The sequence below is a fragment of the Musca autumnalis genome, unplaced genomic scaffold (genome assembly GCF_047663935.1).
Source record: "Musca autumnalis isolate F117 unplaced genomic scaffold, ASM4766393v1 scaffold_1, whole genome shotgun sequence".
NCBI lineage: Eukaryota > Metazoa > Arthropoda > Insecta > Diptera > Muscidae > Musca > Musca autumnalis.
In genome coordinates this window covers 180,522,393-180,594,481 of record NW_027411644.1, presented here as the reverse complement: position 1 = coordinate 180,594,481, position 72,089 = coordinate 180,522,393, and the positions used below count along the sequence as shown (strand labels likewise).

The window sequence follows — 72,089 nt, the reverse complement described above, 5'->3', positions numbered from 1 at the left end:
ATGTCAAAGAAAAACAAATACATACCTACATGTTATAGGGTGTGCCGGCATTTCGATGTACATTTTTGTTTGCTAATGGAAACATAATGCAACTCAAACAATTGCATTATTGTGACTGCAACAAAAAACGTCAAATAGGAAATGTGAAACTTATTGGTTATTTCTTTTTTTTAGAATTTCCACTGCAAATATAACAATGTCAAAATGTATAAAATTACATATGAAAGTGCAAAAACGTTAGAAGATGTTTACATTTTCACAAAATTCATGCAGTGATATGTATACATAACCACAGGAAGTATACATAAATGTGCATATTGCTTAGGAGCCGCTTCTGAACAATGACTTTTGACATTCGTAAAAAAGAAATTGTGTCAACAAGAAAGTGAAACATAATCAATTTGGCAAGAGCGGTAGTATGTGGGACGCGCCCTGTGTATTTCTACACTACTACAGCAATATATGTATATCCTGGGAAAGATAGAAAACTTTTAAGATATTATATTTGCTTTGCAAGGGGGTTATCTATTCTTTTCAGGTCGATATGATTTCGTAAATTACATTTTAAAATATTACATCAAGACTTAATGTTTCATAAAATTTCCGGTTGTTTCCCCAGCATTCGGAAAATCAAGCTGAGGACTTCCGGACCCCTTCACAGGTTACGGCTAGTGGATCTTCTTGTAGATATACGGGGTACTTGTAGCTAAAGAAACATCCTCGGACAATTCAGCGTTTCTATGATTACCGGGTTGACGGTTCGAATATGTCCAATACTAACATTAACCACTCCTTTATTGTTGTTTTTGTAGTGAATTTTACATTGAAAAATATCAATAAAACACAAGTTAGAAAATTTTGTCGGTTTTACGGGTTTTTTTGGCAAGAGTATATCGTTACCATAAATGCCCGAAGACGTAACCCACAAAATCAAAACTTTACAGGAGAAGCACAACACGTTATGAAATGAAAAACTGTTTTATGGAATAATTATCTTATTATGTCGAGTATTTGGGATATTATCAATCCTATACGAATGGGAGTAATTAATGAAACCAAAACCACGGAAACACTTGGTTTTGGGATCCGTTATTACAACAAAATCTGCAATACCACATTTTCCGAAATGCCATTTTTTGAATAGGATCGTTATTTGTGAACGTAGAAGCTTGAAATTTTGCCAGAGCATGTATTTTAGCTTTATGTATCGGATCCCATCAAAAAACGAATTTCAATTTGCATGTGGGTTACGTCTTCGGGCATTTATGGTGACGATATTCTGAACGGAATTCTTCCGCGTGAGAAAATCTTTAAGCTTTCAAAATACATGTGGTAAAATTATACGCAATTCATGAGCAAGTTTTAAACTGGAGGATGTAATACAACGTTTTAGTGTGCTTAGTCTTAAAAGGTGACCCCCAGTTGTAAAACCCATTTCTCATGATTTTTTTTTTCCGAGAAAAATATTACGAAGTTTTGTGGCAAATGACCGCCTACGAAATCCTGTTTTTATTTAAACACCGCAAAACGTGTCAACTCTTGCTCGAAAACTTATAAACGGATAAACCGATATATTGTTGTGGCCGATTTCTAAATGTCTAAATAGCTTATTCGAAAGGACAATGAAACGTGACAATATCGATTTCTTGGATATGGGAAACATACCTAAAATTTCAGGTAGAACATTTTTGTAGAAAATTTCATCTTGTGTTACTTTTTCTGGTCAAGAACAAAAAGGACATGGAAGTAACTGAGCTAGAAGGACAAAATATTCGCCAGAGAGATTCCTCACTCTATTTAACTGAAAACATGTCATCTCGAAAATGTCATCTTCTATACTCAATATTTCCGAAAGGGAATTTTCCACCCCCAAAGCTTGATTTCCATTTTGTGTCACAGGTTATGCAGTAGGATTTCCCATACCACAATGTCTTTAATAGAAGACAAGGATGACTTCTCATAAAAAAAACTAGATGAGAAGACCAGTATACCTTTGTGAGAAGACCAGTAAATCTTCTGGCAATATAGGTTAAAGGTCTAATCTTAATTTGATTGTCATGGAACTTTACTTTTGTTTGAAAACATTTAAAGGATCAATTTGACCAACAAAATAGGGATGAATTGACTAGACTACAGATAATAATGTAGTAAATATCCTGTGAATTGTCCTATAACTTAGTATAATATACCGCTTGTATACGTGTTTCTTATAGCTCTCTTTTAAAATAAATAATGAATTTTGAAAAAATTCTGGTGTCCTGAATATATTGTTATACTTCTATAACGTAAAAAAAAATTTGCCCGGAGTCGGAGTCGAGTTATTTTTTCTACTCAGCCTCCGACTCCAACGACATTGCACGACTCCGACTCCGAAGCCCTGGTAACAACACATTTGCAATGTGGTTTTAACATTTCTTCATTCCTTTACCAGAAATGACTTAAGCAAGAATGCCGAGCTGCTTAACTATCACCGCCTTAAATTTACTATTTATAAGTATATATTTTGGCAGTGCTTTGATGAAATACTACGAGTATATCAGGATGTTCACGGTTCTTCACGGATGCTTACAAAATACTTCATGGAGATTTAGAAAAATGCCAGCAGATTAAAAATGGGGGTGGAATGGGAAAATTGTATTACCTGTTATAATTTTATATGTTGAATGCTTTTTTTTTTTGTATTAAAAATTCCAAAGTAACAAAAAAAACAAGTAAAAGCGAGTTATAGTCGGACAGGGCCGACCATGTGATACCCTACTCCACTACCTATGGCCACTAGTTTTCCACGGAATTTATTTTGTATGATTGCGACATATTTTAGCCGTCTGCTCGTATATACACGATAACATACCAGGGATATAGCACATACATACCCCGCACAGTAGTTCCAAATCGATTTTTCCTGGTCAAAACTCGGTAACTTTTGAACAGTTAAAGATATTTTTATAATTTCTTTTTCGACAGATAACACTTTCGGCTTTCCGATGTATCAAAAAGGACAAAATTCGGTCTAGTAGTTGCCAAGGAATTATTTCATATTTTGCATCAAAATATGAGTGTTTTTGAATTATTCAATTGTCACAATCTACTAAAAAGGCCAAACACCAATTGTATAAACTAGTTATGTGATATTTCAACTGTATTATCAACAATTGAGTCTTTGAAATGTATTTTTTATGTATACTCAATTACCTAGTTATGTTAACTGAATAACTGAAATTAATGGAATTTAAACATGAATTATTGTATTAGATAAAAATAAAAAAAAAACAAATAAAAACCTCCCCTTTTGAACTGCCATACCGTTTTTAAAATCAAAATGTGTGAAGATGTACAAGTAGCAAATTTACTGTACCATTATAACAATACAGTAGTTGTTATATAACCCGATGTATCTAGGCTTAAGAGATTTTTCTATAATCACAAGCATTATATTTATTGATTTAAGAATAAGCCAATATTTTTCTTTATAAGAATGAAATGGATTTAATAAATGACACAATAAAATCGAATCGAAATCGAACTGCCACATCGTAAGAATCTACAAACATAACGTCCCATTAAACATAATTATTTTAAACCAGATATTTTGTTACTCAACCTATTTCTCTTTTTAATCAAATAAAAAATTTCTCAAATTGCGTATGTAGCTTTTGTAACGGACGACTGTTCCTTTATTGGTTACACTTATAATTACAGCCCACACTCACTTCTGCAAAAAAAGCTATCCTATGAGAGAAGTCTCCCTTGTCCCGACTAGGATGTTTGTGGAACAATTATATTATGAACAGGTTCCACTGAGTCAGCGCAAACCTGCCACCACCGCACTAATCCCCCTGTACACCACAACCACAAATACAAAAAATTAAAAAAATATATTTTTGTATTTTTTTAAAATAATTTTTGTTCAAAAATTAAAAAAAATACTCCTTGTGTTTTCAAAAAGTTTATATAGCTCATATAAAAACTCATAAATTTAGAGAATGTCCATTTGTGTAAAAAACGCTATAATTCATATGGGAAAACGGTAAAGAAAAACACACATTTTTGCCCATGTATTTATATTTGAAAAAATATTAAACGGACGGAACGGGACCTGTTCAAAAGTATATATGGGCTGAAAAAGAATATTCTTATGCATCATTCTTTGAAAACTTAACTTTGTTCCATGCTGTTCCCTAAAAGTTTTAGTCCATTAAATCATTTGCCTTATTTTATAATGGACAATTGGATCAATATTTCGAATTATTACATAACTTTAGAGCAGAAGGTAGAACATTTGTATCTGTTTAAAAACTGGGAGTTACTTGATTTTGAAAATTCTCTATTATTCTTGCGATATTTTGTATCATAGAAGGTAAATGTAGGCCCATACAAAAAAAAAAAAAAAAAAAAAAAAACAATAAATGTGCCCATTAATATGTTAGAGAGTAGTTCAGTTATCTAACCACTAAATTGAGGTAATTTTCATCAAGGGACAGGTTTTCAAGTTTCGTGTTTGTAATTTGTCGGAATATATCACCTAGAAATTAAAATATGGCCAAATATTAAATTTGGATATTTTTCTCACAAACGTTATGGTCAATTAAACCCACTAAATACTATTCGATCATTATGCAAAATTATTGGCATCTTCTTTGACGAATACTCTTACCTCGTGCAAAAATTTTTCAGTAATAAACCATTACAGAGAACGCTACCGTGGTTATGGTTACACTACACAAAAATAAACCTGTTGGATCCCTATATATGCTATGCAGTAACTCTCTTATCTGAGCAACTACATCAACATAATTTGCATCAATGAAAAGGACGAGAGATGGACATGTCTATCAGGGGGCGGGATGTGTCTATCAGGAATAAACATATAAGCTAGATATTACAATTTTACTAATTTTGGACAGACGGAGACACGGACGGTTGGACGGACACACATCACTAAATCGCTTTATCTCGTCGAGATGTAAACCAGTAAGAACGGCGAACGGCCGAACTGTACAACTGTATTGAAGTAAATATATACAGTTAGTAACTACTAAGCTCTTTCTCTACGTTAAGTATAATTCCGTGAAGAAGAATAATATCTTAATTGATGATAGTCATTTTATACTAATAATTTTCTGTGTTGAAGTTTTCTACCCATCGAGATTCCAAAGTACAAAGTTACATCCACTTCAGAAGGAAAATGTAGGAACACTCTTTAACAGAGCGCATCGCTGTTCTTTCTATCCTCTGACTAAACACAATCCAAATTTCAGCAATCTCATTAAAACTTTCAAAATCTCGGTAAAACTGGCTAAAACCTTCAAAATATCGAAAAATCGTGAGTGCCGTTCTATGGAGGCTATATAAAAATCTATACCGACATATTTCTGTTGGAAAGTTTTATACCTCCAAAGAAGAGTAAACACCAAATTTCAGCCATTTCGGTGGGATGTTGAGGCCACAACATTAAAAATACCTAAAATCGGGAGGTACCGTTTATGGGGGCTATATGAAGACGTGGACCTATACCGACAAATTTCTGGTGGGAAGTTTAATACCTCCAACGAAGATTAAATACCGAATTTCAGCCATTTCGGTGAGATATTGCGGCTAAAACCTTCAAAATATCGAAAATCGAGTGGTACCGTTCTATGGGGACTATATGAAGACATACTCCGACAAATGTCAGATGGAAGGTTTTATACCCTTAACGAAGACTGAATACTAAATTTCACCCATTTCTGTGGGATATTGCGACTAAAACCTTCAAAATACTGAAAATCGGCAGGTACAGTGTCGGACAAAACTAAAGCACCCCTCAGTATATTTTTTTAAATTACAATTCTATTAAAAACTCAGAGTTATACATTTATTTTTCTTTTTATTTATTTATATCTTTATTATTAGAAAACACAAACGTAAGAAATTCAGAATTTAATAAACAAAAGTAAAAATTAAAAAAAAAAAACATTTTAGGTCGTAATTTGAAGTACAACAAAAAATATTGAAATAAATATTTCGTTGCGTATCCTCTATTCTGGTTGACACAAGCCTTATTAATTATTGCAGGCGAAGTAATTAATTTTCGGAAAATGTAGCCAATACTAAAAATCGGGATGTACCGTTATATGGGGACCATACCCAAACGTAGACCCAGGTCCACAATTTTTGGTGGAAAAGTTTTGTGACCACAAGGAACCCTAAGTACCAAATTACAGATAATTTAGTAGGAAAATGTGGCATAAATCCTCCAAATACTAAAATTCGGAGGTACCGCCATATCGACACCTCCAAATAATAGTATGCTAAGTCTAAAAAGTGAGTTTTGCAGGAGAAGCTCTCAAAGTTTGGACATTTTTTGAACTTCAGTACTATGCTAAGTCAATATTTGTTTATAACTTCTGTTCGGATTGTCCGATCATTACCAAAATTTGACAGAATTTAAGTTAAAGGACGTTAAATATAAAAATGTAAAGAACTTGAAAACATGCTAAGTCGACTTAGCATACTATTGTTTGGAGGCGTCGATATGGTGGCTACTAAAACATTATCCGATATTGTATCATCAATCTTCTGGTCAAATACAAAATCGCTTAGATTTAAAAATTAGCAAAAGAGCGGTAGAGATCGGCTTAAAAAAAACTTTCATATCGACAATAAATGAAAAAGTCAGACTGGATTTCGCCAAGACCATCTGAACTGTAGTATCCAAAAATGGAGGACTGTGCTGTTTTCTGATGAATCTAAGTTTAATTTAAAATATTCAGATGGCATAAGGCGTGGACCAAATGGGCAACTGTTAAAACCTCAATATTGCAAAGGCACTGTAAACGATGGAGGCGGAACATAATGGCCTGTGATTCTAGGGGCAAGATAATAAAAATCATAAAATCATAAAACTAATGGGATTGTGGATGGTTTCAAGTATCATAACGTATTAAAAGGCGTGATGCTGCCAAACATTTATTTAAAAATCCCTCCAGTGATTTTTTCTTGTTTTTGGATTTTTCTCATCTATGGACATTGCTCTTTCAAAATCCTCAAAAACTTCCCAGGTGTAAGCGGTTTTCATTTAAAGTTAGTTAAGGTGCACTGTACATGATATTGTTTTATAAGGAGACAATACAGTCAGTGGATTATCCAAATTTGAACTTGTATATCTTAAAAATGGTTGAACGTACGAAAATATCATGAAGGTCAATCTTGTAGACAATTGTCACTGCTATAATTTTTTTTAGTGTTATTCCAATAGGACTTGCGGTTTCCGAGCAAAATCTTGAAAACCTAAAAACCTCTACAAATGTCAACTTGAATCGTGGCTTATTTAAAAAGCGCTCCGTCGATTTTTTTTTATTTTTCTCATCTATGAACATTTTAGTGTCAGAATACACAAAAATTTCCCAGGTGTAAGCACCATCCATTTAAAGTTGGTTTTTGGAGTAGTTTAAAAGTAAATCTGTATGTATTATTGGTATGCATATTTTTATATTAGTTTTTAGTTTCTTGGTCTTACATTATATTTTTCGAGTAGTTTTTCCTTGTTATGTGGTTAAGCAATTCTTATGCATTTTGTAATTTACACTGATGGGCCGGTTGGCTTTGAATTACAAGTTAAATAGAATTGAATTGAATTGAAAAAGAGCACCGTGGCGTGTCATAAGACACCTCTTGTAGAGAAGTTTTGCATGAATGAAATACTCAGAAAATGTTGCCAACATCACTGAGGGGTATTTTGCCACGGTTGAAAATAATTGATGTTGCCTGGCCGGGAAGTCGAAATCTCGACCTTCAGCGTGCAAGGCAGGTGTGCATACCATTGCACCACGGTGACACCCCAACGAAGTCTATATGGGCAATATTTTTGAAAATTTAACATAGTTGAAGCCAAGGTTTAGCCTTTGAATATTATACAAATTAAATGCTTTCGGATAAAATGAAACGTTTTTAGACTTGGCAAAAAATATTGGCCTTAAAATTTAATTTGCGTGGAAGCTGTGGCTACATTTATGTTAAATAAAGGGTAAAAATGGGTTGAAGCCAACGTGTCTTACTTTGTTTTCTCTCGATTTGTGATTAAACCACACTTTTCACAATTTTTCCCGTCAAAGTAAAAGTAGAAGGCAACTAAATAAGGATCACCTCACTAGTGTATAACTTTTCAAAATTTGATCTGCGTCTACCATTAAATGATGCTGAAATTTTGAAGCCAGATTTTAAGTGTTTTTTAAAATTTTCTTCTAATTTCGTTCCGCAAACAGGTTTGTCAAAAAATCACATATATGATTGTAGAGCTTGCGATTCTGAGTTATTTGATATATGAATGTGTCGTGAATGTAGCCTACACAGCTTCACAGAAATCTGCATCCAAATACGAAAACATTTTTATAAAAATCATGTTTTTCGGGCCTAATTTTTACAATTGTCATTCGATTTACTCGTACTTGATTGCAAATTTTAGATTTTTACGTTGCGGATCTAATAAATCTTTACTCGTGAAATTCCAAGGTAGGAAAATCACCTAAAATTGTTTTCGAAAATATCGCGCATTTTATCGCGTTTTCTGCGGGCCGTTTCCACTGCAATGAAAAAACTAGTGCAGCATCTTCGTTTTTGTGGAAACAGAGATTTAAAAACTTCACTGATAAGGGAGCTACATTAATTTTATCCCAAAAAATAGTGTGTGATGCTACATCCACGGTTCCTGATTGATCGCCTTGAAATGGATATATATCGTTGTAGACTTTCGTGGTGACACTGAAACCGGATGCGGAATACAATTTATTGTACTTTGCGCAAATTAGAGATGTTTTATAGGTTTTTTAATGCTTAGATGCAGCCTATGCTACATCTAAGCATCCAAGCGTCCAACACATATATTAATAATGCATATAAGTTAAAGCGGTTTAATTGAACTCTATTTCCGTTTAAGAAGTCTAATGATTTATTTCAACAACCCGATAACTTTCCTCAATGGGAAACCTTCTATGTGAATGTAGATATAACAAAATCCGCCCATTTTCTTGGGAGTTTCAAGAAAAATAAAAGAAATACTCCTATAGAATTTTTCCAATATTTTCAACTCTAGAATGCATGTGAAAACTATTATTCCAAACCAAAATTTGTTTTTTGTAACACAAATATGTGCTCACTTTGGCTATAATATCCTAACTACTATCCCGATGATTATAAGTTCGGTCTCATTTGATTCCCCGTGGTATTTAAAACTGTTATTTTTTGTAATTTTTGACGGGTAAATTGACCTTTATTTTCACAAAATTCGGATTACATTTAAAATTTTGTCAATTTTGTGTAAATACCGCGAATGCTGAGTAACATTTTACAAATATTATGCAATCTACTTAATGACGTCACTTCGTGATAACTTTTTAGCGACAATTGTGCTCAATAAAATAATTAGCGTTTTTGTAATAATTTTTTCTTAAAAGCAGAAGTAAAACCGCGATAACATTTGTACCAAATACCATATGTACCAAAAATCGTTAATGTAGCTCGAAAAGAAAAAATTCAATTTTTTGGAAATGGAATATGAAATAATTGGCAACATTTCCCATATACCAAATTTCAGCCATTTCAGTGGGATAATAAGGCCAAAACCTTAAAAAACCGAAAATCGGGAGGTACTGTTCTTTGGGGGCTATATCAAAACGTGCACCGATAGAGCCCATTTTCAATACTAAACATCCTAGTAGTAATAGAAAATTCTATACCAAATTATAAAGCTCTATCTAAAAAATTGCGAGCTATATCTTGATTTCAACAGACGGACGGACGGATAGACGTTCGTGGCTATGTCGACATAGAATTTTATGCTGAATATATCTACATTATAGGGTCGATAGCCTTTGTTGCTAGTGCTTTATAATTATAATTTTTTTATAATTTGTTATTATAATAAACATTTAAATAAAAAAGGGTTTCCAACGAATATACCCCTCTTTGTGGTTCAGTGAAGCTGAATAAACTTTGCGTAAATATTATTAAAAAAAAAATCAATTAATAAGGCAACTTTCAGGTTCACATCATCTCAGTAATCTAAGTGGATTTATCTATTCAATTAAATTCCAATTTATTCAACACTTAATAACTAAGAAAGCATTCATATCATCTGTCTAATCTATCATCGGTACATATTGCACAGAAAGCAAATGATATTGACAACTTAATTGGAATTAAATTCACACAGTCAGACAAGTACTCCCTCTATCCAGCAAACATTTGCCAATTAATATTTACGTATGTATATCTCTATACATGTACGTCTGTTACATTCATTAACTCTAATATATAAGGTGAAGGACACTACTGATGCTGACTGGTAATGTTGTGTTGTTGTGTTTCTCTTATCATAGGAAATTATTGCGGATTATTTGCTTTTCAGTTTCTTCTGTGTGTAAATGTGAAATGTAATGTGTGATGATATCATTTATCATTTGGCCAGACTTATGAGATGTATTTAGTAGAATTAATGTCGAACTGCTAGCTGATGTAATTAATTAATTGCAATTTGTATCCTTCAATAGCGTAAGAATCAAATATTTTGTAAACCAAATCTTAACCAATGACATATACAGGAGAATTACAAGTATAATAATGGATGTATTTTACGTTTTCATTTATGTATGTATGTAGTTATGATTAATCTTTCAGAAGCACAAGTTGTGTATATGTAAAAGCAAGATTAAAGTTAGAATTAACAACACGTATAATTACTAGGGTGGTTTTAAAAAATCGATTTCGGATTTTTTTAGTTGTATAGTTTTGTTAAATTTTAAGATTAGCAAAGTTTGAGCACAATTGGAATATGTTAACAAGTGCCACTGGGGCCTTAAAGTTTCCATAGGCCCATATAGATAATACTAAAATCCGAGCCAATTTTCACAATTTATTGTAGGATTAGTGCATGCCACAATTAACAAGGTAGTGTTATTTTTTGAGGGACAATTTTGAATAAACTCAGATGAAGTTCGACTTTAACCCTAAAACGCGTTTTTCATTTTTAGATATTTCTGGCGATTAGACAAGATTTACAGATTTGGTGTATTCTGAGACCTATAGTAAAATTTTATGACGAACAATTTTGTAGAATATTTGGATTTGATACGATCACATTATAAAGGAGTTTTTGAAAGATTTTCTAAAAAAGGACCAAAAGGCCCTTTTGATGAACCGCGTGAGGGTTAAAATTTTTAACAAAAATATTCTCCACATCCTCCTCTTTAAAGTTTCCAAAAACACTATATACCTAAAATGCAAGGATGCCAAGATATATTAACTCGAATATTTCGAAAAAAAAAACTAGAAATGGGCGGAACTTGCCCCGCCTACTTTGGTTCATTTCCGATGTAAACTTTCATAATATAAACGGTTTTTCCCATCATTTTGAAAAAAATGAATTTTGTTGCACAGTGTAATTAATATTTAATTTTATATTTGACTACTGTCGACATCTACTTGGTACTGCTTGAAAGCTTTTCTGGTCTTCTTGATTAGCATTTTACATGTCTTTAATACATCAAATAGAAGCAGAGGTATGTGTCATTAAAGTAACAACTCCGAATATTAAAATTGTGATAGCTTAGCGCCTTTGCAATAATTCTGATATTTACTATAAATGCCGCATTTGGTATTAATTTAAAGCCCAGATGCTTTAGTTTCATTATCAAGCTCTCTCCTTTGAATATGTCTAACAGTAGCAGAAATATCTGACATAGAAATAAAATTCCTTAAATTGGAAATTGGAATATACCCGCGTCTTTTGCAACATCACAAGCATTTCACCAAGTTTGGTAACGCAATTGGGAATTTTTTAAAGCTCAGAATGTCTTAATTGTTGAAACGCATCCAATTAAACTTGAGATACTCGTCAGTAGAATTCAAATACAAAAATAGGGAAAGTGGGATGTGCCCCAACCTATTTTGCATCATAATAAAGGTGATATTTTCCTCATCCATTGACGGGCTTTCCATTTGGAATACAACTATTAAAAGCTGAGATATTCTCATAAGAATAAACCTTTGAATTTTTGTCCACAAATTTTTTTGCCCATTCCGACTCTTGAATATTATCCGACCATCACCAAACTCAATATGCTTTTTCCTCTCTGGAAGAGAGCGACCTGTAGCATGACTACAAAAAAACTTTTGAGATATCTCCGTTGTTTGACCACAAACGCTAACCTACTTCGCAACAATGTTAAGGAAATCTTATCTTCTTCCATTGACGGGCCGTTTCGGTATACGCATACTAGAAGCCGAGATATACGCATATAAGTAAAACGTTGAATGTTCTCCACATATGTTTTTTGCCCATTCCGACCCCTGAATATTATCCGACCATCAATAAAATCAATAAGTCTCTTCCTCTACGGGACCCCCATTAACCAGCAAAATTTCGTGACGATACGATCAATATTGCGACCTGTAGCGTGATAAAAAAATGAAAAAATGGGATGCATTACCGACTATTGCGATATCTCCGTTATTTGGCCACCTACGCCAACCTACTTTGCATCATAGTAAAGATAGGATTTCTTTCATCTTCAGGCTTTGCTTTTATAAGGTCCCCAACCAAATCTGTGATATTCGTCATTATAATTAAAATCGCAAAACTGAAAATTTGGGTTTCATTAGCGACTATTGCGACGATCCGATCACAATTGCGACCGGTAGCTTGATTACATGGTTAAGGTGGACATACGGACAGGCGGACGGACACACATAGCCAAACTTAGCTCGTCGAGACAACCATTTTGGTATATATAGTATGGGACTACGACCATTATTTCGATGCATAACAAACTTTTTGGCCAAACCCAACTTATAATACCCTCCCCACATAGTGGTGTAGGGTATACAACTTTCTTAAAGGCAATAATGCAAAAATTGTAACAATCTCTACATTGTTATCCTTTTTCACGGTCTCTGTTCTAGAGGTATCAAACAATTCAAAATTTAAGGAAACAATCAACTACAAAAATGAAGCTAAGATCTCAGTAAACACCTTTTCAGAACATATGGTTTTTACACCCTCAGCATTTAGGTTAATTAGGGTATATCGTCAGCATAAATGCCCGAAGGCGTAACTCCAAAAAGAAATAGACCCATAGTTCCGTCCGTCTGTCCATGTATTTTGTGATCAAAGTACAGGTCGCATTTATTGTCCGATTCAGTTAAAAATTGGGGAAGATCAGAGCCGGAGGAAGACCTCTTTGCTTTCGCTAAAAATGGGTTAAGATAACCGAATTCGGACTAGAAAAAAGTCTGTTAAATTTTAATCGGTTCAGATTTGGATATAGCTCCCATATATGTATGCCCAATTTCATGTGTTTGACGCACCAAACACAAAATTTAAGATTTTGTGAAATTTAAAAAAATGTGACTTAATTTGGTGTCGAAAAAATTTCTGCAAATTATAATAAAATCGTGATGGGCAAATACCCTAATCCTTTCTTTATTCGTTATACCCAACACAACAATGTGGAATGGGTATATGATAAGTTCGTGTTTCGTAAAACCAAAAACAAATTTTTTATTCGATTTTGTAGCGACCTGTAGGTTGGATTCGCTTTATAGCCACAACAATGAACTGGTAAATTTTTCAAAGAGTGGAAAACAATTGTGGCCTGTAGAGCGATTTTCTAAAAAATCGCCTTTGGCCCCCATAGACCACTTAGACCTCAAGTTTGGACGAAATCCGTTTCAGACAATTTGGTGTTGATTTAGCCATGTGCGTCCTTCTGTCTGTCTACTTGGATTCGGCTCAAAATTTGGATATTTTCTTTTTTTAAATATTTTGTCCAAACTTAGTTTAAGTTCGAAGATAGGCCATATCGGGCCACTCTTTCCGTTACCTATGCCACAACAGTTCAAACATTTTCGCTAAAATGGCGCGTATGACAACTCTCGAAGGCAGCAACCGTATTGTTCATTACTAGACAGTGGCATTTTATGTAACCCCTATTTTTGGTCCGATTCAAGTCAAATTTTGGATTGGGCATATTTTTGGCTTCTGATTAAATTGCAATCGAAACATATGACATATGTGCATGTGCAAAATTTATGCATTTTACATATTTTCTTATGCAACCAATATTTCAATAATATTTAGAAAAATGTTTGTGTGTACAATTTTTCTGTTTAAAATTTTCTTCAGGCAAGTCAATAAAATAGAGAAATGTATAACCACAGCCACAACCTTCAAAATACCGAAAATCGGGAGGTATCGTTCTATGGGGGCTGAACCTAAACCGATCAATTTTAGATGTAAAGTTGTTTACCCCCAAGGAAGACTTAATACCAAATTTCGGCGGGATATTGATGCCGCAACCTTCAAAATACTGGAAATCGAGAGGTTCCGTCCTATAGAGCCTATATGAAGACGTGGGCCTATACCGAGAAATTTCGGTGGACAGTTTTCTACCCCCAAGGAAGAATTAATACCAAATTTCAGCCATTTCGGAGGGACATTGAGGCCATAACCTTCAAAATACCAGAAATCCGGAGGTACCATTCTATGGGCGCTATATGAAGACGTGGACCTATAAGGACAAATTTCAGGTGGAAAGTTGTATACCCCCAAGGAAGACTAAATGCCAAATTTCAGTCATTTCGGTGTGATGTTGAGCCACAACCTTCAAAATATCGGAAATCGGGAGGTACCGTTCTATGGGGGCTAAATGAAGACGTGGACCTATGCAAACAAATTTCAGGTGTAAAGTTTCATACCCCTAACGAAGACTTAAGACCAAATTTCAGCCATTTCGGTGGGATATTTAGACCACAGATCCTTGTATATATTCTTGCATATGGTTTTGCATATGCTCAGTTTATGGAAATATGTAAAAATATGTCAAAATATGTCAAAATATGCACGATATGCAAAATATGCAAAAATTTCTGGGCCTAATTCGTTTTATTTTGTGATAAAAGTAATTGCTGTTTAATCAAATTTTCTCTACGACCATTCTAACCATATACGCATTTGCATAGGATTCCGCTGTCTATTCATTACATTGCCTATGACAATATTACTTCCAGGCAGATCAAGTTTGATTTTGGACTAAATCGGTGTACTCTTTGTGTACCTTCCACACTAAAATTAGAAAAAGTACAGATCAACAACTCGTCCCGGATCGTTTTGAAATTTTTTTTGCATGATGTTTTTGTTGTTGTTTTTTTTCATACTTTCTGAGGTAATGACCCAAAAGCTCAAAAAAAAAAAGAATGCCGGCACCACCAACTAAACTGGCTAGTACTGAAGATAACCCCCGAAAGAAAAACCCGGCTTTGCAAACCCTGCTTTGCACATCGTAATATTTCTTTCAGACTCGGATTATATTGACTAAATCGGACCACTCCTTTAGGTAATTCCCACACAACGTTTGGAAAGAGTTCAGTCGAAGTCAGGTATCGGCACCCATACAAATGAAGTATGTGCGGCCACACGCATACGACATCGAGAGCGTAAATTTCGCTCACTCCACAATCATCGTGTGGGTTATTGCATTGCTAAAATTAAAAACCATTGAAAAAGGCGACGGCACAACCTTTTTCGTTGACTTCTGAGTGAAGACTAAATGTTGTTGTTTTGTTGTTACTCTCATCAAGGGCACATGTGCCCCTTTTTGCCGGATGCTGGTCTAAGTACTCGTCTGGAATCATTTTTAAATTTTTGGCAACATTTTGGTGTGTCCCATACTCCATGAAAATTAGCCCAAATATCCCTGTAAGCCTCAGAAGAATTGTGTTTATTTATTTTCTTTAGGTCTTTAGGTTCTTTTAATTTGGCACACCCGTGGAGCTCATAAAAAGGTTCTCTTCAATCTAATGCCTTTTTACTTTTAAAGTAACATCAATTATCTACACTCCTGACCTACACTAATTTAAATTAATTTTGAAAAAAAAGATGTCTTCTGTCAAACAAATTAAGTTAGATATCATATCTAACATTTCCAGAGTACGTTTTTCTTTTTGTACTTTCAAAATAATTAATCGTCAAAATCTACATAAAGAGACAATAACGAAAATCACAAAGCAAATAAATTACCAAGAATGTACAGTGGAAACGGAATATGGCAATAAATTAAAAACGAACAACCAATGTTTTGGTTTGTTTGATTTGAATTGGATACTTACCTTAATTTACACTGTATTCCAATGTTGCTGATACTGCGACAGTTACTGCGTGTTGTCCCAGTGCCTTTTAGAAGTTCATTTTCATTATTAATATTCAATAGGAAGGGCACAACGAAAAAAGAAATAATTTCCGACTTTGCCGTAGCCTATGTTATGTTCAAATTAATGACTGTCAGTGGTTGTCGTCGTTGGCTGCCTGGCTGACTGGTTGGATGTTTGGTGTGTGCATGTAAATGTGCCGGTTTGTATTTTCTATTTCAATTTGCAGACGTTTAGGGTTTCCTTTTGCTTTATTTTCTTCTGTTCTGTTTCGTTAGAGAAATTTAGATTAATTTGCGGGTGTTAAGTGTGACGTCAATATCATTGACATAATGGCATATTGAGTCATAATACCGTCAAAGATGATGGTTATTAAATTGATTTTTATATTTTTCTTAGTTATTTTTTTTTTTTGCCAGACAAGTAGATGTGGCGAAAATGATTGAAAAGATTAAAGCAGTGATTAGCAATGACAGCGTTATTAGCCTAATTATTTTAGATATGCCACCGAGTGTAACAATAGAATTTTTAATCTTTAATGGCTTAGCAGATATTTTGTAAAGCAAAAGCAATGAAAGAAAGCAAAGATTTTTTGGCCTCGTTCGGTATTTTAATAAATTGTTCAAGGCTGGCTTTTTAATTATACTGAGTTGATGTGAATTTCATTTTCGTCACGTTCATAAATTTTTCTTTTTTATTTGTTTTAGCTGCAATTATTTACTTTGGCATATAATTTGATATTGATTAATTTTTTGTTGTCGATTTTTTTTTCTTCTTTGTTGATGTTTCGTTTTTATATTGTGTGTTTTTTTGCTCATTAGCTGTTAAACCTCATGTTTAATGAGTTTACTGCACTTTACATTATTCATGAATTGAATATGTTGGAAGTTTATATGTTGATTTTGTTTGTTGTTTGTTTTTCACAATTCAATATTGAGCGTTTGATTTTTTGAGTTATTAATAGTAATTATGGCTTATTTTGCCATAGGCGTTTTTAAATTAATTTATTTCTTTGCAAAAAATGCATTTGATATGTTTAGTTAGGAAGGATACACACTGTTGGAAAAACACGCGGTAAACACTTTAGTGGTTAATTAGTATTATTAATTTATAAAAAAATTAGACTATAAAAACATTCAATTACTTATTTATAACTAACATTGCTTTGTATATATAATATGTTTGTAGATAATAAATCAGACTAAATTGATATGTATCGTTAGAATATTTAATATGATTTTTTAAATATTTACATTATTTCACTTTTTTTGTTAATTATTAATATCGAATTATGGCTTAGCTTGCCAGTTCACTTCACATGAATTTAATTAAATTGTTTTCTTTTTAATTCTCTAAACCAAATACCACATATATTCACATTTGGAAATAATCGGCAATTAGAGCACACTTCAATTTATTTTTTAATCAAATAGATTTTTTTTTATAATTTTTTTGTTTCTGTTTTATTCTCACTTAATTTTTTGAATTCGTTTGTACCTGTAAGAAAGAAGAAGCACATATTAGAGTTTATATATAAATTTAATAGATTATTTTGACAAAAATAGTTATAAATAGTATACCCTCAGCCAATGTGGAGTAAAACTCTCACCTACGGACAGATCGAATGTATTTAAGGTCTCTTCAAAATTTTGTGGCCCTTTTTGGACATTTGAACTTGCCGACAAAAATGTGGATTAAGAATTAACTGCACTAAGACACAAATGTTGCACCTTTGTGGGGAAGGTACCCTAGGGAGAACCGATATGGGCCATTTTAGAAGTTAAACTTAATTTTGACAAAATATTTCTAGATCCAAAGTTTGGACCAAATTGGTTGTCCCATTCAAGTGATATCGTCCAGCATTTTAGTGAAATTTTTTAAGGGGAGAAGTACCGGAAGTTGTGGGCATGTATTTCCCCATGAAACTAAGCTTGGATATAATATGACGAAGACGAAATGTTGGACCAAATCGCTTGAACAGTTCGAGAGTAACCGTGGCCGCCACATATGGTGACATATGTTGTTTTTACACCTTTCTGGCTGTTTTTCCAAGAAATATGGACTTGCCCCTGAAAAAACTTTTACCGTCGTAATGGAGGTAGCAAATGCAAATAGCTTCAACGAAAATCAAAGTAATTCGAGAGCAGGTCTTAAAGTGAACTTATTCGAAATTTTGTGTGGGAGGTACCAGAAGGGGTAGAGAAATATAGTCCATATTCGAACCTGATCTATATCTGGTAGAAATTTCGCGATGTACAAAGTATGGGCCAAATCTGTTACGCCCTTCAAGAGTTATCGTTAGCACAAAATTTCCGAACATTTTCGAACTTTTGTGGGGAAGGTACCTGAAGGAATGCACCGACATGGCTTATCTTCGAATTTAAACTATGTTTGGACAACATATTACGAAGGCCAAATTTTGGACAGAAACGGCAGATCCGTTCGATAGTTATCCTGCGCTCCATCCACCGTGTTATAGGGGCTTTTTGCACATTTCAGATCCATATGCAAAGTATGGATCTAATCGATTACTACCTTCAAGAGTTATAGTGCGTACAAATTTTTCGAACATTTCCGATTTTTTGTGTGGGAGGTACCGGAAGTAGTGGACCGATATAACCCATATTCGAACTTAAAATAAGTTTGTACAAAATATTACGATACCCAAATTTTGGACCAAATCGGTTCAACCGTTCGTGAGTTATCGTGCGCACCAGCCAGACAGACAGACAGACGGACGGACATTGCTAAATCGAATTCAAATTGTCTGAAACACATTTCGTCCAAACATACTTGGGGTCTAAAACCATTATTTCGATGAGGCACATGTTGGTCGTATGAAAGTGTATATACCCTCGTTAGCATAAATGCTGAGGGTATAAAAATAAAGAAAATCGAAGAGTCCAATCTTTTTTTAAAATGGATTTTAAATATTAAATCGCAAAAATTGCAGCCAAGCTCACTGTAAATTTTTTTTTTTCTATTTTTTATTAAATAACTGTAAAACGACAAAACATATTTCTTTTTCAAATTGGACCAATATTAGAGAAGTTATGAGTATTTGTTTGCATATAGTTTTTACAGAATTAGACTTTTTCAACACGCGGGGGCGGGGCCGGAGAGAATCCAGCCGAATATCGTCTCCTGAGCCATAAGTGATCCACAAATGCCTCTCTTGACCCCGGCCAACATGATGATAGGGAGGACATCTGCCCCAAGCCAGTCGACTTCTAGGACATCCACAATTGTTTCGAATTTCTGTGAAATAACTTTAGATAAAGCTATTTCACGGTTTTGGGAGGTGGAGGACATTCCACGGAAAAGGGTCCTATCTCCATCAGAAAAGTATTGCGAGGATCTCTATGTGTCTACTACAAAGAGAAACAAGGATGGGAGATACGAAGTATTCCTCCCATTCAAACAGAATTTTCCCAATGAAATAAACATTGGATCATCCAGGAATAGTGCTATGGATCAATTCTTCAGGAACGAAGCTAGGCTCATTCGTACACCGAAGTTTAAAGAGGAATATGACGAGGTTCTCAACGAATACATTACCCTTGGTCATATGACAATGGTTACAAATGACTCGAATTCGGTTCCGTGTTATTATTTGCCGCATCATGCTGTCGTGAGGCCCGAGAGTACAACCACAAGAGTCCGAGTTGTATTCAATGCATCCTCAGCATCCTCCAATGGTTTAAGTCTTAACGATGTCCTTTATCCAGGTCCTGTCCTACAACAAAATCTTATTCTTCTCATTCTTAACTGGAGATTTTATAGGTACGTTTTTAACGCGGACATTACTAAAATGTACCGCCAAATTTTAGTAAACCAAAGTCAAACTTCTTTTCAAAGGATACTTTTCCGTAAGCATCCTAATGAATTGGTCCAAGATTATGAACTAAAAACAGTTACTTTTGGGGTCAATTGTGCCCCGTTTTTGGCTATACGCACAATGTTGCAATTAGCTGAAGATGTCCAATCCACTTTCCCCCTCGCTAGTGAAATACTCCAAAATGCTATGTATGTTGACGATATCCTAGCTGGAGCTCATTCTGTATCCACAGCCAGAGATTCTAAAGACCAATTAATTAAGGCTTTGGATTCAGCTGGCTTTTCTCTCCGGAAATGGACGTCCAACTCCAAAGAAATTCTTTCTGATTTTCCACCGGATCATCTATTGTTCGAAGACTTTCTCGAGTTTGATGACCGAAGTACAGCTAAAACTCTCGGCATCCGTTGGAATGCCTTCTCCGATATCTTCTACTTCTCGACAATCCCTTTTCCTAATCCACCAAAATACACAAAGAGAGAAGTTCTTTCTCAAATTTCAAAATTATTCGATCCAGTTGGGTGGCTTTCACCATGTATAATAATAGCAAAAATTATTATGCAGCAAATATGGATTGACGGCACCGATTGGGATGACGTCATATCTCCAGACTCCTTACAAAAGTGGAAATTTTTCGAAGCTTCATATCCTAATATCCGATCCATACAAATCCCTCGATGGTTTGGTTATGATTCTTATAGCGATATTGAGTTTCACGGATTTTGTGATGCCTCAGAAAAGGCATATGCCGCCGTTATTTATATCCGTGTTAAAACCCAAACCGGCATTCATACGCACTTAGTATGTTCCAAAACAAAAGTAGCACCACTCAAGACCCTATCTATTCCCCGATTGGAACTATGTGCTGCTACATTGCTCGCTGATACTGTTGACACTATAATTCCGCAACTTCGAGTTCCCAAACATCCAATATTCTTATGGACAGACTCCACCATTGTGCTGTCCTGGTTGTCCAAACCTCCTTCCTGTTGGAATACATTTGTAGCCAACAGAGTCTCCAAAATCATCGAATCCACAAATATTTCCAATTGGTATCACGTAAAATCCGAATCAAACCCGGCAGATCTGGCCAGCAGGGGTCTACCTCCACAAGAATTAATCGACAATGGTTTATGGTGGCATGGCCCACAGTGGCTCAATGATAATCCCATTAAGTTGCCTGGCAGCCGTACCGTTGTCCAAGAAACTGCTCTCGAACGGAAGCCGGTCAAAGTACACTTTGCGTACTTCGAAAAGTTTGAGGATATACTCGATAAATTCTCCTCTTTTCCAAAAGCCTTACGAGTTACGGTATACATATACAGGTTTATTCTCCAAACTCACCCAAAATATAGATCGAAATTTACATTTTCTTCCAAAATTATAACCGGTCCCGAAATGCAAGCAGTCCAAAATCGACTAATTTCCTTGAGTCAAAAAGTATGCTACCCCAACGAATATAGGGTTCTTTCCACTAAAGGCCACATACCATCCAATAGTCCACTGCTGAGTCTCAATCCAATCCTTGACGGTGAAGGAGTTATACGGGTATGTGGTCGACTCGCCTCATGTCCAGATTTGTCTGAGGACGAGAGACTTCCCATCTTACTTCCCTATAAATGCCAGTTCGCCCGACTTTTAGTGAAATTTATTCATGAGTTTTCCCTTCATGGTGGAAATCAACTGGTCCTTAAGTTGATTCGATCTAAGTATTGGATACCAAAGGGGAAAAACCTTGTTAAAACAACGATCCATAATTGTAAGCCCTGTGTGCTGCACAAACACAAATGCCAACGACAACTCATGTCTGCTTTGCCTCCAGAGAGAACTCAACTTTCACGACCGTTCACACATACGGGGCTAGACTTTGCCGGACCTTTTGATATCAAAAGTTACTCTGGCAGAAACTGTCGTAACACAAAAGCCATTCATTTAGAAGCAACGTCCGACCTTTCCACTCCAACGTTTTTAGCCGCCTTCAGCAGATTCGTTTCCCGCCGCGGTTGCCCTTTACACCTCCACTCCGATAATGGTACCACATTCGTGGGCGCATCCAAAGTCCTGGTCAAAGAATTTATTAAAACGTCTCATGAAGCGGTTATATCCGGTTATGCTCACCAAAATCTGTCTTGGCACTTTATCCCACCCGGAGCACCTCACATGGGTGGGCTCTGGGAAGCTGGGGTAAAGAGTTTTAAATCCCATTTTAAAAAAGTCGTGAAAACCTTCAAGCATACTTTTGAAGAATTTCAAACATTACTTTCTAAAATAGAGGCATGTTTAAATTCTCGTCCAATATCTCCTATGTCCACCGATCCTTCGGACTTATCGGCACTCACTCCTGGCCACTTTTTAATTGGTTCTCCACTACTCGTTCCGATAGATCCAAAAATTGGCACCAGTCCAATGTCCATTGTCAATCGTTGGCAACGTCTTAAGGTAATTCACCAACAATTCTGCCAAAGGTGGAAGGATGAATACCTGAAGGAACTCCATAAGCGTCAAAAGTGGCAACATCCTGTGGAAAACTTAAAAGAAGGAATGATGGTTGTTATAAAAGAGGACAATATACCCCCCAATTCATGGCGACTAGGCAGGATTACAAAAGCGTTTCCTGGCCGTGATAATCTTGTTCGAATAGTCGAAATTAAAACGGAACGAGGCACAGTCACAAGGCCTGTTACCAAACTTGTTGTTATTCCCTTGGAAGACACAGCTGCTCAAATGCGAAACGAATAACTAAATCTACATTTATCCTCGAAATTGTACCTTCTCACACTCCGAATCCTTTTTTAGTCAACATGCCAAGCCACAAATCGAATACTAGGAATCATGCAAACAACAACAACACCAAAGGAAATGTGCGTAAACAAACATTTACATGCAGACTATGTCGCCAACGCCAGGCCCTCAGAAAATGCCAGCGGTTTTTAAACATGAACACAACGAAACGCCGAGAAATTGTGCAAACCTATGGCTATTGCCAGAACTGCCTTGCCCATTCTCATTCTCAAGGAAACTGCTTCACGAAAACTGGATGCAAATATTGCCACCACCAACATCACTCTTTACTGCACATTCATCCTATTCTTAAAGACCGAGCTCGTTCAAAGGAAAGCCCCTTACAATCAATGAGCGTCAATTCCAGAACCCAATCCAGGAGGAATAGTACAGAAGGTGGTGATGCATACACCAGCAAACGAAATTCCCCATCCACAACTCATGCTACAACGACCTCACTAACTGCAATTTTAAAAGGAAACTCAGTTACCTTGCTCCCAACTGTTGTCGTTCAAATTGATAGCCAAAAAGGAAATACGAAAGTGCGTTGTTTGCTTGACTCTGGAGCAAGATACAGCAGTATATCTTCCAAAACTGTGGAAAAGTGTGGTCTAAAAACTCTGACACTGAACGCTGAAACTATTTGTCCTCTTACTCTCCATTCGGTTTACGATACCGATACTGTAATAGAAACCACATTGCGTATGACCAATAGAATTACCACACGCATACCACCTAAGTCCCTACCAGACTCGTTTAAAGGCCACTTTAAAAATCTGATGCTAGCGGATACTACTTTTTTCAAGTCTGGACCAATCGACGTGGTTCTTGGTGCAGACATCTACTCACGCATTCTGAATGAAGGCATCATTAACAGAGCGGGTCTTACTACCGCGCAGAATACAATTTTTGGTTGGTGTATCTACGGCAATTGTTCTCTTTAAATGCTTCTCTATCGTTCTATGAAATTTTAATCGTTTAAATGATTCTATAACATACTTGAGCAATTGAAATAATGTAAACTAACTTAACTTCCTATACATCTTGAATATAACTGAACTAATGTAATTATAGTATCCTTACAGATATACGTATCTTATATTATAAATTGTAACCAATCTAATCCATGAAATACTCTTATCTGAATTATTTAAGTAAATATATATACCGGAAGTTGTCAAGAATTGAAAATTGCTATTCAGCCGAGGCTGGGGCGGCAATGTTTGTGCCAAACAACAAATTTTTCCCCACGCCTACAACCCTAATTCCCATTCTATGTAAAAATACCCAATTACTTTAGTACTTCTTTTAGTTATAAGTTGACAACATTTCTTCTGTTAAATTGGATTTTTAATAACAGAAATATCTTTGTCAACTTATCTTGACAGCTTCCGCCCGGTGCGCAAGAACTTCGTTCTTGTTCGACACCATCTGCCATACTGGTAAGACATAAGAAGTCATCAATAAATCCACATTTTGTCCACCAATCTTGAAACCACAAACCTGTTTTTGTTTCTTCCTCTAATAATTTGCTGGAGATACCTCCCACAATCTCGATTGGAATCACAAAGACAAATTTTATTGCTTTGCCTTTGTATTGGGATCATTGTGTTCTGTTTCAACCGCAGGTCCAACTCTCCCGTTGTCATCAACACCATCTAAATATGACATAAAATCGGGCGAAGATACGTGGGAGCTAAATACAAAATCTGATCCGATTTAAATATAATTTGGTAAACTTTTTTCTAGACCAAATTCAGTCACGTGTTTCAAATTTCATCAAAACTGAACAAAATTTGAGTGTTTAGTGCACCAAATACCTCAAATCGGCCGAAAATATAAATGGGAGCTATATTTAGATCTGAACCTATTTTTTTCCAAAATAAATGCATAACATTCGTCCTTTGTAAAAAACACGTTCGAAATTTTTATTTTAATCTAACAATAAATTTGATTACAAAAATACATGGACAGACGGACGGACATGCATCCGATCCCTAAAGGAACTGTGGATCTATCTTGCTTATTTTTGCATGTTACATACAAATGCACAAAGACGTAAAGCCCATTACCACAGTGGGGTGTAGGGTATAAAACAGAACTTTCAGGTTTTACATTGACGTCAATAACGTTCATGTGAACATTTTTTTTGTATTTTTGTTTATTACACTGTGCTACACCAACGTTATGCAAGGGTTTTGATTTACCAATTCCGTTATTTTGGAAAATAACGTTGGTTGTTTCATTGTGCCATTTCATTTTTTTATTTTATAACGTTAAATGTGAGAGGGATTTTCAACTTCAGATGGGCAAAACTAGTTTCTTAGCAACGGACTTCTATTATTCGTTGAGCTGCTCAGAAGATACCAAACAACAAAAGTTTTTACTACTACAAATAAGGAAATTAAATGATAATTTTTTGAAGTTTTTGCATTTTTAACGTTCGAGAATAAAGGCGTATAACTTAGAAAATATAAACGTACTTCATACGCCTTGATGTTCGAAGAAAAATTATAGAAATCCGCTTTGAAAAGAAGTTGCGTTCGTTTAAAGTTGAAACTCTAACCATTTGTAATTGTTTTTTCAAGAAAACTACGAATCTTTTGGTATTTTTTTTTTTTCATCTAAAAAATCACATCCTAATATCTGAATTTTTGTTGTTGTAAGATATTGCTTAGTTTTGTGGCATAACAACATTTTGCGGGGTCAACTTTAGCTCTACCTCGAAAACTAGTGAACCGAGCGTCATATATTTTAGTAGGCATATGATAACATAAAGGCCTAGTCCTGCATCGGTCGATTTTTATACCCTCAGTCTTTAGACTAATGAGGGTTATACACTTTCACGCTGGCAAAATGTGCCTCATCGAAATAATGGTTTTAGACACCAAGTATATTTAGACGAAATCCCAAAATAAAATCCACTTCCAAAATGGACTATGCCGAAACATTTCTTCATGTACCTCCTCCGCAATACTTTTGTGCTTTAATACAAATATAATTTTTTCGGCAAGTTCATACGTCCATAAAGGGAAACAATCTGAAAACCCTCTAAAACATATTTATTGGAGAAAAGGATATTGGGTGCGAAGCCGGTATTCAATTCGATATTGCCAATAGAAGAAAGTTTCAATTCACATAGGCTGAGGGTATAACTCTGTCGCCAAGGTCGACTGATATGTTTTTACTTGTAATACCTGACTTTGTCTTTGACTTTGACCAACAATGTGCCTCATCGAAATAATGGTTTTGGAACCCAAGTGTATTTGGACAAATTCGTTTCAGACAATTTGGAGTCGATTTAACCCTGCCTCAAAGGGATTTTTTACTTCGTAATATTTTGCCTAGGCTTAGTTTAAGTTCGAAGGTGGGTCATATCGATCCACTCCGTACCTCCCCCAAGAAGTTCACAATTTTTTGTAAAATGGTGTTAACAAATACTGACGAAGGGAGCAATCGATTTGGTCCCAAAATTTGCACATTGTATGATTCCTTCCAGACATAGATCGAGTTCGAATATGGTCTCTATCGGTCCACACCTTCAGGTAGCTCCCACACCAAATTCAGAAAAGTTAAGTTTAAGAGCACCTCTTGGATTGCTTAGATTTTTTTCAGGAGGTTTTCTTAAGACGCATTTTCGAGAGTACAATTTTTCCAGGGGCAAGTGCATATTTCTAAATAATGGTCTGAAAGCTCCAAGAAACCCTGACGGCACCTACTAAAATGGTAAATCCACAAGATAACTTTCGCAGGGAGTTTCTGATTGGTCCAATCTTTGCACATCGTATTATTTCAACCAGTCATGCATCAGGTTGGAATATGGACTATATCGGTCCCGCCCTCCCCGACTCGTTTCGGATCTATCTGACTGTATAATTTTTCCTTAAGATAATGAACAAAAAGCTGCAAAAAAAACCTGCAGGCACATACTAAAATGGCTAATATATCGTCGGTGTAATGCTTAAGTGTTCCATACGCCTTTGCCTGTTTCGAGAAAAACTCAAGTTAATGTTTTAGTCCATACAGGCTAGATGTGGGGCAAAAATCTAATCAGTTTTACTTAACTAAACTCAAAGAATATATTAGTAGTTTATTTTAGTCAGATATCTGCTATAGTCTAGAAGTTATGGCCAATTTTTATAAATACAAAAGGTTGTTGATTTGTTATTTTTTCATGTTTTTGGCAATTTGTGTCACATGGAACACTTTATGTCACATTTTACCAAACAAACTTTTGATCAATTGTGTTCCACCTCCGTTGTGTGAAGTGCTGCTGTAAAGCTGAAATTTCGGGGGCTTCAATAAAACAATTGCAGTAAAAAATTAATGCTTTAGGGACCAATGCTATATGTTTCCTTTACATCTATTCAAGGAGTGGACTTCTCCAATTTCGAAAAATATAATTTTTATTACCTTATTTTTATTGTCTTATTTCATCGTTATTTCTAATCGTTCTTTGAACTATTGATAGTGGCAATAGAATTATATTTTAATTCATTTTCTGACATTTTAATTATCTAACTTGTATTTTATTAAGCGGGAGGCGTTAAATGCAAGAAAAAATTAACATCTTGATTGAAACACTATTGTTCTTCAGTTTTTAAACCTAGTCCTTTAAAGCAATTTGTTCCATACGCCAAACTGTTCGTAACTTGACAAAATTGGGCAATTTTTTTTTCCAAACGCCATCATTTTTTGGGAGGAACAATTCGTTTTTTTCCTATTTTGTTCCATACGCCAAACGGTATGGATATGGAACAAAAAAATTCAAAGTTATTTTGTTCCATACACCAGGCTTTATGGATATGGAAGAAAGAAGCAGATTTTTTTGCGTCCAAAGTGGATCTGGAACATAATGGCATTTTTATATCTCGAAAACTATAAGAGATAGAGGAAATCCGACTAGAAATTCAAAAAGAACAGGGTTGAAAACTTTGAAAGGTACCTGTAACTCAAAATGTCAAAAATGGCGTATGGAACACTTAAGCATGACACCGACGATATGCAAATTAACTCTCAAATTTTTCTATTTTGTTTTTTCAAAATAGTCTGGCTTAATCCCATTGTTGTTGTTTTAATATTTTAAAACAACTAGTTTATTAGTGGAAAAGATTTGGCATTGTTCGCCAAGGGGTAAGGCAGGGAATACTATAGTTTCGATCCACGCCAATGGATCTCATCAGTTCCCTTGTTTCTTGTTTCTGGATATTCTCCACCGAAGTTATTTTTCAATAACTTCTTCAACAAGGAACTTTTTATACCAAAACATCAATCGTCAGCTCGAAGAATAAAGGTAAGCAAAGAAAAAAGTTCAATGAGAAGTTTTTTTCTTGGCGACCTCACACAACTCCGACGAAAGTGTCTGCGAAAACAATTCAAACCTCTTCCACTAGTATGTGTCGTCGAATTTCAACGAATGCACACACCAACACGTCGTGCCAGTGTCTTCAATTATAAACATTGTGGCGTTTTTTATTGGGATAGCGTTTGCAATTTTGTTTTTTCAAAATAGTCTGGCTTAATCCCATTGTTGTTGTTTTAATATTTTAAAACAACTTGTTTATTAGTGGAAAAGGTTTGGCATTGTTCGCCAAGGGGTAAGGCAAGCTTACTTTAACGAATTGGTATAGCCCCACATTACGGTACATACCGATTCCAAGTATTTAAAGCAAACTCGTGATATAAAATCAATATATTTTATATAAGACATAATTATTGTGTTTGCTCCTTTTTTGTAAGAGATGTAGGGCATAACTCCGTCAGCACCGACGACTGATAAGAAAGCATTGTGTGTCTACATTTTTTAAATGAATTAGCTATAACTTGGCATTTAGAGTTCCCAGTGCACAGTTGATCCAACCATTGGCCAAAAATAAAAAAATGAATGTCAAAATTTTGGTACAACATCTGGCAACTTTGACAGCTATGACATGGACTTTTTTTAAAAATATATTAGTTTTTGTTTCATTCGAACGCGATCTTTTTAAGAATAGCTTCAAAAGTCGGAACATTTGACTAATATTTGTTATTGTGAGTACAACCTATATTTTAAGTGCAAGTAGATATATTCAAAATATCGCGAAACTAACAGTTATAGCAAATATTATAGTGGGTTTTGAAGGAGGAGGTAATAGCTTACCTTTCATTAAAAATAGTGTTTTAGCGTGTTGTGGAATTTTGGTTGGCTGCATATTTTCTTAGTGTATTTTGTAATGTCAGAGGAGAAAGGGGGGTGAATGTTACGCTCATGGTTTCTTATAACACTCTTCGCAGCAGCACAAAGCTGTAACCGGCGCATTGGCTTGATCTTTACACTCTAAATATTTTTGGCCACTTTCTCCTTACAAGTGGATCCACAGTGCAGTGGTCCAAAAAGTTGCCTACCAAAATTGTGGAAATATGTCCATGTTTTGGAATAGACCCTATATAACTGTACAGCCCCATTTGAGGAATCTATCTGCATTTTTAGACAGAACTACCCGTAATTTGGCACTTGGATCTTTATTGGCCAGAAAACTGTTTTGGTATAACCCCAATGTAACGGTATCAACTGAAATCAGTTATTTCCCAGATTTTATCTGCATTATCTGTCAGAATTTGTTGTAATTTGTAATGAAGGGTTCAATGCATTAAAAAAAACGTCTCCAGCAAAAAATGTAGGCGAAGGTCCAACTTTAGGTATATCTCCCATATAACGATACCGATACTTGAAATCGGTATTTGGAAGTTATTATCAACAAGATTGGATGTAATCTCCCATTAATTTCTAGTGTTAAATACTTCTCTATAAAAAAGTGTGTACATTGGACGAGGTTGTGGTATAGCCCCATTATAACGGTAACACCCGACTCCAGGTATTTTAAAGAGTTTTTCACTGACCGAAATATCTAAAATTAAATATTTGGGGTTTCCTGTGGAAAAAATTCAACATCTAAAATTTTGGACATTGGAACATTCGTAACAGTAATAAAATTAGTTGTTCCATATTAATTCGAAATATTTTATGGTGGATGATACAAAACGTTCGGCCCAGCCGAACTTAACTCTATTTTACTTGCTAGTTTGATTACACGAAAGTTCGAATCAACTATTTTGTGTCATTAATAGTCATTTTTGCCCTCATAAAAAACTAAAACTTTCACGCATACGTTAATCAATACTACTGACATGGGATATCTCCTTTGTGTCAGTATCAAACTTCAGAAAAACTTCTTCTAACAACAAGTTTTTTGCATATTGAAGAGGAACAGGTTTGCCCACACGACAATCCATCCAACCATGAATTTAGTTTGTCAGTAACGCACATTCAAACATTCATTCTTTGTTAAAGTTTTTGTCGAGCATTGGAACAATTAGTAAAAGTTGAGCCAATTAAAGATAAAAAATCTGCAAATTATGCTAAATTAGCATTAGTCCTTAATGACGTACTTTGCAGTAGTAATAACGAGTATTAGTTTTTACCACACTTGTGCTAAATAAAGAGAATCATACATACAGAGAACAAGATTACAATGTGGTTGTGTATATATGTATAAGTGTGTGTAGCTGGGAAAGAAATTTCACTTGTCACGAATTTGAAAAAAAGAAGCTATACAAACTTGAGAAGACATGAAACTCTAAAATAAATTTGCTAAAAATATGCTGTGCTTTAATTTAAGAATATTGTGTTTAGGTATAAACTTCCGGAGTAATCAGCTGGTGTCATTTACATAATACCTTTGATTAATAATTACACATTTAAGATACCTTTCAGGGTTTCCGGCTGTAGGGTGGGATTTAAGACCTTTGTCCTTTACGAATTTCATAAATATGTCATAATCACATACATATGTATATGGTAATATTCAAAAAAGTTTCTCAATCGTTGAAGTTGAGGTTCACCATTTAATAAGTCGCGAACTGTTAATATATATTATAAAATATGAATATATTTATATTAATTGAAGTGTTTTAGCCACGATCTCATAATATGGACCATAACAAATAATTTTCGTGGAAGCTGCGTTGGTGGTAATATTAAAAAATGGGTAAAAATGTGTTGAAGTTTACAAGTTTTTTTGTGTTCTTTCTTGATTTCTGGTCAAACCACGAAAAATTCAGACATAAGCTCAAAGAAAGAATTGAAGAATACCCCTTGGGCAACATGGTTCTAACGTATGACTTTTCGATATATACACTGCATCCCCCTAAAATCGATGCTGACATTTTAAAGTTTTGAAAACTGGGTTTTTCGAATTTTTCTTATAATTAGAGGGTGCAACTAGATAATAATCCATACTAGTTTATAGGATTGTAGAACTCGCGATTCCACGTCGTTCGATGTATATCTCATGAGTGTGCTCCGTACAGCTTCCTAGTAATAGGAGTCCAAATGAGAAAATTTGGTGCGTAAATTTTCTGAAAAAACCTATTTTTGGCTTTAAAATTTACAACTGTCGTACAGGTACCCCTGAACCCCGCGTGATTTTAGTTTTTTTACGTGCCGGATCTAATGAGCTCTTCCGCGGTCGAATCCATCTACTAAAACGCCGGATATAGATACCTTCAAAGTAGGAAAATCTGCAAAAATATATTTTGACAATTCCGCGAATTGAACCGCGATTTTCTTTGATTATTTTTGCATAAATGTAATCCTTTATACGCGATTATAATATTTGCCAAAAAGGTGTGTCACAAAGTACAAAGATTCAGGAGTAATATCCCTATTTAACCCAAAATAGAATGCGGTGGCACATCCGCAGTTTTTGACGAATCTGTCTAAAATAATTTATATTGACGTATTTTTAATAGGGGGCCATTGAAATCGGATGCACCTTATAATCATATGCACATCACGTAATTTTTGCCCACTTGAAGGTTTTTTGAATAGTAAGATGCAACTGATGGCACACTTTGTCCGCTGAATGAAACATGGGAAAATCCATGCATATTGATAGACATGGACTCCCTGTATCCGAAAAGCACATGCAACTCAACCGATTTAAACCAATTCGCGAATTATACGGTTTTTAACTTCTATGTTTTTTCTTTGATTGTAATATCAATATTACTCTCTACTTTTTTTTCTATTGCTTATCACAGAAAGCAAATATACTTTCACGATGACTAATTACTTTTCTCGTAGAAGTTTAAGCAAAATACTTCAGGATTTGGATCGAAATTTAGCAAAATAATAAAATAACTCCCAACATCTATTTTTCAAATTTTTCGTATTTAACCAAAAATATATTTTTGAAATAATTTCCAACAATAAGTTTCCGTTATAAACGCGATCTTTATAATTTTGGTCTCACATTTTTCTACGCGTTCTCTAGATTCTGTACGTATTTTTAAATTATTTTTTTGAGATTTTTTGGACTCTGATTTAGAATAAATAAAATTTATTCCAAGATTTCTTCAATATTTTTTGATTTTCCGCGAAAATAAAAATAAATTTAGCAACTATTTTAGCATCTACGGATAGATATCAAATGCTGCTAACGATTCATATATACATGTTCATATTACAACACAATAGGGATTTTTAAATATTTTTTCTTTACAGGAGAGTAAAATCGCATATAACTTTTGAGTGCAGCATCCAATTTTGTGAACGCGAACAGATTTGAAACCACGATTTTTTTCGTAAGCCATGTACCAAAAATGGCGGATGTGCTCGCCAAAAAAGTTTTTAATTTTTTTTTCTATGTAATTGTAAAGGAAATTTGAAATTTACCATATAGGCATGTATATGAACGAAAAACATCCGCCAGCATAAAATATCCAAAACCATAATATATTGATGTTATTAATCTGCTACTACTAATCATTTCAGGAATTAAAGCCTTGCGACTAGCAACATTTGCTTCGTATTTGACAGGTGATAATCAATCGGAAAAGTGTAACGGAAAATATGTGGAGCAATCTGATGATGGAATGGAGATTACAGTATTCGAAAAATATTTGTAATCATCGTCTAAATAGTGTGGGCAGAAATTGTTTTCAAATTTTGGCGGAACGGTTTATAATATAATTACGTAACTCTCTACGGGTAGCAACACTTAGCTTCAGAAGGAATTTTGGGTGGTAAATGATATATGGAGGAAGAGGGGAAAACTAAAACAACACAAACAAACAAACAGGAACAAAAAAAACAGGAGGAACAAAATGATAACAAGTAAAAAGTCCTAAGTTTAGGGAGCCTAACTTTTTAAAAACTCCGCCATAAAATATTCTGAAACTATAAGTTATAATTAGATTCCCTTTTGTTACGAAAGTTCGAATTTCCACAATTTTAGGTGGAAAAATTTTTGACTACTGGGAACCCCAAATACGTAATTTAAGCTAATTCAATCAGCTAAAATATTCAAAATATCTGAAATCGGTCGGTATAGGAATATGGGGGCTATACAAAAAATACGTGGATTTTAGTATGTCTAAAATTTTAATTGTAGAAGTTTGCTGCCCACTAAGAACGCTAAATGCCAAATTACATCCAATGTAGATAATAACTTCAAAATACCTGAAATCAGACAGCACCGCTTTACTAGGCCTATACCAAAACATGGACACATGTCCGCAATTTTTGTCAGATACGATTTTTGTCCACTAGGAACCCTAAATGACAAATTATAACTAATTCGTAAAAATATCTGAAATCGGGCAGTAAAATTTCATTGGATGCTAGAGTGATTGCCAAAGACGGATGGACTGACGGATATGCATAGATCGACTTAGAGTTTTACCCTGATCAAGAATATATGGGAAAAACCAAAAAGGTTTTACAATCACCCTTTCAGAATTCTAGAATTGTTAACATATTCCATAATATGACTGATATTCTTTAAAATGAAGTGTTTTAGGAGGGTTCTCATAATGTCGACCATTAAAATTGTGTTGTTGGCATCAATGTCGAAATATGGGTTGAAGCCAACAAGTTTTTTATGCTTCCTTCCTATTTCTGACTTAACCTTAAATTTTTAATACTTATGCCCAAAGAAAGACTCAAGGAATACTCCATATGTAACATGATACTCGTGCACGATTTTTCGATATATTCACTGCATCCACCTAAAATAGATTCTGACATTTTGAAGTCGGAATTTTGGGGTTTTTTGTATAATAACCCATAATAGGAACTCGTGATTTTACGTGGTTTAACGTACTATATCTCGTGAGTGTGCTCCGTAGAGCATCCTAGTAATTGGAGTCTAAAGGCCAAAATTTGATGCGTGAATTTTCTTATAAAACCTATTTTTTGCGTGCAAAATTTACAAGTGTCATTCCGCGTTCGAATTTCTCCACTAAAACCACGGATATATTCACCTTGAAAATAGGAAAATCTGCAAAAATATGTTTTTACAAATCCGCGTACTAAGCCGCGATTTTCTTTATAAAAATTTACATATATGGAATCCTTTATGCGCGATTATAATATTTGCCAAAAAGCATGTCATAAATTAAAGAGATACGCGAGTAATATAGGTGTTTTACCCAAAATAGAATGTAGAGGCACATTCGCGGTTCTTGACTAATTCATTTGAAACAGGTGTATATGAACGTATTTTTGATGGGTGCTAATGAAATCGGATCCGCATCAAAATCGTATGGACATTGCGAGACTTTTACTCACTTTAAGGTTTTTAATATTGTGTGATGCAACTAACGGCACACTTTGGCCCTGAAGAGTGTTGCCGAACTTGACGATTTATCGTCATTTTGAAAAAGTACATAAACAATCAAATTGTGTTTATTTTAATCCCGTTCTTTTAAAAGAGATTCTTGTTAGATAGCATAAGTGTGGTAAAAACGAATTATCGTTATTAGTACTACAAAGTAATTCATTAAGGACTAATGTTAATTCATCATCATTTACAGACTGTTTTGTTTTTAATTGGCTAAATTTGACTGATGGGCATTTCCGATAACTGTTCGGCAAAAAAATTAAGGAAGAAGGAAAGTTTGAATGTGCGTTACAGACAAACAAAGTTCATGACTGGATGGATGTGCGTGTGGTAAAAAATATTTGTTTCCTCTTCAATAGACACAAAAAACTTTTTGTTTGGAAAAAATATTTCTTGAAGTTTTTCTGCTTCCAAAAGAGACGTTATGTCATTAGCATTGATATATTTATGTTATTTTTTAATTCAGTTGATTTGTGGCCCAAAATTTAAAAATTACGGTTTGACGATTTTATGGTTTAAATTGACGATTTTTCACGTAAACCATAATCGAATGAAATAAAAAATTGACTATATGGAAAACAATGTTCCCAGTTTTTTTCACGACTCCGACTCCGAATCCGGGTCGACTCCTAGTGTAAATTCCTATACCACTAAAAATGAATAAAATGTGTACAAATTGTTAACTTTTTCCTATGTTTGGGCCAATATAGGTTAATCTGTTGGGTTTTTCTAACATATTCTTTAGAAAGGGCATTCGTTCGAATATAATATATATTTTATGGGCTTATCAAGGACAGCAAAGACTAGTTCTTCATCGATCGATTGTGCAGAAAACTATTCGATCTTAGGGAAATAATGGATAGAAAAAGTCAAGTTTTTGGTCATAAACGGGCATGCACAATTTGAAAAAAAAATCGATCCATGAATTGATTGATAGATTTTGATGTCTTTATTAGATTTTTATCGAATCACCTAATAATTAAGATTTTATCTAATCTTATGTAAAATATGATATGTGGTTGTAAAAAGTCTACTGTGTTCCGAATTTCATACTTAGTTAACTTATACGAAATGTACCGAAATACATACGGGTTTTTGAGAAAGAAACGGGTAAAACTGGGAAAGAACAATAAAAACGTGACAATATCGATATCTTAGATGTGGGAAACCTACATAAAATTTTTGGAGGAACATTTCTATAGAATTTTTTTTAATGTAGTAAATCTGATCTTGTTTTACTTTTTCAATTCAAGAAGAAAGGACATGGAAGGAACTGAGCTAGAATGACAAAATTTTCTACAAAAGATTCCTGAAAACATGTTATCTCACAACAAGTAAGCCAAGGCTATAGTCGGACGGGGCCGACCATGTGATACCCTACACCTTCACCCCTGGGAATTAGCTGTCCACAAATCAAAATTTCTTTATGGAACAAATAAACTTATTGTAAGAAATATCTTTGTGGATTCTGGTACCGCATTACACCAAGTTTAAATAATAAGGGAAAAGGGAGACTTCTCTTATATCATTGAGTGAGTGTACCCCGATCTATTTTCACTCAATGATATGGGACCCACAGCTTATCTCCGAGTCCGAACGGCGTATCCTAAGACACCACTTGTAGAGAAGTTTTACCAGAAAATGTCGCCAAAATTACTGAAGGGTATTTTGCCACCGTAACAATTTTGATGTTGTCTGGCTGGGGAATCGTTTTAAAAAAAAGTCGACCCATACTGTACGTATAAAAATCCAATTGGAATGATAGAGATAATTTATAGCATGGGAGGAAAATGTGACTCTCTACACAGAACCCATTATACATTAAGCAGCAAACACTTTATTGCAAATTGCATCAGGGGAAAGGTCAGTCGTTTTTTCCATATGTAGGCTACTTTGCCGATATACATATGTCCTCAAAGAATCAAAATATCGACGAAAAATAAAATTTGTATATTTTTCATACAAAAGTAGTGGTCCATTTCACCCGCTAAATAATATCAAATTATCATTCAAAATTGTAGGCATCTTCTTTGACCTTAACTCTTACCCGGTGAAAAATTTCGTGACTATTGGGGTAAAATTGCGACCTCTAACGAGTTTATGATTACACTATATACGAATAACTGAAAATATTGGGATGTAACTCTGTTATCTGATCATGCACACCAACACAACTGGCATCAATTGAAAGGTAAAGCGTTCCATTTCCAAGGGTAGCTTACTTGTCCGGAATGTATCTTCCAGGAATAAAGATATAAGTTGTATATTAAAAATTTTCACAATTTTCACACAAAAGTTGTGGTCCATTTAACCCTCTAAATATTATCTGATCGCCATCTCAAATTGCAAGCTTCTTCTCTGTCATATACTATCAACAAAAAAATCGAATAAAACGGTAACCAAACCTAGCTTTGGACCATGTTGACGATTTTCCAAATGTTGTGGACGATTTGACGACTTTTTGACGATTTCGGATCAAAAATCAACGCTACCCCTGAGCGAAACATCGAAATATGCGTAAATATTGAAAGAGATTGATTCGCTGTATCCAAAAATGGATGCGCATCAACTGATTTTAACTAATTGGCGAATAACATGTTTTCCAATATTCGTATTTTTTGAATGATTGTAAGTTGAATATTACTTTTCGTTTCCTATCCTTAAAAATTATCACAGTAAACATTAAAGTTTTCGCGATAATAAACCATATTTCTTGATTAATTTTTAGCAGTGTACACTAATTTTTGTATGGGATTAAAGGAAAATATTTTTTTCTAATTTTTCTAATCGAACCAAAAAGATATTTAGAATAATATTTTAACAATAAGTTTTTTTCTTTTTTGTTTTTGCTATAATATGCAATTTATATGCTTTTCTATGCACTGTTTAGATTCTGTAGATATTTTTAGTTTATTTTTTAAAGGTTTGTATGGACTTTGGGGCTGGATAATTTGGATTTACTTCAAGATTTTTTTATTATTTGGTAATTTTGCGCGGAAATAAAAATAAATTTAGAAGTATATTAACATCTATCAATAGAAGATACGACATTTTTAATTTTTTTTCCATAAATGAGAATAAAAAACGCTATAACTTTTGCGCGAATCGGCCAATTTTCTGAACGCGAACTGATATGAATCCAAAATTTTTTCTTAACCTCTATACCAAAAATCGTTAATGTGCTCGCAAATAGTTTCTATATTTTTTCAAATGGAATTGCAGAAGAAATTTGGTTTTTACCATACTATATATAGTCCGATATGAATATTTCAATGCGTAGGAACCGGAAAAACAAAACTAATATCCATACTTTGGTGGAGAATATAAAAAATTAAAAAATGAGAAGGATTGGCGACTATTGCGATTTTCTTTTCTTTTGTGTTCTTGATAGAAGCGGAGATATTCTTATAAGAATAAACAGTTGGCTATATCCCAACAGAAGTTTGTTGTCCATTCTAATCCGTGAATATTTTCTGACCATCACCAAAATCAATAGGCGCCTTCCTGTGTGAGAACATCATCAACCCAAAACATTTCATGGCAAGCCGATTAAAATTGCGACCTGCAGCATGATTAAAGAAATAAAAAATGGGATGGATTAACGACGGTTGAGATATCTTTTTAAAGGTTATATTTTAAACTTTAATTGTCAGTTTTTGTTTTTGGAATACCTCTTATAGAAGCGGAGATATCCGCTTTGGAATAAAAAGTTGAATTTTCTTCAAATAAGTTATTTTCCCATTCCGACCCCTGAATATTATCGGACCATCACCAAAATCAATAGACATCTTCCTCTCCGGGAGCACCACTTCCTCCAAAACTTTCTAGACCATCTGATTAAAATCACAACCTGTAACGTTATTACAAAATATAGATGGGGTGGGTTCAAAACGAGATCGACTCATCTCGCCGAGGCATTCTTTTTGGTATATACGAGTACATTTAAAACATGATTTGAAACGATTACCACCTGCAGGGAACGTTATATGGTTTTTGTCATTTAATTACCTTGAAAAAATATCTATATTTTGCCCACGTGCCTTTTACATTAGTTATCGGGCCACTTAATAGACATATATCCATTTACTGAATGAATTCATAATAAAATTGGTAATTAATTTCGAAAATGGAAAGTAACCTCTAAATGTTTTTCGTTGTTGCTAACATTTAATCAATCAATTATCTTGATTTGTTATTAATATTTCAACAATAGAATTTGTATTTCTATTCATGAACATGAACAATGATTTCCTCATCGACATTTTCATCATCAAAGTCATTATCGTAGACTTCAAATTGAAACCCAAATAAAATTCTACCAAATTCTCTGTGGTCTTAATGTATTTGACCGCTTAACGATAAACCATTTGCTAATGGAATACAAATGGAAATGAAGTTTCCATTGTTTTGTTTAACACGCAGCAAAATAATCCAAAACCATAAAAACTTTTCTATTTGTAATGCGTACAATGAACTTCAAAGAGACATACACACTAGGGTTATGACTTTTTGACCCGATTTCCTGTAGCGAGAATGATTGAACTTTTGCCTATTAATGCCAAAAATAAGGTTCATTCCATTTAATTATTGAAAAGGTAACGCAAACCATTTTGAACAATTTTTTTTCAAAAATACTATGAAATGAAATGAAAAAAATATGTTTTCTCAAAAAATTATTTCCTGTTGCACGAATGAATGAATGACATTTTGTCTATTAATAACTAAAATAACTTTTATTCCTTTCCATTATTAAATATTGAAAAAAGTCACTCACAAACTTCTTTCAATTGATATGATATATGGAATAAATTTATATATGATATAAATTAATATAAGTATATGTATGTAGTGATATGGCGATAACACTGGTGAGAAACAAATAGTCCCGTCAAAATAGACATGCGTATAAGGGGGAAATAGCAAAAATTCCCACAAAGCTGAATTTTGGTGGAGAGCTAGGGTTGGCCATTAGAAGCAACGTCCTAAAAGTCCCCATCGATCCCATGTGTGCAAAACAAGTTATTCGGGGTCAAAGGTCGTTTTTGGAGGCATTATTCAGTTTTTTTAACAACAATCCCTACCTTCGGACAAAACTTGAAAAAAAATCGGAGAGTTTTCGTTTGGGTCGTTCCCGTTGGGCTTTCGATTATACATGTGGGTTAAATGGGCTATTGTTGCATAAAATGACTCTAACATTGAATAACTCTACTAAACACGCTCCGATTTTGTTGGAATTTTTTATAAGATAGCTATAATTTCGCTCTTCAAGAAAATATATATTTTTTGGGGGACAGGTCCGATTACTTCGCTTATTTTAGCCGGTTCGTCTGAATATGTGCATATTTCCCTTATAAGTGCATAAAAATCATGTGTTTTGTGTGTATCTCAAGAATGGTTCCTTCTAGGAAAAAAATTATAAAGGTCAAACTTGTAGATAATTTTTCTGTCTACAATATTTACTTAAGTTACTTTTTGATTAGATCAACCGTTTTCAAAAAATAAATCCGAAAACCTAAAAACCCTTAAAATTTTACCTTTGACCCCGAATAATTTTTTTGCACACATGGGATCGATGGGGACTTTTAGGACATTGCTTCTAATGGCAAACCCTAGCTCTCCACCAAAATTCAGCTCTGTGGCAATTTTTGCTATTTCAATGTCTATTTTGACCGGACTAAAAAGCTTATGTCATTTTGGTTATGTCGTGTGGCTTTAAAGCTTGCTTTGAGTTACATAGCGACTCCAATATTTTTTTAAAGCTCATATTTTAAAACTTTAAAAGCTTATTGTGCGTGGATTTTTTTATCGAATCACATTATAATTAGGATTTTATCTAATCTTAGGCAAAAGCTCATGAAAATATGATACAGAGGTTGTAAAAAAATCATAACCCTAATGCATACACAGCCATTTTGCACGCAACATTTTATGCCAATGATAAATTTTTGCGCATTGAGGCTTAACGTACATAAAAATATGTGAATGGAGAAGGGGAAACGAGGCCCACATCCTGTAGGTTCTATGTTTTGTAAATATGGCTATTTTAGTTTAAGCTTTATGTGTGTAAATTTAACTAAGACAAATGTGAATTATGCGGAAAATGAGGCCATAATTGATTGGTATTTTTCGATATTCTATACAATGTATGTAGAACGAGAATCATATAGGTATGTGCGGTTTTCAAACGTGCAAATCGCTCAATCCATTTTAATTTATGATGTGGGTGTTAAACGTGAATAAATACCAATTGGATACAGTATGGATTATTTACAGTTTTTATAGTTGCAAATTATAATTTGCAGCATACATATGTTATGGGGTGGAATTTAAATAAGAAAACATATATTTTTTATATGTGTAAGACTAAATATAAACCAATTGTGGGTCAAACATGTTAGGAATGGGGAAATAATTTGACAAATAAATGAAAAGTTAAATTGACTTTCAGTTACACAAAAACATAATTGTCATAGTTAAAATAAAAAGTTAAGTTAAAATCATCGAAAAATCAAATTATTAGTTTGTGGCAATAAACATTTCAGTATATTTTGACCAACGGTCAAATTCTGTAAAACCTATACGTTTAAAAATACTCATAACTTCTTTAATATGGGTCCAAATTATTAAATTATGACATGAAATTTTTAATGGCGATAAAGCACCATATACCACTGCAAAAACTGGTTTAGTGAATTTGAACGTAGCCGACGCTAGCTAAAACAAGTAAGAAAAGCATTAAGTTCGGCCGGGCCGAACTTTTTATACCCTCCACCACAAATTTCAGCCATTTCGGTGGATTAATGTGACCACAACCTTCAAAAAACCGAAATTCGGAAGGTACCGTTCTATGGGGCTATATGATGGCGTGGACCTATACCTACAAATTTCTGGGGGAAGATTTTATAAGCCTAAAGAAGACTAAATACCAAATTTCAGCCATCTCGGTGTGATAATGAGGCTAAAACCTTCAAAATGTCGAAAATCGGGAGATATCGTATTATGGGGGCTATATCAAGACGTGGACCTATATAATCATTTTATGGTAGAAATGTTTCTTAGCCTCTGGAAACACAAATACAAAGTTACAACCGATTCTTTGGTCAAATGGGTGTGATACATTCAAAATATATTAAAATGACGCGTACTTTATATGGTGCCTTATATGAGGGCTATACCAAAACGTGGACCTACATAACCCAACTTTGGTAGGAATGTTTCCTGGCCTCTGGAGACACAAAATACCAAATTACAACCAATTCTGTGGTCAAATGGGTCTAATACATTCAAAATATATTAAAATGACGCGTACTTTATATGGGGCCTTATATGGGGGCTATACCAAAACGTGGACCTATATAACCCAACTTTGGTAGGAATATTTTTTGGCCTCTGGAGACACAAAGTACCAAATTACAACCAATTCGGTGGTAAAATGGGACAAATATCTTAAAAATTCCTTCCTCTTCCACCAGAATACATTCGATGCATGAACACTTGTCCGTCAAAAAGGTTTGTAACGACTACAATTTTACAATCGCTCAAAAAAGGCGTCGATTGATGCAAAGAATTTTTGAAAATATACGATCGCTATGTTTTAAAAGACGTTTATAAGGTCGTCAGAGGTAACGAGCTCAAAACAAACCAGCAATCGACCGTGTGGGTTTTTGGTGGAGATCTAAATCCAACGAAAGTTGTTCATAGAAAAAAAACTTCGAAGCAAATGGAAATATACATACGTCAAATCAGGGGCAATGAAAATTGTTATTGTAGAAGTTTCGGACCACTGCACAGTGGATCCACCCATTGGCCAAAAATAAAAAAATTACTGTCAAAAATTTGGTACAACATCTGGCAAAAATGACAGCTATGACATGGACCTTTTTAAAAATATATTAGTTTTTGCTTCATTCGAACGCGATCTTCTTAAGAATAGCTTCAAAAGTTGGAACATTTGACTAATATTTTTTGTTGTGAGTACAACCTATATTTTCAGTGCGTGTAAATATATTCAAAATATGTATAGCGAAACTAATACGTATAGCAAAATATTATAGTGGATTTTTTAGGAGGAGGTAATAGCATAATTTTCATTAAAAAATAGTGTTTTAGCGTGTTGTGGAATTCTAGTTAGCTGAATATTTTCTTAGTGTATTTTGTAATGCCAATTCGATTATATACTAAAATTTCACCTAAGGTTTTGGTCGTGATGCCCACCCGTGCTCACCTCGGGAATAATTTTCCAAAGTAGATTATGGGTTTAAGATTTTTCAAAATTTTCTTCTTCTATTCGTTTGGCTTGAGGTCATAAATAAAAAACAGATAAATTTTTGTTTTTTATTGTTTGTTTATTTTTCCAATATTTCGACTATCTTCGATAGTCATCATCAGGGAAATATCTTTAAAAACACATAATTATTTTTATAAAAATATAAAACAATTGTTAGAATTAATATTTACATTGTTGTTACTTATTTTATGATTCTAACACCTTCTTCCATCCTCTTCTGTTGACAAGAATTTTCCAACTAACTTTTCTTGTGCTTTTCAATGACGTTTCTGTATATTTGAGCACAGTGCTCGGTGTCTGTCTTATAATTCATTCGATGGCTGGTTGGGACATTTACAATATGTAGCATTTCTAGCATGTATCTACGTCTGTAATTATTCAAATTAAATTATTCAAAATTAAAATCAGCTGCCATCTAGTGCCAGACTATATATGGTGGGTCGCTGACTAAAGCTGGCCTAGAATACGGTTTTTATGGATATATTAGCGGATAACTCTGTTATCTGACCACGTACATTAACATAATTGGCATCAGTGGCAATATAAAGAAATCTTCTTCCAAATTTGTCTTACGTTGGCGGTACGTGCCTTCCAGAAAGAACGCTATATGGTCTATATTAAAAAATTTACCAATTTTCAGACAAAAATTTTGATTTTTTTAATCCGCTAAATTGGTTGGATTTTATGTTGTGTTGGAGATTGTTTTGTTTCCCCAAGCCTATTTTTGCATCATAAGATAATTGGGACCTTTGTTCATGTCATTTTGTATTAACAGCATAAAACAATTTTTACCGTATACCCCCTCCAGAGGGGAAAGGGGGGATAATGTTACGCTCGTGGTTTCTTAAAACACTCTTCGCAGCAGCACAAGCTGTTACCGGCGCATTGGCTTGACTTTACACTCTAAATATTTTTGGCCACTTTCTCCATACAAGTGGATCCACTGTGCACTGGGAACATCAAATGTCAAATTACGTCCAAATTACGATAGAAAACGCCGATTAAAACTTCAAAATGCATGAAATAGGGCGGTACCATAACCAAACGTACCAAAACGTGGGACTACATATGTCCACATTTTTGGAGAAGACAACTGTTTTACTACTAGGAATCAAAATACATCCGATTTGTCCCGAAAACGTCGATAAAGTTTTTAAAACAGCTGCAATCGAGCGATACTGTTTATGGGAGCTATTTCAAAAAGTGTTCCAGAACATATTTTAACCAAATTTCAGAAGAACTGAAATCTGGCGGGGAAGTTTTTCTAGCACCTTTAGCACTTAATTCCAGGCCGAAAAAATTAATTCTAAGCCGAAAAGCTTCTAAATACGTGAAATCTGGCCGTCTTTTGGGGGCTAATCCGAAACGTGGACCTATTTATGTCCACCGTTTTTGGTGTATAAGTTTTTTGATCACAAGGAACAACAAATGCCATGTTACAGCTGGATCTGAAAATGTAGGCTAAAAACGTCAAAATACCTGAAATCAGATGATACCATTATATGGCAGATATTGCAAACCATGGACCTATGCCCAAAATTTTTAATTGAAAAGATTTTGACCACTTTGGTCTCCAAATGATAGCCAATTTAGTCCAAATACGTGGCTAAAAAAACTTCAAAATATCTGAAATAGGACAATGCCGTTTTATGGCATTGACCGGCCACCAAATAAAAAAATAATATTTGAAAAATATTAGCGTCCTATTTCAATGTATAATTTTATTAAATATGTATATCATATCAATTTAAATGGTTTGTGCGGGACCATTTTTATACCCTCCACCATAGTATGGAGGGTATATTAAGTTTGTCATTCCGTTTGTAACACATCGAACCAATCATTTGCGACCCTATAAAGTATATATATTCTTGATCAGGATAAAATTCTAAGACGATCTAGCCATGTCCGTCTGTCCGTCTGTCCGTCTGTCTGTCCGTCTGTCCGTCTGTTGTAATCACTCTAGCGTCCGCAATAATTGAGATAGTGTGCTGAAGTTTTGCACTCGAGGGTCTTTTTTTCCATAGGCAGGTCAAGTTCGAAGATGGGCTATATCGGTCCACTCTTTGGTATAGCCCCCATATAACGGTACCTCCGGATTTGATGTATTTTGACGTTCTTCGCCACATTTGCAGACCGAATTAGGTATAATTTGGCACTTAGGGTTCCTAGTGATCAACAAACTTATATACCAAAGGATATGGGCATAGGTCCATGTTTTGGTATAGTCCCCATATAACGGTACCTCCCGATTTTCGGTATTTTGAGAAGTTTAGCTACAATTTTTAACCGAACTAGCTGTAATTTGCCATTTGAGGTTCTCAGTGGTCATGCAATATCTCCACCAAATATCGTCAAGATAGGTCCATGTTTTGGTATAGCCCCCATATAACGGTACCTCCCGATTTTCGGTATTTTTAGAATTTTAGCCACAATTTTTAACCGAACTATCTACAATTTGACATTTGAGGTTCTCAGCGGTCATGAAATGTCTCCAAGAACATCGTCAACATAGGTCCATGTTTTGGTATAGCCCCCATATATCGGTACCTCCCGATTTTCGGTATTTTGAGAATTTTAGCTACAATTTTTAACCGAACTAGCTGTATTTTGACATTTGAGGTTCTCATTGGTCATGAAACGTCTCCACGAAACATCGTCAACATAGGTCCATGTTTTGGTATAGCCCCCATATATCGGTACCTCCCGATTTTCGGTATTTTTAGAATTTTAGCCACAATTTGTAACCGAACTATCTGCAATTTGACATTTGAGGTTCTAAGTGGTCATGAAACATCTCCACTAAACATCGTCAACATAGGTCCATGTTTTGGTATAGCCCCCATATAACGGTATCTCCCGATTTTCGGTATTTTAAGAATTTTAGCCGCAATTTTTAACCGAACTAGCTGTAAGGATCGGTATTTTGAGAATTTTAGCTACAATTTTGTCTATTCAAAAATAATCGTCAATATAGGTCCATGTATTGGTATATCCCCCCATATAACTGTACCTCCCGATTTTCGGGAATTTTCAGTGGTCACGAAATTTCTTCACTAAAATTCGTCAACATGGGTCCATTTTTGAGGGTCTACATTGTTTTGATGAAACTACCCTCAATTTTACTCTTGAATTTCCCTACAGCTATAAAACTTTTCCGCCAAAAAATTTAAAGATAGGTTGACTCTTTGATATAGCCCCGTAGGTGGTACCTTTCACCTAGCTGAACAAATTTTTGTTTAGATTAGATTAGATACCACTGTGCAACAAAATGGAGGTGAAAGTCTGGGGCACTTAAAATTCCTCTTGGGGAAGAAAGGCTTTGGCGAGTATATTATGAACCCCGAAGGACAGATCCGCCGTGAGTCGAACTTCCGCGCTATGGCGTGATGAAATTTTTGTTAGAGACCCTGTGGGCTATTAGGAATTAGCGTTATATCTTTGTTCATTGTTGCTTAAGTGCTCTACAAAAACAACAAACAAAGATATAAAGCTAATTCATGATGGCTTACAGGGTTTCTTGCAAAAACTTTATCACGCCATTACGCGGAAGTTCGACTCACGGCGCATCTGTCCTTCGGGGTTTTTAATATACACACACCATCTCCAAAAGGAATTATCTCTGCCCCAACATTTGTGTTCACAGTGTAATTTAAGCAATAGTGGGAGGCAGTAGGAGTCTATCCATTGTCGAAAAGTTGTTCCAACTAAAATTGTGAAAGGACCCTAATTATTCAATTTTATTTAAGACTATTTTATGGTGGAGGGTATAAAAAGTTCGGCCCGGCCGAACTTAACGACTTTTTACTTGTCATTATTTAAATGGAATAAAAATTATTATAGTCAATAATAGGCAAATGGTCATTCCTCCGTGCAACACAAACAAATTTTGAGAATTTTTTTGTCATTCCGTTTGTAACACATCGATATATTCTTTGCAATTGCAATTTTTAAAATAGAATTCTGTAATTTGGTATAGAAGTTTACGTTACTCCAAGAATATTTGTTATTGAAAATGGGCTATATCGGTCCACGTTTTGGTATTGCTTCCATAGAACGGTACCTCCTGATATTCGGTATTTTTAGAGTTTTAGCCTCACTACTACACCGAAATGGCTGAAATTTGGTATTAAGTTTTAATTTTGGGGCATTGAACTTTCCTCTAGAAATCTGTCGGTACAGGTTCACGCTTTAATATAGCCCCCATAGAACTCTACCTCCCGATTCTCGGTATTTAGAAGATTGTGGTCTTAATATACCACCGAAATGGCTGAAATTAGGTATTTAGGCTTCGTTGGGGGTACAAAATGTTCCACCTGACATTTATATAGGTTCACGCCTTCATATACCCCTATAGAGTGTTACCTCTCGACTTTCGGTATTTTGAAGGTTGTGCCACAAAATCCCACCGAAATGGCTGAAATTTTATTTCAGGATTCATTTGGAGTACACAACTTTCCACCTGAAATTTGTCGGTATAGGCCCAAGTCTTCATATAGCCCCCACAGAACGGTAGTTCCCCATTTTTGGTATTTTGAAGGTTGTGTCCTCAATATTTCACCGAAATGGCTGAAATTTGATATTTTTGTCTTCGCTGAGGGTGTAAAACGTTCTATCAGAAATATGTCGGTATTCTCCTACGTCATCATATAGCCCCCATAGAACGATATCCCCGATTTTCGGTATTTTGAAAGTTTTAGCGTATTTTTTCTGCATACCAGGCATAATTATATCTGAATCCCATTGGTAGCGTATAGAACTTTCGACAGCAGCATTTTAATCAGGAAAAATATGGTAAATATCAGTATTATTCTCTTGAGACTTACTTAGGATCGAATGTAAGGTTAAGAACCCCATTATGTATACCCCACATCACGGTATTATTTAGAATGTGATGGGCAGAAGACATCCCTCTGGAGGCACTTTTGCTGAAGGATACATAAAAACATATGTTCCATCAGCGGATATTCTTTGTTTCAGGCAAATGGTGCTTACCTGCACCTTATCTCCCCTCCATTTCAAAATAGTAGACAGATAACACATAAGCCTACGAACTGTAGAGAGATACTCTATGTACAGCCTCATTTATATAAAGAGACTACGCTTGGCTAGGATGTCCTTTACGATGCTTTTCGTGTTCGTGCTATAAGTTTTGTCCTAGTTAAAATTTCAAGCGATTTAAACTAATTTCGTTATTTTATTGCCCAACAATTTTTTAGAGTCAAATTTAATAACCTAATTTCATAAATTTGTTAACTTCTAAAATTACTGGTCTTCTTAGCTGGAAATTTACAAATTTAAATTACTTTCTTAACGCTGCAGACATCTTTTCATTGGCCATTTACCATCTTGCTACTGCTACTTTAAGTACAAATTTTCTCTGTTCTGTGGAAATAATTTAATGGACAATTTGTGGTTTTTTGTAATGTCATCATCACACCTTTATACTCCCAAACGACTAATAATACAAACATAGCGACATAGGCGAGCTAAAAACTTTTCAAAACAACCACAATTTAAAAATTGTAAAATGTACAACAGAAAGTTACGACGGTTCTATGACCTAATAGTAAATCCTTTTCATTGGCTTGTTTTGGTGTGCCACAAAATTGTTCTTTCAACTCTGACATCCAATTAGTTATATGGTCCATGTTGCTACAGTGGCTCAATGTGGTAAATATTTGAACTGTGATTAACAAAATAATAAGACTTTATATTTAAACAAGTAAAAAACCGTTCAGTTCGGCCAAGCCGAACTTTTTATACCCTTTACCATAAAATATTCTAAACTAAAATGGAATAATTATTTTCTTTCTTTTTTAGGTGGAGAGGGCTATACCAAACCATGGAGCTATGTTGACAATTTTTGGTGCAGAATATTTGTGACCACTGAGAACTTCAAACGTCAAATTGCTGAAAGTTCGTCGAAAAAATGAAGCAACATTTTAAAAATATCTAAAATTGGGAGGAACCGTTATATGGGGGCTATACCACATGGATACAACATGGACCAATATTGACAATTGTTATGAATAGGTGTTGTTACAATAAGGAGCCTCAAATGGCAAATTTCCGGAGGTCCCGTTTTATAGATCCATTTCAAAACATGGACCTATATTGACACTTTTTGGTAGAGAAGTTTTTTGACAACTGGGACCTTCAAACTACAGGTATTTTGGGTAAACTTGTACCTAAAATCCTCTTAATACCGAATATCGGAATGTACCGTTATATGTATGGGCGCTATACCAAAACATGGGCCTATGTCGACAATTTTTAGTGGAGACATTTTGTGTCCACTAGAGACCTCATCTGTAAATTATAGGTAGTTCGGTTAAAAAATGTATTTAAAATCCTCAATATACCTAATATCGGAAGGTACCGTTATATGAGCGCTATACCAAAACATGGGAATATGTTCACCATTTTTCGTGGAGATGTTTTGTGGCCACTAGAAATTAAATTACAGGTAGTTCGGTTAAATTTTGTAGCTTAAATCCTCAACATACCGAATATCGGAAGGTACCATTATATGTGCGCTATACCAAAAGAGGGACCTACGGAGATGTTTTGTGACCACTAAAAACTTCAACTGTCAAATTATAGGTAGTTTGGTTAAAAATTGTAGCTAAAATACTCAAAATGCCAAATATCGGAAGGTACCGTTATATGAGGGCTATACCAAAACGTCGACCTATGTATGTTGACAATTTTTGGTGGATATGTTTTGTGGCAACTAGGAACCTCACCTGTCCAAACTATGGGTTGTTCGGTTAAAAATTGTGTGTAAAGACCTCAAAATACCAAATATCGGGAGGTTTTGTTATATGGGCGATATACCAAAACATGGGCCTATGTTAAAAATTTTCGGTGAAGATATTTTGTGACCACTAGGAACCTTAACTGTTAAATTATAGGTAGTAAAATTGTAGGTAGTTGTAGCTTAAATCCTCAATATACCAAATATCGGAAGGTAACGATTCGGTTAGAAATTGTAGCTTAAATCCTAAAAATACCTAATAATATATAAAACGTTGATCTGTATTGACAATTCTTAGTGGATGCCGACAGAGACATACCCTCAGCGTGTGTATATTGAAACAATGTTTTTCCCAAAAACGTATGTATTTAGGGGTTTTTAAAAATGTTGGGCGTATGAACCGACAAAAATGTTGATTATGATTAAAGATCAAATGTTTTGCTGAGGAGATACTTAAAGAAATGGATGGACATTGACCATTATGGAAGTAGATCTACAGCCACTATATTTGGTTCCATAGGGATTTTTTACACCCTTCGGGCTGTTGGAATGGACTTGCCGCTGAAAAAACGTTTACCATCGTAATTGAGGCAGTGAATGCAAGTTGCTTCAACAAAAATTAAAGTGATTCGATAGCTGGTCTTAAAGTGAACTTATCTGAAATTTTGTGTGGGAGGTACCGGATGGAGTGGACAAATATAATCCATATTTGAACCTGATCTATATCTGGTAGATATATTAGGATGTGTAAAGTATGGACTAATTCGGCCACTCCCTTCAAGAGTTACTGTACGAACAATATTTCCGAACATTTTTGAACTTTTGTGGGGGAGGTACCTGAAGGAGTGGACCGATATGGCTTATCTTCGAACTTAAACTATGCTTGCACAAAAAATTACTAAGGCCAAATTTTGGACCAAATCGACAGATCCGTTCGAGAGTTGCCTTGCGCTCCAACCACCTCACACGGTCATAGGGTTTTTTGCAACTTTCTCAGAAAGTGTGAACCTGCCCCTGATGAAACTGGTACCGTCGTATGGTGGTCAGTGAATACAAGTTGCTAAAACAAAAATCAAAGCAATTGGAGAGCAGATCCTAAACTGACCTTATCCGAAATTTTGTGTGGGAGGTACCCGAAGGAGTGGACCGATGGAGTCCATATTGGAACCTGGTAGACAATTCACGATTTGCAAAGTATGGACCAAATCGGTTGCTCCCTTCAAGAGTTATCGTGCGTACAAATTTTCCGAACATTTTCGAGCTTTTGTGGGGGAGGTACCGGAAGGGGTGGACCGATATAACCCATATTCGAACTTAAACTAGATTTGGACAAAATATTACGAAAGCCAAATTTTGGACCGAATCGGTTTATCCGTTCGAGAGTTATCGTGCGCTAAAGCCAGCCTGACAGACAGACTGACGGACATTGCTCAATCGACTCCAAATTGTCTGAAACACATTTTGTCCAAACATACTTGGGGTCTAAAACCATTATTTCGATGAGGCACATTTTGCCCGTATGAAAGTGTATATACCCTAGTTAGCATAAATGCTGAGGGTATAAAAATGTAAAAAATATACAGGGTCGGAAGAGGAATGTCAACGTTTATCTATTTATATACCCCATCTATAATGCATTTCCTTTCCTTATTATTTTGTCAGTTACATAAAATTGTTTAGCCAACAACAGTTTCCTCAAATTTAAACACTTACTTAGGCAATTCTACTTTGAGCCACTGTCATTACCACGTCTCCCATTTATTTTCGGTGTGTGTTTGATCTAGGTACTGTGGTTTATTGTCCTCTTATTCATGTTGTCTTTATATCATTTTTCTAGATTTTAACTCAGCTTATTCTTGGCTGTCTTGGTTGGTTGCACTTAGTTGCTGTTCTATCATTTTGTGTTTGTAATAAATTTTCTGATATCCTGTGGCGTGTGGACTTTTTTCATGCTTCATTTTTCTTTCGTTTCATCCATCCAATAATAATAAATGTTCATTGTGTGTGTTCTACTTAAATGTTTACGGAACCAAAGAAAGCAAAAACAAGCTGCTTTTCCATCTCTCCCTCCTTCTCCTCTAAGTAGGAGTATTTTTCTATGAAAAGGACACATTCAGAAAGAGAAAGAAGAACAAAAAAACGATGCATAATGGAAATTCATCAAAATCTAACTTTTTGATACATGTCGTATGTCTACACAACAACAAAAAAACAAAGCCAACATCAGCAACAACAACAAGAGCAAGTACAAAATAAACAAGAAGAAAAATAACTTTGTTATTTTATGTGACATCATTTTGTTGGAAAATTTAAAATGCATGTAACCACACTGGCACTCGCACACACCTTCCAACAAATAGCAAAGATTCACATACACAGATACTTTCCTTAACATAAATAAACAAACGCCAACTAAGGATGAAACTTTGGGTGTGTTTGTATGTGCTGAACTGTGGTTTCTCAAATACCCAGACAAGCAATATAACAACCCCAAGTGACCTTTAACAGTGTTCGTCGAATAAATGGATGTATGGCACACACATACATCCACATACATTTTAAGCAATTGCTCTCTTGTTAACTTCAAGCAAGAAACTGATTATTTTATATTCTATCAGAATATTTACTCCATACAAGGTAAATAAAAATGCAAGAAAATAGGTTGAAGCACGGGATGCTATAAAGATTTATTACCCAGGTAGAACAATGTATTTGTGTTATAAAATTTTTAAATTGAAACTCATTTTCGTTTTCACTTTCATGTTGCTTGTTGTGTGCAGCACATGGATATTGTGGAATAATATTAAGCTTCTGTATCAGCAGGTTACTTTTCCATATGCACACCAATCACTGCAAAGATAAGGTTTGCAGTTGTGTACCAAGAGCACGGGAATGTTAAAGAAATTATTGCAAAGTAAACTAATTCTAAATAACAATTCCAAGAAGTTTTACATTGGAACAGATTCCAGAGGTTTTATTGTACCAAGAACCAAATATTTTGAAACGTTAAGATTTTCTTATTTAATTTACCTCCTTATAATAGAATCCCAAACTAGAGCAACGAAAATAAACGAGATATCCGATTATCTGTTACGAAATAAATAAGTAACAATTAAAAAAATAGGTTAATAGATAAAATATTCAAAATAAATGAGATCGGGTGGTACCCAGGGATGGTCCGTTTGACAATTTTTTTAGGGTTTCGACCATCAAAAAGTTGTAAATGTCGAAAATGTCATATACTTGTATAAAAGGTAGAATAAGTAGTAAACGTCGTAAACTTAAAAAAATGTGTTATTCAAACGAGTTCGTTTTAAATTGGCGGAAAAAGTATGTTTAAATTCTAACTCGCTACATTGGGTTGATTCCCTAAAAAAATAAACAGGAGCTGTTTCAGAAATGAAAAGTATTGTGGTTATAAGGCATAAACTGGTATTATATTATTAAGGGACAAATGTCAAAGGTCATAAAATCTCTAAAAGAATGAATAGATGCACTGAGAATGGAGTCACCTTGATATGGAGTCCTTGTGTGTCTAGTATGTACTTTCACACATGAACTAGATGAACAATCAAACTGTTGCATGTTTGAGAGTATGATCTTCCTGGGAGATTGTATTCGTCTTCCCGTTTGCCTAGGAGACTCCCCGTTTTAAAGCCCATGGAATCCATCTTTTCATACGTTTACATTATTTGAGAGACTTGGTTCAAGACGGGTGGCGAAATGCTGATAAGGAGTATGCATCAGCTATTTTGCGAAATTTGGCAGGAAGAAAGCATACCCAACGATTGGAACCTCAGCCTACTATGCCCCGTACACAAGAAAGGAGACAAGACAGTTTGTGCAAATTATAGATGCATAAGTCTCCAACCCATCGCATACAAAGTGCTGTCGAGCATACTGTGTGAACTCCGATGGAAAGACCAAGTTGAAGAAGACATCACAAAACATGGCATCCAAAATTGGAGAAGTAAAGGAAAAGATCGGTGCGTTTGGAAATCTATTCTCTCCAACCACCTCACACGGTGTCATAGGGGTTTTGTGCAACTTTCAGGCTATTTTCTCAGGAAGTATGAACTTGCCCCTGATGAAAGTTGTACCGTCGAATACAAGTTGCTAAAACAAAAATCAAAGCGATTCGAGAGCAGGTCCTAAACTGAACTTATCCGAAATTTTGTGTGGGAGTAGAGATGGACAGTAGGTAAATACCCAATGGGTAAATACCCGGTAAATTGGGTAAATTGTGTAAATACCCATTTGTGGGTAAGATGTTGTATTTTTGGGGTAAATACTCGAAATCGGGGTACTCTTATATGGTGGCTATAAGAAAGCGTGGACCTACTTTGACACATTTGTGCAAAAATATATTACACTCCTTGAGAACTCACTGCGCCAAATTACAGCCAATCTGGTTGTAAAATGTATCTAGTAGGTGAAAAATACCTCAAGTCGGGAGGTACGACTATATGGGGGCTATATCAAAGCATGGACCCAGGGACTCCATTTTCAATACCTTTAATACCATTGATGTATGTAAGAAAGATTTGAGCCAAATTTTGTTAGCCTACACCAAGTGGTTCGACAGTTAATGAGTTTTTACCCAACATTTGGGTAAATACTCGGGTATTTACCCACTTGATTAAAGTATTGTAAAACTATCCATTTTGAAACGATTTCACAACCTATACCCAAGAATTGGTTGTAAGATGTTGTATTGGCGATTCAATATAGTAGATACCCACATAAATACCCGGTAAATACCATCTCTATGTGGGAGGTACCCGAAGGAGTGGACCGATTGAGTCCATATTGGAATCTCATCTAAGTCTGGTAGACATTTCACGAGTTGCAAATTATGGACCAAATCGGTTGCTTCCTTCAAGAGTTATCGTACGTAGAAATTTTCGAATATTTTCAATCTTTTGTGGGGGAGGTACCGGAAGGAGTGGACCGATATAAGCCATCTTCGAACTTAAACTAAGTTTGGACAAAATATTACGAATGCCAAATTTTGGACCGAATCGGTTGATCCGTTCGAGAGTTATCGTGCGACATCGTTGTAAAGGTGATTTTTTCTAATTCCATCAATTGATACACCCCTTATAGAAGCGAAGATATTAGCTTTGAAATAAAACGTTGACTTTTCTCCAAATAAGTTTTTTGACGATTTCAACCCCTGAATATTATCCGACCATTACCACACAATTTTTTAAGTCGATCTTTTAAAATTCAGTTTCGCCTAAAGACAAGATTATTAGGTCCTTAAAACGCCCACAAAAATATACGAAGATCAGCTCATCCGTTTTCGAGCTATAGTTGGCACCGCAAAACGCTTTTATAAACAAGTAAAAAAGCATTAAGTTCGGCCGTGCCGAACTTTTCATACCCTCCACCATAAAATATTCTGAACTAAAATGAAATAATTAGTTTTCATTCCTGTTCCCAACTTTAAGTGGGTACGTTAAAATGTCAGATAATGTGCATAAAATGCTTCATTCGGGAGACCCTTTTTTATGGTGCCTATATCTAACTATGTATGTTGACAATTTTTGGTGGGCTAGAAATTGGGAGGTACCGTTATATAGGTGTTACAATAAAACATGGGCCTATGTTGACAGTTTTTGAGCCTTTAATGTCAAAAAACACCTAATTCGGTTAAAAATTTTAGCTAGAAACCTCAAAATACCGAAAATCGGTAATATTATAACTAATTCGGTATAGAAATGTGACTTAAAACGTCAAAATACCTGAAATCGGGCGTTAACGTTATATGGGGGCTATTCCAAAACATGGACCTATGTCCACTAGTTATATAAGTTTATTGACACTTAAGAACCCTAAATGTCAATTTATAGCTAAACCGGTCTGAAAATGTAGATAAAAACGTCGAAATACCGTAAATCGGGGGGTTCCGTTCTATGGGGGCTATACCAAAACGTGGACCTATCTCCACAACTTTTGTTATATAAGTTTATTGATACTTAAGAACCCAAAATGTCAAATTATAGCTAAATCGGTCTGAAAATGTAACTAAAAACGTCAAAATACCATAATCAACGGGCACCGTTATATGGGGGCTATACCAAAACGTGGACCTATGTCCACAAGTTTTATTATATAAGTTTACTGACATTTAAGAACCCTAAATGTCAAATTATAGCTACATCGATCCGAAAATGTAGCTAAAAACGTCAAAATACCGTAAATCGGGGGTACCGTTCTATGGGGGCTATACCAAAACGTGGACCTATGTCCACAACTTTTGTTATATAAGTTTATTGATACTTAAGGACCCTAAATGTCAAATTATAGCTAAATCGGTCTGAAAATGTAGCTAAAAACGTCAAAATACCGTAAATCGGGGGTACCGTTATATGGGGGCTATTCCAAAACGTGGACCTATGTCCACAAGTTTTGTCATATAAGTTTATTGACATTTAAGAGCTTTAAATGTCAAATTATAGCTAAATCGGTCTGAAAATGTAGCGAAAACCTTCAAAATACCGTAAATCGGGGGGTAGCGTTATATGGGGGCTATACCAAAACGTGGACCTATGTCCACAAGTTTTGTCATATAAGTTTATTAACATTTAAGAACCCTAACTGTCAAATTATAATTACATCGGTCTGAAAATGTAGCTAAAAACGTCAAAATACCGCAAATCGGGGGTACCGTTATATGGGGGCTATACCAAAACTTGGACCGATATAGCCCATCTTCGAACTTGATCTTCCGACGGCTAAAAAAATGGTATTCCCCAATTTTCAGCGAAATCGGTCAACAAATGCGACCTGTATGTTGCGAACGGACGGACGGACGGACATGCATAAATCGACTCAGAAAGTGATTCTATGTATATCCCTAGAAGGAACTATGGGTCTATCTCGCTTCCTTTTGTATGTTACATACAAATGCACTAACACATAATACCCCTTACCACATAGTGGTGTAGGGTATAAAAAGGGGGTTTCGCAGGTAGCCATTTACCACAAGACTAAGCAATGTTTTTCAACAACAAAAATTCCAGAAGTAGTTCAAGATGTGCTCTTTCAGGTACAAAATATCTATCTAAAAATATCGGTAGTCTCTTTGAAAAAACTTCATGAAAAATGAGTTTTTTTGCCTGCACAAGTAGGGGTAACCGCTTAAAACGTGGACCTACATATTTCTACTATTTATGATGGCTTGGTTTGTTGCTTGTTGGCCAAATTACAATTACCATAAATGTCAAATTACAGCTAATTATGTCGAAAAATCTAGCTAAAAGTCAAAATACCTTAAATCGAACAGTACCGTTACATGGGGGCTATTACATAACCCATCATCGAACTTTGCAACAAAAGACTTGGCAACATTTTATCTTCCTATCTCAATATTTGTAGCTGCTACAGTAATTACCGACAATCGAACATACGGACGGACATACATATATCGGCTTAAAATTTTACCTTGATCTGAAATTAGAAAAGATAAGTCAATTTATACTATGTTCCAATCAATGTTCGAACTCAGCTAATATAAGAGGTTCCCATGCCTAAAATAAAGTTCTAATACTCTGCACATCTGTATTAATACTACATCTCGAACGAAATAATTGTTTTATCATTCTCTTTCAACAATGTTTTATTCTGAAACAACCTAACATGTTATCTTCTTAGTTTATCAATTTTCTGATACTCTTGTACAAATGTCATACAATCATTTTGCATTATACTGGACATGGACATTAAATATTTATGTATGAATGTGAGAACAAGGGAATGAAAATGCAGGACAACAGATACATTTTCTGAAATATATCTGCTTTGATGTACTTGATATTTATAGTATTATGTTGCCAGAAAAGAATATTATGCTATACTTCAGTTAAGTTGTACAACACTTCAGTGTTGGCGTGTGAAGTATACATTGGTATCGTTAGTTACGGTTTTTTGGAGTTACTATTATGTTTCAAAAATATTCGGAAAGATTTAGCCAAAGCACGTATGCATATTAGGGATATAACTTTTTGCACTTTTTTGCAAATATCAAAAATACCACCACATAGCCGTGTAGAGCATGAAAAACTATTATGAAATAATGTGCAATTTTTTCTCTATCGCGAAAAAAGTTTCCGCACCAAATGCATTGAAGTTCAGTAATGCATTTTTTAAATATATCTGCTATAACAACATATTTGCATTTCTTTAAAATTTTTATTTTTTTGTAATCTAATTTAAAATCATTATCAAACCGTTCTGGACCAATTTGTTCTTAAATCGCGCCATTTCGGAGCATATTAGGATCTTTTGACACTATTGCAATTTTTGGTTTTTCTTTATAAACTCGTGAATTTTATGTTTATATTTTTTGTACCTATCGGACAAGAGAATATGGGGTCATTTGCAACGAATTCGCGAAAGTTACAGGCTGTTTTTGTTGACTTTGCCTGTGAGAATCGTATTTATCTTCTAAAAATATTTTTCAAACAAAGCAATTTTTAAAACTTTAAAATTTTAAGTAGAAAAAATATCAAAAGGCTTTTAGTAATCGCAGTCGGTGCGGAAACTTTTTTCACCGAATCGATCTTAGAAACGCGTTTTCATTATTAGCACAAAATTCCCCACATGGTACGGGTGTTGTATTTTTGTAGAAAACAAATAAGATTCTCACAGGCAAAGTCAACAAAAACAGCCTGTAGCTTTCGCGAATTCGTTGCAAATGACCCCATATTCTCTTGTCCGATAGGTACAAAAAATATAAACATAAAATTCACGAGTTTATAAAGAAAAACCAAAAATTGCAATAGTGTCAAAAGATCCTAATATGCTCCGAAATGGCGCGATTTGAGAACAAATTGGTCCAGAACGGTTTGATAATGATTTTAAATTAGATTACAAAAAAATAAAAATTTTAAAGAAATGCAAATATGTTGTTATAGCAGATATATTTAAAAAATGCATTACTGAACTTCAATGCATTTGGTGCGGAAACTTTTTTCGCGATAGAGAAAAAAAAAAATTTCATAATAGTTTTTCATGCTCTACACGGCTATGTGGTGGTATTTTTTTGGTTATAGCCCTAATGCATATACTATGTACATACATACAATAGGTGTAAACATTACTTACTTTCAGTAACAGAGTTGCTGTGATTTGAAGTAGATTCATTGATTATGCTTGACAAAGTGATGATGATATCAGTTCCACAGTCGTGTCAAATTTCCATTACTGAGAGAAACATTCAGCAATACAATATCACCACATTGAAGGAGACCGGCCCACTTAGTTAAGAACACACACACGCACAAATACACACTTCAAATGTATTGAAATGGTGGACACGTAGTGTCCATAACAATAATATCCTTTAAAGGATAAATGACAATATTTGAATATAAACTCAGATCACAACACTATGTACGACAGACACGCACACACACACACACTCGCATACACTGTAAAACATCATCAACACACTCAATGTGGATTCGCGGCACAAGGACACTCGAACGTTGTTGAAATTAAAAACCATACAAAAGGATATTTACGGATCCAATGTTGTTTATTTATTTGTTTTATTATTTTTTTATTTATCACTGAATGTTGTTGGTCTGGATGACTGGTAACAGCTGTTGGTTGCCGGAAGAGGGTGGAGAGCTGGTTGATGGCTTCAACCACAATAACACAAACTTGCAGCAATTATTGTTGTTTCAGGTGAAACCTGATGGCAGAGCACAAAAATAGCACGAACGCGTTTTCCCCGAATTGTTTATTTATTTTCTTTTGGTTTTTGCGCCACACGAGAATTGCGACAGATGATCAAATATTCTGATAAATAAAACTTACATTTTTTTCAAATAACTCTATAGATGGACCCAAGTGCATTCATTCGCTCTCACACACGTACACAAAACTTGCATGAACGCACGTACAAGGACAAAGCAGTGGTGCACGACGATTTACGACAATTTTAGCCGCAGCCCGTAAAGTTTGGGTTTTTGTTTTTAATTCGCAGCGGGTTAAATATTGAATTGCCTTACACATGGACAAACACTTTGATGGTCATCCCTCATAAATGGGGGAAAATTTTCTTTTTGGGCAATTTACTATTTTTCACTACAATTATTCCGGAGGTCACAGAATACGTGCGTATTTTTTAAAAACCAATTCACTGTTGTGTTGTTAGGGATATTCCCTATTTATTTGCTTTCTTTTATTCACTTTGCTATGCTGTAAAGCCTTGGATATTCTTTTTTTGTTGATTGCTGTAAATCACAAAGAATTTACGTATTCCAGAGTACCCGTATGCCACATAACCACATGAACATACAACTACGCAAACAAAACAAACGAACACATGCACATGAACAAGCTTTCTTTGTTATGATTCTATTATATCCGTTAGCGCCACTTCCGTTATGTTGTGCTAATACCTTTTTATTGCCAATTTATTTGTTGTAAACAATTTCTCTTGTTGTTTTTTTTTTCAATTCAAAACTTTATTTTCAGCTTCACTTAAATTCACTTTCATTCACATGTGAAACACTTTTTATTTTCATTTCTGACACACTTCTCTTTATTTAATTTCACTTCACTTGAATTCACATCGTTTCTTTTTTTTTCTTTTGCTATTGCCCTTTTAAATTGATGGCAAATTTTGTTGGGTGGATTTATGTTTTATTTAAACGGAAATTTGTTAGTCATGCGTTTATTTGTGACGCGTACCTTGGGCTGCGGTAAACTGAAGTTATGTTTACCAAGTTGCAGTCAGTTTACCGTTATATTCTTCAACAAAGCTGCGCAAGAATTTACCCATCATCACCGGGGAGCACACATTGCGGATAAGAAGTGTGTCAGTTGGTCGCTTGTACTATTATTCTCTTTGTGTGTGTGTGATAATCCCTTATTCTCTTTACCACACTAAATTTCTCTTGAACGGATAAGTTGTTGAAGAGGCAACCCAAACACTCTTAAGATATATTCACTAAAAACCGGAAATAAGAGTTAATATCTCATGGATAAGGGAAGCAATGAAGAGAATGTTTATTTATTGTACATGAAAGGAGAAAATATACCAACGTTATAATTTGTGCATCGTCTCTATATTGCAGGGGTGCTGACAATTGTATTTAAGAGAAACCTGCAATGTCGTTTTTCTTGAGTTTTCAAAAGTTATTTTACATTTTTAAACCCTAAAGGTAATCTTAATTAGATTCTAAAATAAATTATTTACAAAAAATTCAACCGATTCTATGTCTTGATTGATTAACAAAACTTAAGAGAATCTTGCATTTACGGTAGCGTAAACGCGAGCACCAATGATATATTGCCACCCAATACCTGCACGTGGCCTACCCTAAAGCTAACAGAGAGGACAATAACAAGACACAAGCTAGGCCACGTCGACCGAAACATAATCATATAATGGTACTCAACTACACGTGGTTATCTCCACAGTCAATTGAGAAGATAATGTTACTTACTCAAGGCACCTAAAAATATGTTTCCAACCCTTCCGATAATTTACTTTGCATCTCAGATTTTAAATATTGTCATTGCCATTGCATCGCAATATTGACCCTTCCGCTCTGTGTACACCACCAAGAGGCCCCTAGTTTATATGGTTTTCTAGGGGAGTCATGAGAATTTGGTCTCGATATGTTTAACTATGTCAATGTCGTTTGTCCAAACCAGACGCTGAAAATTTTTTGAAATTTTGGAAAAGACCCCCACCTTTTTCCGGCACTTCAAACAGTGCCCGAAATAAAGATACATAGGTTCACATGTACATTTCTAATTTATTCATAATTCAGATGACTTTTATAATTTTGTATTATGGAGTTGGGTACTCCCCTTGATGTCAATTTATAAATTATTTGGTTTTGCTACAAAATAAAAATTTGTAAATTTTAAAAAAAATGGTTTCCTTATTTTTGGTGCGAAATAAATATAGGTTCAGCGCAAGTATTGGGGATTTACACTTATAAAATTGAGGAAAACTTTTTACAAATTGTTGTTTTTTAGATCGTCAATGTCCAACGAGCAATTTAAATCAGAAGCTGTTGCCGAATTAATTTCAAAATTCCAATTAACAATAAAAAATCCGAAAATCGGGAGGTACCGTTCTATGGGGGCTATATGAAAACGTTAACCTATACCGAAAAAAATAAGGTGGAAAGTTTTATACCACAAACGAAGACTAAATACCAAATTCCAGCCGTTTTAGTGGTATATTGAGGCTAAAACGCTGAAAATACCGAAAATCGGGATGTAGTTTCTGTGGGAGGTATATCAAAACGAGGACAGGTACCGACAAATTTCTGGGGGAATTTTGTATCCCGTTTTGTTTTGTTTCTCACTTCGGTGAGATAATGAGGCTAAAACCGTTTAAGTACCGAAAATCAGGATGTACCGTTCTATGGGGGATATATCAAAAGTGGACCTATACCGACAAATTTCCTTGAGAAAGCCCAAAGGAGGTCTATAGCTCAAACCTTCAAAGTACCGAATATCGGGAGATACCGCCTTATGGGGGCTATATCAAAACGTGGACTTATATAAACATTTTTTGGTAGGAATATTTCTTAGCCTCTGGAAACATAAAATACCAAATTACAACCAATGCGGTGGTCAAATGGGACAAATATATTAAAAATTCCTTACACGACGACGCGTCACTTTGTATGGGGTCTATACGAACACGTGGACCTACATAGCCCGCTTTCAATACCAAAAGTCCTACGTACATACAATAGATTTTTACCAAAATTGCATCAACCTACTTCAATCCGTTCAAACGCTACAGTGCACAGTGGTGCCGCTTCTTTGTAAACGTGGAAAAAATAGAGGGAGTTGATGCAGATTGATGAATTTTTGTACAGTTACTTTTGAAGGGATAGGAATGAAAATTTCCAACTTTGGTCCATATCGGTTCAGATTTAGATATAGCCCCCATATGTATCTTTTTCCGATTTTGCTGTAACTCGGTCAATTTTTATTGAATGGCCTTCAAATTTAATATGCGATATTTTCTTAGACCACTAATTAGTTTTACCGATTCTATCAAAAATCGGTTCAGATTTGGATATAGCCGTCATATATATCTTTCCCCGATTTTGCTATAACTCTAAATTTTTATTGAATAGCCTTTAAATTTAGTATGCGATTTTTGCATATACCACTGATTAGTTTTACCGATTTAAGCAAAATAATTTTGAATTTTGACTTCCCAGTGAGTTGGTCCTCCTTGCAAAAAATGTTCAATATAGATCCACCTTTAGCTATAGACCCCATATAAAGGTACCGTCCGATTTTCGGTATTTTGAACTATTTAAGCCAAATTTTCGAACCGATTTGGCTGTAATTCTGTATTTTCACTTCTTAGTGAACAAAATACCTCTTTGCAAAAAAATGTTCGATATAGATCCACATTTTGTTATAGTCCCCCTCCCTATAATGGTACATCCAAGTTTTAGTCGTTTTGTCGATTAAAGAAAAATATTCATATCAAAAAATTTCTCTTACCGAGATGCTAAACTTTTATTTTCAGTTATATAAAAAATAAGCATATGATGTGAAATAAACTAAATCCGTTAATTTCGAATTTTGTTGTTTGCTGAGAACAATGTTCGTACTCGTACATTCCATTTTTACATATAGAGGTGCGTGCATTTACAGGCGGGGCGTGCTTGTTATAATGGGAATAACTTACAGTGTGGCAGGTAGGGGCAGCTGGATTTCTTTTTATCGTAAACTAGAGACTTTCCACTGTATTTTAAAAAATATACGGGATTGCCCTTTCGGGGCCTTCATTAGTAAAACTCAACATAAATTTATAGTAATGATATTAAAAATATAACAAAAAGTGTCTTACAAAGAATTTATTTTTAAGGAAGTTAGAAAACGAATTATGAATTTGTTTTTTGGTAAGAATATTGTCAATGCCATCACATATAAGTGTGATTTTGAAAATTGTGCACTTACCTCTCCAATTTTTTATAATTTCACTTATAAGCTTCGAATGCATTGCAGATCTATTTTACATTTTTAAGGCACCACGTACAAATCCCAACTTCTTCGACCTAACTTGGCATATTACCGCTGTATATTGGGAAAAATAATACTGTATACTAACAATTTAATGTGTTTAGAGAATATTTAGTTCAATTGCAATCAAATTTGACGCCATACATTTTTCGATTTTTGTCCACGGGCGGAACCACAGTGCAGTGATTTGCACAGACTGACGGACATGGCTATATCCATGTAGAATTGCACGCTGATCAAGATCGGGTAGTTACAAACGGAATGACTAACTTAATATATCTCCATATTTTGGAGGAGGGTATAAAAATGTGATCAGCCAGGTGAAAGGTACCACCTATGGGGCTATATCAAAGTGTCTACCTATCTTTACAATTGTTGGTGGAAAATAACTGTAGGGACCTCAAAAGTTCAATTACGAGCAGTTCCGTCAAACAATGTAGCTAAGAGCCTCAAAATACTGAAAATCGGGAGGTACCGTTATATGGGACCTATACCAAAACATGAGCCTATTTGACGATTTTTAGTAAAGAAGTTTCGTGACCACTGAAAATTCAAATTTTAAATTACAGGTATTTGGTTAAAAATTTTACCTAAAATCCCTAACATTCCGAACATCGGGAGGTACCGTTATATGGGGGCTATACCAAAACGTGGACCGATATAGCCCATCTTCGAACTTGACCTGCCTATGGGTGCAAAAATACAGCGCTCTAGCTCAGTTATTGTGGACGCTTGAGTGATTACAACGGAGGGACATGGTTATAACGACTCAGAATTTTATCCTGATCATGAATGTATATTTCAATGCGTTGGGTACTGTGTCCATTAACTCAAAAAAATCTTATGCAATTTTCAGTATCTGTCTTTTTACCAGAATTATTTTTATCATTTATTCAAAACCTTCCATTCTGAGGTAAATCGTAGTTTTTTGAGTCGCTCTAAAATAACATAATATGTTTGGGTCCAAACAAATATATGTTTGCAACATTTTGTAACATATTTCAATTTGATATGTTTGGGTAAAACATATTTTTTATGTTAGAAAATCTTTTTCATGGGTGGAGAGAGGATGTTTGTCAACGAGAGTAATAACAGTGCTTTCGCGGCTGCGGAATGCTGTTTTATAATAAAGAGTTGTGTGTATTGTATAATAGAAGACGTAGAAGCGAAGAAGGGGGCTTTGGTGGTTTGATGGCGTGTATGCGTCAAACTCGTGTTTCTTGTTTTGTTATTGTTAACCAACGAGCAGGCGAAGAGGAAAAGAAGAAATGGTACGAATTATTTTGTTTTTTCTTTATTCAGTGTTTTAGTTGCCAGCATAGCGTCAGTGTTTTTTTGTTTCTTAAAGAAATTGTGTTTTTAGTAAATTAAATGCCCAATACATTTTATAATTGAATCGAAAAGTTGAATGGAATTATTTTATTGGACAAGGAAGAAATCGCATTTAATATTGGTAATTACATACATATGTATATTTGAAATATGGTATATCCATATTTATTTATTACATGATCATTTGATTTCAGATGCCGATTCCCCACTGATGATGTCAACTTTGGGTAAAATTTGTTTTATTTCACAACTAAGGAGAAGTGTTCAACTACGTTTCTATATATTTTTCTTTTTAAAAGTGTGACTACAAATTATTTCAATCAGTTTTTCTTTTATTAAAGTGTGTTATGTATTTCTTTGGAATTTTGTATGTACCTATGCGTCTGTTGTTGTTGTGCCTTTCAATAAACAAAAACACCATCCTTTGTGTGTATATTATAGAGATATATATCATTTTTGTGGCTTTTGGGTTTGTATTTGTTTGCACCCAAACAAATTGTCTGCACCCACACATTTAAATTGTTTGCACCCAAACATATAAATTGTTTGCACCCAAACATAAATTTGTTTGCACATTGGTTCAAATGCTAATTAAAAAATCGGATCTTTCACGACTTCGTTTGAACCAATGCAAAAGATGCCATGAAATCACGTCATCGCATGGAACCCCTTCCTTCAAATTTTGCTGGGTATGTATGTATGAAAGCATTTTTACTGTGACCGAACGTAACTCCCAAAATGCTTTTGGGGTGTTCGTTTTCCTTTCTGCGAAACAATACCGAAGTCTTCATAAAATCCTCAAGATTTCATAAAATTATTTAATATTGGTCTTTTTATACCTCAGTCTTTAGGCTAACGAGACTTTATACACTTTGATACGATCAAATATGTGCATAATCGAAATAACGGTTTTAGACCCCAAGTATGTTTGGAGAAAATTCATTTATTTTTTTTTTATTTATTTTCATTTCAGACCATTTGGATTCGATTTAGCATTGTCCGTATGCCTGGTTGGCTCGTGCACACGATAACTCTCGAACGATTCAACCGATTCGAACAAAATTTTTAAATTCGTAATATTTTGCCAAAACTTAGTTTAAGTTCGAAGATGGGCCTATCGGTCCACTACTTCACTTACCTCCCCCACAAAAGTTCTAAAATTTTCCCTAAAACGGTGTGAACGATAACTCTCGAATGGAGTAACCGATTTGGTCCCAAATTAGCACATCATATTATTCCTTCTATATATAGATCGGGTTCGAATATGGACCATATCGATCCACTCCTTCGAGTACCTTCCACACCAAATTTGGAGAAAGTGAAGTTTAAAGCTACTCTCGGATCGTTTTGAATTTTTTCAGCAGAAATTTGTTAATTTGTTAAAGTTGTTGCTATAATATGTCAGTGATTTAGTATAGCCCCACATTACGGTATCTATTCCATTCCACGAATTTTGAAGCAAACATGTGATACGAAATCGATCGAGGTGATCCAACTAGAGGTACATTATTTAATAGCCTTTTTTTGACTGATCACGTGTGAATCGTGTCATGGTACAACGCTATTATACCCACCATCATAGTATGGAGGGTATAGTAAGTTTGTTTTTCTGTTTGTAACACATCGAGTTAATCATTTGCGACCATATAAAGTATATATGTATATTCTTGATGAGTATACAATTCTAAGACGATCTTGCCATGTCCGTCTGTTATAATCAATCTAGCATTCGCAAAAATTGAGCTAGAGCGCTATATTTTTGCACCCGAGTATCTTTTTCCATAGGCAGGTCAAGTTCGAAGATGGGCTATATCGGACCACTTTTTGGTATAGCCTCTATATAACGGTACTTCCCGATTTTCGGTATTTTGGGGATTTTAGCTACATTTTTTTTACCGAACTACCTGTAATTTCACGTTTGGGGTTCCCAATTGTCACAAAATATATCCACTAAAAACCGTCAACATAGGTCCATGTTTTGGTATAGCCCCCATATAACGGTACCTCCCGATTTTCGGTATTTTGAGGATTTTAGCAAATATTTTTGACCGAACTACCTGTAATTTGACAGTTGAGGTTCCTAGTGATCATAAAATAGCACCTTCAAAAACTGTAAACAGAAGTCCACGTTTTGGAACAGCCCCCATATAAGGTTACCTCCTGATTTTCGGTATTTTGAGGATTCTATCTACATTTTGCGACAGAAAAACATGAAATTTGACGTTTCAGGTTTCCAGTGGTCACAAAACATCTCAATCAAAAACTGTCAATATGGGTCCATGTTTTGGTATAGCCCCCATGTAACGGTACCTCCCGATTTTCGGTATTTTGAAGATTTTATCTAAAAATTTCGACCAAATAGTTCGGTCGAGGTTCCCAGTGGTCACACATCATCTCCACCAAAACCTGTCAGCATAGGTCCATGTTTTTGTATGTACAATTTGTGATCCAAGTATCTGCAATTCGACATTTGAGTTTCCCAGTAGTCACAAAACTTCTCCACACTTTGATTTAGCCCCATATAAGGTTCCCGACCGATTGAATACATTTTTATACCCTACACCACTATGTGGAAAGGGTGTTATAAGTTTGTTTTGGTAAAAATGCATGTAACACCGCGAAATATTCATCGGAGACCCCCCATGTGGTATACCAATCTTCATATCTCGGCGAGATAAAGCGATTTTGAGATGTGTGTCCGTCCGTCCGTCCGTGTGTCCGTCTGTCCATTATAAATTGTAAACAAACTCCAGGCCGCAATTATGGACCGATCGTCACGAAATTTGGTATGGAGGTCGGTTTCACATCAGAATGGATCGCTATTTTAATTAGTGATGACCGTGAAATATTTAGCGGGTGAAATGGATCAAAAACATAATTTTTATCCGAATTTGTAGCTGCTCTGTAGGTCGCAATAATAGTCCGATCGCCTCGAAATTTTAAATAAGGTAAGAGTATATGATGAAGAAGAAGTTTGCAATTTGAGATGGCGATCAGATAACCACATTTTTTGTGTGAAAATTGTGAAAAGTTTTAATTAATATACAGCTTATATCATTTTTCCTGGAAGAGACATTCCGGGCAAGTAAGCTATACTTGGAAGAGGAACGCTTGACCTTTTTATTGATGTCAATTGTGTTGATGTACATGATCAGATAAAAGAGTTACAGTTATATCCAGTTTTTTGTTTGTAGTGTTATCATAATCACGCTTGAGGTCCCAATTACAGCTCAATAGTCGCGAAATGTTGCTGGAAGTAAGAGTTTAGGTTGAAGAAAATGCATATAATTGTGCATGATGATCTGAAATTATTTAGCGGGTGAAAAATAACTACTGAAATTGCAATAATGTGTCTTCTAGATAAAGTGCCTACTGCCTAATATATAATGGGTTTTGTGTAGAGAACCACAATTTTCTCCCATGCTACAAATTGTATCTATCATGACAGAGAATTTTTCAGTTCAGTTGTCCAATTGGATTTTTCATACAAATATTGCAGCATTTGGTCGCTTCGCCAACTATTTTATACTCTCGGCCTTTAGGGTAAAGGGAATACATAGAAAATACGACCAAAGATGTGCCTCATTGAAATAATGATTTCAGACCCCAAGTATATTTGGACGAAATTCGTTTCAGACATTTGGAGTCCATTTAGCCCTGTCCGTTCATCTGTCTCTCTTACTGTCTAGCTGGCTGGTGCTCACTATACACTTCGTACTATTTTGCCCAAACTTAGTTTAATTTCGAATATGGGCTATATCGGTTCACTACTTCGGGCAGCTCTCCCACAAAAGTTCAAAATTTGTCTGAAAAATTGTGTGAACGATAACTGTCGAAGTGAGCAATCGATTTGGTCCAAACTTGCCATATATTATTTATTCCTTCCCGATTTAAGAGTCCCCTCGAATCGTTTTGAATATTTTCAGCAGCTTGTCCTTGCGTTCCCCTTTAAGATGGTACAATTGCAATGGCAAATTCCATACTTCCTGAGATTATGGACGAAAAGCTCCAAGAAGCAATGAACAACAAACAAGAAACCTAACTAAAATGGCAAATCCGCAAGATAACTCTTAAGGGGATTTTCTGATTGGTCCAAACTTTGCACGTCCTATTATTTCATCCAGTCATGTCCTTTGAGTACTTCCCACACAAAATTTGGGAAATGTGCAGTTTGAGGACCCCTCTCGGATCTATTTGAATTTCTTTGAAGAAGGTTCTTTTCACGTTCCCTATTGCAACGGTACAATTTTTTCGGAGTTAGTCTATACTTCCTGAGATAATCGTCCAAAATTTTCAAAAAATATTACTAAGAAAAAGGTCAACAAAAAACCATATCAAATAATTCTCAAACTTTTTCCAAAATCAGAAGTTAGGTTACTAAAATTGATTTCTTACAGACTTACTTTACGATACCTATAGATTCCACGTTTTTTGAAGGAAACTCGTGATGCAAAATCAATATATTTTTTATACGGTATAATTATTGTGGTTGTTTCTTTTTCTGGTCAGATGCTGAGGGTATATCACCGTTAGCGCAGCTGACTATACTATCTTCTTCGGTGTGTAATTGAATATGAATAATTTTGGGATTTATAAATTTGTTTGCATGCAAATTATTTGAATTTCTATTCAATATTAGTTATTTCTACCGGTATAAAATATATGTTTGATATCACAATATATAACCACAATGAACTATTTATATAATTGTTCCACAAACATCCCAGTAGGGACATAGGAGGCTTCTCTTATATCAATGGATTTATATTAGATTAGAGGTTGTGGTGTAGGGTATCACATGGTCAGTCCCGTCCGACTATAGACTTTGCTTACTTGTTTATGCTGTTTTTTACCTAATTTAGGTATAAGTGGTCACAGAATATCTCCTCCTAAAATTGTGGACAGGAAAGAAAATAATTATTTTGTTTTACTTCAGAATATTTTATGGTGGAGGGTATAAAAGTTCAGCCACTTTTTTACTTGCTTTTGTTCACTATTGTTTGGCATTTTATCGTGGAAAGACGATTGAACAATGTTTGCAAATAGTTCAACATTTTTGCGAAAATTCGCTTTCATTGGGGAATATGTTTCGAGCCAAATTTTGTTCAGCGATGGGTATGTAAACAATGAAAGAAACCGCATTTATGTTAAGAGCAGCCTATAGAGATTCAAGAGGTGTCACTTTATCCAGAAAAAACAACAGTTTGGTGGTAGAACCATCAGCCCATATTTCTTGAAAAATGATGTCGATGAGAATGTAACACTTAATGCCGACTATGATAGCCGAATATTTGATGCTTTAAAATGAATCTCGTGATCTCGGCTACATTTTGGTTTTAACAAGAAGACGCTTTTTCCCCACACGACAGCAATCAATGGACACTTCGATGAGCAGACAATTTCAGGTTTTTTGACGATCGATTGGCCACTAATATCGTGTGGTATCACACGTTAGACTTTTTCCTGTGGGGATATGTAAGATCTAAAGGCATATGTAAGATCTAAAATCATGCGGACAACCCCGATTTAATTCAGGCCTAGGTGCAAAAACTCACGCGTGTCATTCGTCGGTTAGCAGCCGAAATATTCGAACGATTCAACGAAAATTGGACTCTACGTACAGACCGCCTACGACGTAGATGCGACCATAGGGGATATCTCCATCAGCACAGCTGACTGGTGCTTTCTTACTTGTTCTTTGGTCAATTAGTTAAAAATCACCTAAAACTCTTTTTAAATGCTTTTGGTTTTTTAATACAAATTTTGAAATAACGTATAACGTGTCGCAGTAGTATAAAATAAATTCCATGGAAAACTTATGCCCAAGACAAGTGGTGTAGGGTATCGGATGATCGGCTTCGTCCGCCTTTAGCCCTCTCATACTTGTATTTTTACATTACTTTGTAATGGGTTACATAACAACTGACGGATCCGAATTTTTGTTGGAATGTATTATTTTGTAGCTAGAAACATGACAGCGAGCAAATATATTCTTCTGGTTTCCCATGTTAAGCATCGTCGCTATGGGACTATAATTGTGACCTCTAGTGGAACATTTGTAAATGTAGTTTAAAATTCAGTTATCTGTCCAAATGCACCAGACCAACAGATCTTCTTAAAAAATACCACTAGGTGTTCTTATAGAAAACCAACAGGTCTTCTAAACGAAGAGCAACAGGTCTTCTTCTCGAAATCCTACGGGAATGCTTAAAGAACACCAACAGGCCTTCTTAACGAAAGCCAACAGGACTTCTTATAGAAGACAAAAAGGTCTTCTTATAGAAAACCTGCAGGTCTTCTTATAGAATACCAAAAGGTCTTCTTATAGGCTACCGACAGGTTTTTTTATAGAAGACCAACAAGTCTACTTTTAGAAGACCAACAGGTGTCCTTAAAAAAAGATCAATAGGTCTTCTACTAAAGACCACCACCTTGTTTTTCTAGATCCAAGTTCAGGTACGTTTGCGAGGTGGAACTGATTTGAAAACCATTTAGATCCAGTGGAATTTTGGCAATTGATACTATTTTCTGTTCGTGTTTAGCCCACCCAAAAATACAAATTTAGCAATTGTCTATGCTCTGGGTAGGTTCATTACCATTGTTTATTTCTTGTGTTACGTTAAAACGTTAGCGAATATATTGAATTATTATTCCATCGTGATGTATCTGCTAGTTAGGGCAAATTTTGCCGTAGCTGTATTGTCTGGAGTCAAAAGTGGCTTGCAATATCATTCGCACTGATGTGAAAAATGTGTCATGTATATTGGACAGAGACAGACACCACCGAAACATCACAACGAACAAACATTGCTGCAGGCATAACAATACCTTTTACGATAAGAATACAATATTTAAGCGCGTTTAACCGCAAATTAATGTGGCATAAAATTAGGTTGCCTTCAAACTCAAGTGCCGAGACGAAAATTGCTGCATTGCAGAGATTTTGTTTTCCACGAGGATATTAAATTTGTTGTTACGTTTGTGTGTGTGCTTGTGTTCACAATAAAACAAAACCAAAAATTTAATAAAACAGGATGGTCAGTAAATCGCGAATGGTATAATGAAGTGAAGTAGTACTTAATACCATAAAATTACTTGGACATAAATCATTTTCGTTTTTCATCAGAATTTATTTTTGCAAGTTAAATTTAATAACGGTAAGATACGTTCATTCGAGTTTAAAACATTCTAAGCAAAATAACTTTGTGGTGGTTTCTATTTAAA

At 34.9% G+C, this 72,089-nt stretch overlaps 1 long non-coding RNA gene across 1 annotated transcript; it reads right to left on the bottom strand.

Moving 5' to 3' along the window:
- Positions 1-16,863: 16,863 nt before the first annotated feature.
- Positions 16,864-60,267, bottom strand: LOC141390979 (uncharacterized). Its single transcript, XR_012409537.1, has 2 exons — positions 58,617-60,267; positions 16,864-17,676 (listed from the first exon to the last, which is right to left on the bottom strand). It is a non-coding gene; the product is annotated as an uncharacterized lncRNA (long non-coding RNA).
- Between the last annotated feature and the right edge of the window lie 11,822 nt (positions 60,268-72,089).